The 72089-nt window shown below is 37.4% G+C and overlaps 6 protein-coding genes across 8 annotated transcripts; 2 read left to right on the top strand and 4 right to left on the bottom strand.

Moving 5' to 3' along the window:
* The first annotated feature begins 22332 nt into the window (after positions 1-22332).
* Positions 22333-23753, top strand: LOC145821993 (peroxidase 43-like). The gene is made up of 3 exons (XM_082918562.1): positions 22333-22419; positions 23076-23207; positions 23610-23753. Exons 1-3 carry the CDS (start codon positions 22333-22335, stop codon positions 23751-23753), a joined length of 363 nt encoding a protein of 120 aa, XP_082774688.1.
* A 6448-nt stretch (positions 23754-30201) lies between these two features.
* LOC114272518 (bidirectional sugar transporter SWEET1) lies at positions 30202-33336 on the bottom strand. 2 transcript variants are annotated; one of them, XM_028214237.2, is made up of 7 exons: positions 33022-33336; positions 32758-32823; positions 32592-32628; positions 32213-32308; positions 31043-31322; positions 30817-30936; positions 30202-30700 (listed from the first exon to the last, which is right to left on the bottom strand). In XM_028214237.2, exons 2-7 carry the CDS (start codon positions 32792-32794, stop codon positions 30515-30517), a joined length of 756 nt encoding a protein of 251 aa, XP_028070038.2. In that variant the 5' UTR covers positions 32795-32823; positions 33022-33336; the 3' UTR covers positions 30202-30514. The 2 variants fall into 2 exon arrangements, with proteins under 2 accessions (XP_028070038.2, XP_028070037.2); XM_028214236.2 differs by lacking the exon at positions 33022-33336 and having other exon boundaries at positions 32758-33011.
* Positions 33337-38134: 4798 nt separating this feature from the next.
* Positions 38135-44523, bottom strand: LOC114272519 (pentatricopeptide repeat-containing protein At3g29230). Of its 2 annotated transcripts, none has more exons than XM_082921321.1 (3): positions 42076-44523; positions 40829-41680; positions 38135-38392 (listed from the first exon to the last, which is right to left on the bottom strand). In XM_082921321.1, the coding sequence occupies exon 1, from the start codon at positions 44333-44335 to the stop codon at positions 42509-42511; it is 1827 nt and encodes a 608-aa protein (XP_082777447.1). In that variant the 5' UTR covers positions 44336-44523; the 3' UTR covers positions 38135-38392; positions 40829-41680; positions 42076-42508. The 2 variants fall into 2 exon arrangements, with proteins under 2 accessions (XP_082777447.1, XP_082777449.1); XM_082921323.1 differs by having other exon boundaries at positions 40829-41002; positions 42076-44491.
* Positions 44524-50450: 5927 nt separating this feature from the next.
* Positions 50451-52613, top strand: LOC114272521 (Pentatricopeptide repeat (PPR-like) superfamily protein). The gene has a single exon (XM_028214243.2). It carries the CDS (start codon positions 50568-50570, stop codon positions 52263-52265), a length of 1698 nt encoding a protein of 565 aa, XP_028070044.2. The 5' UTR covers positions 50451-50567; the 3' UTR covers positions 52266-52613.
* On the bottom strand, positions 52537-54791 carry LOC114272522 (thylakoid lumenal protein (Mog1/PsbP/DUF1795-like photosystem II reaction center PsbP family protein)). The gene is made up of 5 exons (XM_028214244.2): positions 54287-54791; positions 53489-53592; positions 53184-53295; positions 52874-53101; positions 52537-52786 (listed from the first exon to the last, which is right to left on the bottom strand). Exons 1-5 carry the CDS (start codon positions 54609-54611, stop codon positions 52722-52724), a joined length of 834 nt encoding a protein of 277 aa, XP_028070045.2. The 5' UTR covers positions 54612-54791; the 3' UTR covers positions 52537-52721.
* Positions 54792-56475: 1684 nt separating this feature from the next.
* On the bottom strand, positions 56476-63489 carry LOC114272523 (putative beta-1,4-xylosyltransferase IRX10). The gene is made up of 8 exons (XM_028214245.2): positions 62863-63489; positions 60068-60214; positions 59690-59754; positions 59193-59262; positions 58275-58493; positions 57823-57966; positions 57578-57713; positions 56476-57469 (listed from the first exon to the last, which is right to left on the bottom strand). The coding sequence occupies exons 1-8, from the start codon at positions 63241-63243 to the stop codon at positions 57240-57242; spliced, it is 1392 nt and encodes a 463-aa protein (XP_028070046.2). The 5' UTR covers positions 63244-63489; the 3' UTR covers positions 56476-57239.
* Between the last annotated feature and the right edge of the window lie 8600 nt (positions 63490-72089).

Genomic DNA, 72089 nt, shown 5'->3' with positions numbered 1-72089 from the left:
TTTTGCAGCACTTTTTCAGTTTGCTGCAACCGAGAGAAAGAAAGGGCATGACAATGTATTTGCAAGATATGTGTGCACAACCACCCTTCCTATCATTTCATAAGCTTAAGGGAGTGCGGTTCTCGACCCTCCGGCCGCCAATCACGCATCTCGATGCATGATGGCCGAGAGGCAAAGTTGTACAATTCAATATAAAATGAATGCACACATAAACACATAGATGCCTAGAACTCTATCATGCATGATCAAGAGCGTCGGCGACCGGGAATTGGGGCACGTTTCATCACATCAAGTATGAAACGTCCCTCGTTCCTCGTGTTTGGACCAACACCTATTCCGAACACAATGCAACAACAAGCATGCAAACATGCAATGCAACCCAAGCGTGCAAACATGTAATGCAACATGACATACACAATGCCATGTAACAATCTAGCATCCGCAATGCAAAGTACATGGCATACGCAATGCAATGAACAACATGGCATATTCAAATGCGATGTAAGGTACCTAGCATACGCAAATGCAAAGAACATAAGCATGCACAACGCAAATAAGGTGCTCAATGGACTTAAACCAAAAATGGACAGACCTCAGTCATGCCCAAATCAGTGGCCATAATGATGAAGCTAAGGCATGAAGAACAAAGTAAATGCATGCATAATGCAAAGGCCCATTGAACGGGCATAAGAGCACAACTCTCAAGAGTGCTCAAAGAGTGACAAATGTGGAAGTGTGGCGACACTAAGTGTACTAAAATAATGTATGAAATGATGCCAAATCATTCAAACAACACAAGTAAAGCATGCAAGAGGGCCTAAGGCACAAAGCCATTAAAAGGACTACACAAGGGGCATGAAATACATGGCACAAATGATTGAACCAAACATGGACAGAGCTCAAGTAGGTTTAAACAAAGACCAAAACATGCTGAGATGAGGGCTCAAAGACCTAGGCATGCAAGCATACACACTAGGCCATAAGCCAGGCAACAATGCACAACCCCTAGAGGCACTCAAAGGGTGAAAGAAGTGGGAACATGACAAGTCTCTATGCTCTGAAATGTCATGTTAAAGGATGCCAAATCATGTACACAACACAAATGAAGCATGCTATGGTACCCAAAGCTTGAAGCCAACATAGGCACTTGTACTATAGCTATACCAAACATGAAGCATATGGTCATGGCAACCCAAAACTGTCCTAGAACTTGTGAAAATGAGTCTAAAACATGTATGGAAGGAAGCCAAAATAAGCTAGCATGAAGGGCATAAAGCATGATGAATGCAAAGCAAATAAGGTGGATTACACTACACCTATTAAGACCAAGCATGAGACGGCTTCGCCAACAAAATTCAGAGTTATATCATGGCAAAATAACCCCAAAAACATACTGAAATGATAGCTCACAAGCTTCGGCATGAAGGCATACGCAATGACTCATGTTTAAGGCATAAAGGGCAAACCCTCCAACGCATTGAAATAGTGAAAGATGTGAGTGTATGACCATGAAACATGGACTGAAATCACATTACAAATGATGCCAAATCATTCAAATAGGCCAAGCAATGCATGCTAGTGGACTTGATACACAAAGCTAACAAGCTAGATTGCACTATAGTTATACAAAGCATGGCATGCATGACCAAAACAACACAAATCAGAGCTTAAGCATGGTAAAACATGGACAAAAGCTTCTTAGAGTTAAGCCAAAAGCATGCTAGAATGATAGTCTAAACTATGGTACACATTAGGCTAATTCATGATAATGCACTACAAGTACATGGAGCATGCAAGGGGCTATCAAACCAACCCAAAACAGATCTAAGGCATGGCAAAACAACACCAAGAACATGCTAAGATGGACTCAAAACAAGCTAGAATGACATGCTACTTCATGAAGCATACAAAGCTAGTTTATGAGGATTACACTATAAGTGTATAAGGCATGCAAGGGATGACAAAACCAAGTCAAAACAGTGGCATGCCATACTGAAATAACCCTAAATACATGCTAAGATATGGCCAACATAAGCTTAACAAACATGCTCAAACATGAGGCATATGAAGCAAGTATTCAAGACACAAGGAGAAGGGATGACCCTCTCCTATTTGGGACCTCAGAACACCACTTCCACCACCAAAATTCCTCTAAGTTTCAGTGGTGAGAAGCCCAAAACAAGGTGGTCCCAAAAGCTCAAAAAGAAGGTACAAAAGCAAGGCCAAACAAGGCCTAAGAGGGGGTAGACAACCCCCAACACAAAAGTGACCTTAAACAAACATATTAAGCATACAAAAATAGAACTTTTTGTAGTTAAAAGTTAAGCTTAAATCAGTATGTAAATAGGTCCAAAATCTTAAGCCAAAACAAGGGTTTTAAGGGTTAGAAGCTCACCATTGAAGAACACCTTCAAAACCACAACTCAAACAGGTTTTCCAAGCTCAAACCAAACCAAAAACACGAAAACTAGCTCCTAAGCACCTCAGCAACAAAAGGATGGTGTTTGAGTGTGTGTTTGTGTGTTAAAGTATGAAGAATAAGCACTTGAAGGCACAAAACAACAGAAAATAAGGAAATGTAGAGACAAGTGTGTATATAGCTCCAGCCATAAAATTCTGAACCTAGAGGAGGGAGGAGGAGGTTCTCTCTTATAGAGAACAAAAGTGTAAGCTTGTTGGACAAGCTTAGGGTCCAAGGACATCCCTCCATACACGTGTATGGAGGATGGTTTTAGTGTCATCCAGCTGTGACAGCTGGATGAAAATATCTCCAAAAATGTGATGAAAAGCAGCCAACCACTGGAAGTGGTCGGCCAGCTACTTGAAGTGGTCGGCCGACCACCACAAGTTGTCTCCCAAAAGGTAAACTGGTCGGCCATGGTGGGAGAGGGTCAGCAGCATGAAAACAATGTAGTGGTGTGGTGGCTGACCAGAAAAGATGGCCCAAAGACCAAGGAGACCAGTTGGCTGACCAGAAAACTGGCAGGCGGGAAGAAAAGTGGTCTCCAAGGGGAAGAACTGGTCTCCCACCCTTGTACCACCTTCCAAACAAGGAAAACAAGGTTTTTACCAAAAACAAACCAAAAAGGATGCAAGACGAAAGTTCGGGAGGTAAAGCGCGCGGCCGAAAGCCTCGAAAACTAGTCTAGGAGTACCAAATTTGGTTTACGACTAGAAAAGTGGTCTCTCAGACCACAGTGTTCCCCTAGGCAGAGGCAACAAGGTGTGGTTCAAAAACCACGCCAAACGGAGAACGTTAAGTGGTCCCGAGTCAAGGCGCGCGGCCGAAGGCTCCGAAAATCGAAAACTAGTCTCCAATTGGGAAAAGTGGTCTACGACCACAAAGAGGTGGTCTCCAAGGCCACTCCCTCCCTCTAGGGAAGAGAAACAAGGCTTGGTCCACAAACCGAGCCAAAGCACAATGAGTTCAGAGGCCTGAAGGCAAGGCTCTCAGCCAAAACTCTGGAAACTCGAAACGAGCACAACATGTACTATCACTGAGCACTCAATCAATGACGTTTGAGTCTTAAGGTTGGTCAAAAATGGGGTGTCTACAGTTGCCCCTCTTTGACAGAACTCGAAAGTCATAAGTGACGGGAATGAGTGTCAAAGCCCAGAGACGACCCATTTTTAACATGGCCGAAGACTTAGACAAGCAGGCAAGATAAGAAAGAGATGTGCTCGTAGGCAGGGGCGAGATGCAAATGACATGCACAAAACCGAACATAACTTATGATCATGCAAAGAAAGTTGTAATAAAGCGATTATACACAATAAATACGACAGTTTAAGCAAGCAAATGTGAACCAAACTACATCTCATGCAGAAAAGATGTAAGAGAATTATACAATTCTCGTTACGTCTCACGCGGAGTAAATACAATACCGTCTGTTCACACCAGCTTCAAATGAATTGTACATACAATATCATCTGGTCGTGTCAGCTTCAAATGAACCGTACATACAATATTGTACCTACACAAGAAAGAAACTTAACAGGTACGATATAGTTAGAAACATATGATCAACGCTATATCAAGATGTAATATAAACGCGTGCACATATGATGCCGATGGAAACATGCATAGCAATGCAAGTAAAAAGTGCATAACAACGCAAGTGGAGTGCATGACAATGCAAACTAAGTGTGCGCATAACAATGCAAGTGAAAAGTGTATAACAATGCAATGCACTAACAAGTGCAGGTAAGGTGCGCAAGATAGCACGAACAATGCAATGCACTAACAAGTGCAGGTGAGGTGCGCAAGATAGCGCGATAAAATGCATGCACAATGCAAGTAAGGTGCACAAAACAGTGCGATGCGTAAAATAGCGCGATAAAATGCATGCACAATGCAAGTAAGGTGCACAAAATAGTGTGATGCGCAAAATAGCGCGATAAAATGCATGCACAATCAAGTAAGATGCACAAAATAGTGCGATGCGATAGATAATAGAGTAGATGCAAAGGGTGACATATTCTAAGCATGCTGGAATCACGAGAGGAGGAAAAACAACCAATCAGGCGCGTACACAACGCAGCCTGAGACAAATTCCAAACATGCCAAAAAAATCATGTGAGGAAAGGGACACTCAAACCACGCTGAAATCGTGAAAAGAGGTCCAAAAACAACCACCCAGGTGCGTGCACGACGCAACCTGAGATAAATTCCAAACACGCTGAAATCGTGTGAGGAAAGAGGACACTCAAACCACGCTGAAATCATGAGAGGAGGTCCAAAAACAACCGCCCAAGTGCATGCATGACGCAACCTGAGATAAATTCCAAACACGCTGAAATCGTGTGAGGAAAGGGGACACTCAAACCATGCTGAAATCGTGAGGGAAGGTCCAAAAACAACCGCCCAGGTGCGTGCACGACGCAACCTAAGATAAACTCCAAATATGCTGAAATCGTGTGAGGAAAGGGGACACTCAAACCACGCTAAAATCGTGAAGGGAGGTCCAAAAACAACTGCCCAGGTGCGTGCACGATGCAACCTGAGATAAATTTCAAACACGCTGAAATCGTGTGAGGAAATGGGACACTCAAACCACACTGAAATCGTGAGGGGAGGTCCAAAAACAACCGCCCAAGTGCGTGCACGACGTAACCTGAGATAAATTCCAAACATGCTGAAATCATGTGAGGAAAGGGGACACTCAAACCACGTTGAAATTGTGAGAGGAGGTCCAAAAACAACCGCCCAGGTGCGTGCACGACGCAACCTGAGATAAATTCCAAACACGCTGAAATCATGTGAGGAAATGGGACACTTAAACCACGCTGAAACCGTGAGGGGAGGTTCAAAAACAACCGCCCAGGTGCGTGCACGACACAACCTGAGATAAATTCTAAACACGCCGAAATTGTGTAAGGAAATGGGATACTCAAGCCATGCTGAAATCGGGAGGGGAGGTCAGGGGAGATCCAAAAACAACCGCCCAGGTGCATGCACGATGCAACCTGAGATAAATTCCAAACACGCTGAAATCATGTGAGGAAAAGGGACACTCAAACCACGCTGAAATCGTGAGGGGAGGTCCAAAAACAACCGCCCAGGTGCGTGCACGACGCAACCTGAGAAAAATTCCAAACACGCTGAAATCGTGTGAGGAAATGAGACACTCAAACCACGCTGAAATCGTGAGAGGAGGTCCAAAAACAATCGCCCAGGTGTGTGCACGACGCAACCTGAGATAAGTTCCAAACACGCTGAAAATCGTGTAAGGAAAGGGAGAAAGGGAGAAACATAAGGACATATCCCCGTGTTTCGGAATAAGAAGGAGAAACATAAGGACATATCCCTGTGTTTCGGAATAAGAAAGAGAAACATAGGGACGTATCCCCGTGTTTTGGAAAGAAGGAGAAACATAGGGACATATCCCCCGTGTTTCGGAAAGAAGGAAAAACATAGAGACGTATCCCCATGTTTCGGAAAGAAGGAGAAACATAGGGACGTATCCCCGTGTTTCGGAAAGAAGGAGAAACATAGAGACATATCCCCGTGTTTCAGAAAGAAGGAAAGTGTGCATAACAATGCAAAAGGTGTGTATAACAATGTGGATGGAACGTGCGTGACAATGCGGGTGGAGTGCATAACAATGCAATGCAATGCACTAACAAATGCAGGTAAGATGCGCAAGAAAGCGCGAACAGTGTAATGCACTAACAGGTGCAAGAAAGGTGCGCAAGGTAGCACGAACGATACTATGCAATGCACAGAACAGTGTGATGCGCTAAACAGCGCGAGTGATTAAGCTACACAAAACAATGCGATGCGCTAAACAGCGCGAGCGCACAAAACAGTATGATAATACAATACATGCTATAAGCAATGTAGAGCATGATGTTTAGGGAATGCAATAAACAAACAAAGCGGCACTTTAAAAAGCACCTCATGGGTGAGTGGTGACGAACCGCTCTACTCTGACGGGGATATCCCCTTGTATTTTTCGCACTATTGCCTTGTGTTCTTCGAACTCTTACCTTCAACTCACAGTACAAAGGTCCTGAAATGCTGAGAAGGGGTAACTTCTGTATGTAGAAACCACAAATGCCATTTTCCTTCCTGATTACATTTATAACTTTCCCTATTCTCCAATGGGGTGACAGACTAGGTTGGTTCAGTATTCAGAATTGAAGCGCATACCCGCTACCTCAACTTATGGGGCTTCCATACAGATTTCAGGCCGGGGATACACTCCTGGGTATTTAAACCAGACTTTAGTCTCGGAAATTCCAAACCTTTGTGTTCTAGGCATCAGCCATTCGAACTCTAGTTTCCACCTTCGCAGTTGATCTCCTAGGAATTCATTGCAAACACAGCCAAGATGCCTCTGGCAGGGACTGGTATTCAGGAGAGCACTTTTGATCACCATTCTGGCATCGACACAATCAACACAGTATTCTGTTCACAGCTCGTACCGCACACTGCTCATTCTGACCACACAGCTCATACAGCACACTGCTCATTTTGAACACACAGTTCATATCACAGTACTCGGTTTACTTTGAACACACTGCTCACTCTGAACACACAATTCATAACACAGTACTCGGTTTGCTTTGAACACACAGCTCATATAGCACACTGCTCACTCTGAACACACAGTTCATAACACAGTACTCGGTTTATTTGGCACACAACTCATATAGCACACTGCTCACTCTGAACACACAGCTCATAACACAGTACTCGATTTATTTGGCACATAGCTCATACAACACATTGCTCACTCTGAACACACAGCTCATAACATAGTACTCGATTTATTTGGCACACAGCTCATACAGCACACAGCTCACTCTGAACACACAGCTCATTCTGAAGATATGGGAATACACAGCTCATTCTGAACATACGGGATGTAGTGATGGAACTTGCAAAAGTTGAAACAAACTCAAATGCTCCAAATTTTCCCTCTTTTCTTTTGCTTTGTAGTCTGGAACCCATATAAGTTCAGATAGGTCATGGTTTCACTGCTCTCGCATGACCCGGGTTAAACCCTGCAGTTTTATAAAAAAAAAAATCCTGTTTTGCACAAATGTGGAGAATGGCACAGCACTCAAAGCACAAAACGATTCATTTTTGAAATTAAGAGATGAGTTCTCGACCGGGTATTGAGTCTACGACTAAACACAGCGCACCACAACTCAACAACAGAAAACAAAGGTAAAATGACCTAAACACATCTATTGACACTCGAAACGACTCAAAACAAGAATCGAGACAAACAAAAACACAACAAAACACAAGACTCAAATGTGCACAGGGAGCCTGTTTCTCCGAGTATTGCTTCCCACCCTTTCTCATTTGTGATTCTCACATCACTCGGCTCTCATGCTCTGTTTTTCTGAAAAAACCATTTTTCTCACTTTTTCTCTCAGTGCACATCTCTCTATTTTTCAATCTCTCATTTTTTATCCCTCCCTTGGGTGGTTAATGGATAAACAAGAAGTTGCGGGCCCTTGCCCCTAGCATTCTGCTAGATTCTCATTCTTTCGCTAACAACGGTGAACTTTCCCACATAGGGGTTATGATGCGACAAGATATACAGCAGATCTGCAACTGACATTGGTTGACGACACCCCTGGCTTAACTTGATCGAGATAAGCTACAACATGTCCCACTAGCCAGGTATACAATTGATTAGTCTCACAGACATTGCGTTTTCTATGTCCCCATTCCGGGTCAGATGCCAATTTTTGATTTGATCATCCAGATGAGGGAACCGAATATCCCGCTCCAGTTCCAGTTCGTGCTTCGCACTTATCTTGATATCTCGTTGCTCGGAGGATGTGAGAGTTTTCTGCCCTTCTGCTGTTAGCTTCAGTTGTGCCCTCTTGGCGAATATGGTGCCCTTTCCGACAAGTATGTCGACAACGGGGAAAAGACAGGAAGCTTGACTCAACTGTGCCCCTAGTTCATCATTTTGACCATTTTTTGTTTTGGCTTTCTACTAAAACAGTTTTGACCAATATGAGAGTTAGATTAACATACTTGTTCAACTTTTTGATTTGAAATCATGCAAGTCAGGCTATGAGCACTGAAAATTTTTCTTTTTTTTGGGTCCAAGAAAAGGTCCAGTTTTGGAAAAATAGAATAATTTTCGAGAAAATTAGTCAACCTCAGTAAAAATTCTCAAAAACTATTTTCGCAAATGGCTACTGCTTGACCAACACAGAATTTACTCTCGAGATGCACATCCTCAAATTCAAAACAATGGAAAATTGCCCCTTGCCTGAACGACATTGTATGGCAATGGAAAATTGCCCATTGTTTAAATAGCACAGCAGCACACTGTATGGCGACAGAAAGTTCCCCCTTGTTTGAATAGCACCGCAGCACACTGTAATCAGTCATCAAAGTGACGATCACAACTGTATTCTCGGATACAACGAAGACAAAGATGACCAGAACCATCACATGGACACAATCGATTTGGAAGTGTTTATGGCTAGACTTCAGAATGAAGTTGCCTACGTATCCCAAACATGGGAATCAAGCCTTACGTACTTCGAGGTAAGGTACACTCATGTATTAACCTCTCATTTTACGCAATAACTTTTGTCAAGGCCGCCCTTCCGGGTTTTCAACCTTGCGAGCTTTGTTTTTCTTTTCTTTTCATTTCTTTTCATTTCTTCTTTTCTATGCATTTTTCTTTTCAGAATTTTTCATTTCTTTTCATTCATTTTTCATTCATTTTTTTTATTTCGCTCTTCTTTTCTTTTCTTTTCTTTTCATTTGCTCTAACTTTTGCCTGGGTCGCCCTTCCGGATTTTCGGCCCAGCGAGCCTCTCAAGGGTAAAAGTGTAACTTTGTCCATGTCAAATGGTTTTAGGATCTTGAACTTGTCTGAATCCAGGAGAATGGCTGCTGTTCACTGATGATGTAGGAGTCCATCCAATGGGGGCTGAATTTGCCCCTAGTGTTGTGGATAGGAGCTCGATTGTCCTTCAGCAATACTTTCTTTTTTCCTCTCTTCCAGGGTTTGGCATTCTTGCTGATCTTCGTAAGCTTGGGAAAAGTCCCAATTTTTCGCTCTTCGAGCACATCTGACATTTTTTGCCCTTAGTCCGAGGGGTGCTTCTAATCTAGCTTCGCAAGCTTCTGTTGATGACATCTGATCTTCTTGATCTGACTTTCTTGCCCGTAGTTCGTAGGCTGCTTCGAATCTGGCCACACAGGCCTCATATCATGATTGACCTTTGAACATTCTGAATCCAAGTTCAAGGTTTGAAAGCAAGGGGTCGAGTCTCGAGGCTGAGAGCGATCCTAGGCTGCACAATCTCAAGAGCGATTCCACACAGGTCTTCACAGGACGGCGCAAAATATTTTTTGAAATCTTTTAAGAAAGCGACTAGTTGCTCGCGCGAAACACAATGTAGAACCAATGTAAATCAAGCTAGGATCCTTCTCAGTACTCACATTAACAAACATGATTTCATTCATCAAGGGATTAGCATGCCTTTCTTTCTCTCAATTGATCAAATTTTTGCAAAACTCGAGAAATTCTTTCCTCTTTATTTTCACTACAGTGTTTATAAAGTTTTGAAAAACTTAGGTCAATGCAATGATTTCAAAGTATAGAAAAGCAGGTGAAAAGCACTACCATTTCATTCAAATTTTCTGGCACAACTGGCTCAAAGCAAAAACAAACACAAAAGCATGAAAAACCATTGCTGTTTCATTCAGATCTTCAGGTGTAACTGGCTCCCCGACAGAAACAGACTCAAAAGAGAGAGAAAAAACAAACACAAAACAAGCAAGTGATGCCTGAGGTAACACTCCCGAAATCACCTGACTCTAACAAAATAGGACTGACTTGATACAACAAGACAGACCTTAATCAAAAAGACTGACTCAAAACAAAGAGACAGACTCAAAACAAAGAGACAGACTCAAAACAAAACAACAGAACTGACTCAATACCCAAGTCAGAAAGTAAAAAACCAGTATTCGCAAATGCTCAAAACAGTGCATGCCATAAGCCACATCCGGAGTAAACTGAGTGCCGCCCGCAGGTGGTTCATCCCCCGATCACATCACATTATCCCCCAAGTTCACTGATCCAGTGATGATAGACTTTGTTGAGCTTGGTGGGATGATGACCTCATTGTCAAACAAATCCTGTACTTCGTGGCGAAGACGAAAGCAATTGTCGGTGCTATGACCGGTTTGTTGATGGTAGGCACAGTACTGGGTAGCATCGTGACCGGGTGGAAGACGACCAGGGAGAGGTCGAGGCTCGAGGGGTTTGAGATGGCCTTTTTCAACAAGGATTTGAAGAGCCTTGGACAAAGGCATATAGAGGGCATGGAAGACCCTACGACCTCGGGGTAGATACTTCGAGGTTTATGGGTTTTTGCTAGGCGCACTAGCAAAGGGGTCGGCAGGTGCTGACTTGGTTTTCTGATCTTTTCCGAGTGCAGGATTAGAGCTAACATGATCGTTTCTCGGATGACGGCCCTTTTCCCGATTTTCCCCTTGATTCAAACTGCCCTCATTCTGAGTGGTGAAAGTGTCATCCACAGTTTTTGCAACAACTGCGAGCACTTGTTGTTTGTTCAGTCCTTCGGCTTTTAAAGCCTCAACAACCCACATAAGGTGTTCATAGGGGTCGATGACTACCCCTAGCTTGTTCTTTCCAATCACCTCAGCTTGGTTAAAGGTTTGGGTCGCTACGTCAGAGCGGAACCCTGTTGTTGCTGAAATGTCATTGCCCAAACTTGGGGTGGCTTTAGGTTGGTTGAGTTCAATTACAATTCGCCCAAGAGTGGGAGGTCTTCTGGCGTGAAATTTCCAGCATATGATGTGGTTGATGGGGGAGCCAATATTCCAAAGGCTAGATCAGCCACAGCTCTCTGAAGATCATTGATCATTCCCATCAGCTCAAAAGTAGTGGGTTCACGGGTTTGACATGATTGGGGTTCCCAGACTGGATGTGTGGTAGGTGCCCCAGACGGGCATTGCATTTCAGCGTCGATCTTACCTTGCATGGCGATTCCCTGGTTTAATGCTGCTGTCATGACCACAATTTCTTCTGAACTCTGCGTCATCATGAGTCTGCTGCATTGAACAGAGGTGATGTGACTGGTGACTAATGGGTCAGATGAACCGGTGAGCCTTGATTGGCCTTTCTCTACCTTGCCTTAGCGAAGGAAAATACTGGCTGCTCTGAACTGAATCTCTGACCTAACAAAGTCTATCAGCACAAATCTAATGTACCCGGGGGATATTGGAGCCTTCTGAAGCTATAGTTCCACGACTACCTTGCAAAAGAGAAAATAGGCAACATCTCAGCCCAATTTCACTGGAACAGATTTGAGCATAGCTAAACAACTGTGCTCTCTACTGAATTCTGCTCCAAAATTCTGCCTGCAAACTGATACCCTTAGGTAAAATTGATTCTCCAAAATACTAATGCCCTCAGGCCTGATACCTAGACTTGCAAACTGATACACACAACCTGTAGAGACACACTCTGACAGCAAATATCATGCAAGTAAGAGCCAAAACACCCCTATGTTAGGGTAGGGTTTCCCTGTCCTATTTTGTCAGGAGCTAGGGTTTCACTACGCACGCAGTGGTTTCAAACAACCTACAACCGGGTAAGTAACCTGTCTTAGTTTGGAATAGTCACTATGGATTCCGATATGCACTAGGTCGAATGGTCAAAATGGGGTGCCTGATAAAAATCAGAGTTTGTGTTCCCGTCGTGGCAGAGCCCGCAACCGGTCAGCCCTATGGCACGCTTCTCAAAGCAAGCCTCAGGCAAACCGTTCAGGAATAGCATACGACAAACATGGTGCCCTAGGCGCACCAATGCAAATGCAATGCAAAGAGACACATAAGTGTAGTCAAAACAAGATATCATGAGTTCGAGTCAAGTTCTCTAAATCCCCAGCGAAGTCGCCAGAAACTGTAGACGTGCCCTGAGAACTCCCGCTCCGCGCACGAGGGCGCGAATTGGTTTTGTTCTCTAGCTACTACAAGTTCGGACTCAATGTCACGGTTCTGAATCTAATCTCACAAAGTGCAATATGAGACCGATAAATCACCAAAGAGTCCAAATCTGGCAAATCGTTTTGGAAAACTAATTTTTATAAAGAAGTGTCAAACATGGACTGCTTTGCCAGATACAGAGTCACCACCTAAATGTTTTATTTTGGAGAAATTTAGGAAACCCTGACTCGTTCCTAAGGCCATGTGTCTGTCATCACCAAAGTTGTCTCGGCTCGGGAACTTAGGTACGAGAGGGGAAGGGCATGCAATCGGCCTTTACTAAGCATGATATTTTGTTTTTGAAAACGCATGTGTTCTTATTTCGGTTATTAACCTAGAATTACTATGTTATGCGCACAGCATACAAGTATAGACTAGATCACCTAACTTGGAACAAAACATTGCATGTTCGTTTGTGAAAATGATTTGAAGTTTGCTACTCGCAAGTAGGCTAAAATGCGGATTTCAATGAATTCTTCCAATTCAAGCAATCCAACCTTCACCCACAGGCATTTAGGCAATTATATCAAATAAGCAGTTAGCCTAATGGCAAGCATGCTTTCATGGAAATCAATAACACACATGCAGTATGCTAAAGCATAAACACTCACAGTGTACTCCGAGCCAAAACAGAGAACTAGTTAGAAATCATGCATGATCCTAGTTCATGTTAAGATGGCTAATGCAACACATGCAAAATGCAGCTTAGATAGGCTCGGCTATTCTAAGATAGCATATGAAATGCAACTTGGTAACATGCTGTTGAACACGTATTCAAGTAAATGTATTGAAAATACGACGCAATTAGTATGATGCGCCGAGCCCGATGCATGCAATACAGATGAATGGATGCACGCATGTGTAACACGTCTGTGAGGGACCCCGCTACAGTTCGGACTTGATTTGTGTCACGGTTCTTAATCTGAAACAAAGAGTCCAAATCTGGCAAATCGTTTTGAGAAAACATATTTTTAAAAGAAGTGCCAAACATAGACTGCTTTGCCAGATACAGAGTCGCCACCTAAATATTTTATTTTGGGGGAATTTAGGAAACCCTGACTCGGTGCCAAAGGCAACGTGTCCGTCATCACCAAAGTTACCTCGGCTTGGGAACTTGGGTACGATTGGGGAAGGTCAGCTATGAGCACCCCCTCTCACCCGATCCGAAGATCGGCCTCTACTAACCATGATATCCAATTTTGAAAACGTTATGTGTTCTTATCCCAATTATTAGCCTAGAATTACTATGTTATGTGCACAACACAAAAGTATAGACTAGATTGCCTAATTTGGGAATAAGAATTGCATATCCGTTTGTTTTGGAAAAATGTTTTGGAATTTGCTACTCGCAAGTAGGCTAAAACAAGGATTTCAATGAGCTATTCCAACTCAGACAATCCAACCTTCACCCACAGGCATTTAAGCAGTTATATCACATAAGCAGCTAGCCTCATGGTAATAATGCTATCATGGCAACACTCACAAGGATGCTAAAGCATAAATACTTACATCATATTCCGTGCCAAAACAAAGAACTTGTTAGCAATCAATGCATGATCCAAGTCCATGTTTAAATGTGTAATGCAACGCATACAGAATGTCACTAGAGTAGGCTCGGCTAGTCTATGAATGACATGTGAAAGTGCACGAGTAGCATGTATTCAAGTTAGATTTGAAATACTAATGCAGTTAGCATGATGCACCGAGCCCGGTGCATGTAATACTGATGAATGATGCACGCATGCATAGCATAAGGTATGCTAAATTAAACATGACCTATTACTAACCATCAAAGCAGGTAAGTAAAAGGGAGAAAGAAGTGGGGGTTAGAAGACATGCACACACTCACCCACACTTATTACAGATTCGCCCTCACTCAGAGGGACCAAAAGAATAATACAATTTGAATAATGAATTAACTATCCTAGCTAATTAATTATTACAGACCAAACTAAATTAATTAAACAAATTAATTAATTTAAGAAAGCAAGAAAAAGGGCCTTGAGAAGAGGGCTCAATGCACGCGTGCTCGGAAGTCCACTGCCATGCGTAGGCTGCCTCTGTTTTCCCTGCTCTACCCCTTTGAAAACTGCCAAAGTCTCAGAATTGCTTCCCTAGACATTGGGAGACACCACCGGCTGAGAAGAATGGCCACCGGCAGTAAGATGTGATCATCGGCTGTTGATGAAGCTATCGGCCACAGATTTATGGTCGGTCGGCACTGAACACTGCCGGTCGGCCAAGAATGTCTGCAGAACCTACAGTTGACAGCAGCAGAGGGCAAGGCACAGCATGGTAATGCATTTCAAGCAATGTATGCACCGACCATATCCCTTATCATGTTTATGACTCAAAGGGACATGGTCCTTTGTTCTCAGACCATCAAGCGTACATTTCAATGTGTGATAGCCCAAGAGACCAAGTTGTGCATTTTTCATTTCAAATGTAATGTAATACACATAGTCAAACCAAGGGGCTTCTACCTCTATCATGACTCACTTCAAGAGGTGAGGCAATGCATGCACAATGTAATGCAACCTACGCATGCGAGCTAAGGATGCAACATGGCAATGCAATGCGTACGTGCAAGCATGCAAACAAGCAAAGAGATGGACTTAAACATGATTAAACAATTCTCAAACAAGCCTAAATCAGTGGCCAAAGTGTTCAAACATGGAGGCCAACACACGCACACACATGCACATGTTAAAGGGCTAATACTTAAGCACAAAAGGGCAACTCTCAAGCACACTTGAAAGAGGCATAACATGGACAATTAGCATGTAAATTAAGCTTTGAAAATCATGCAAGAACATGGTACCAAACCAACCCAAACAATGCAATCAAAATATGCAAGCAAAGTCCAAGATTCAAAGCAAGCTAAAGGGGTATTGAACCACACTTAACAAGACCAAACATGGCATGAATTCAATGACCCAAAACAGAATTTTAGCACATAAAACAAAGCCCAAAAGATTACTTAGATGGCATCTAAATGACTTGAATTCAAAAGCATGCACAATGACCAAAACATGGAGCATGCAACACAAACCTTTGACACATCAAAGGGACCATGAAATGCAAGCATACAAGCATACTAAGTGGACTGAAATTACATGGAAAATGGTCCCAACCCACTAAATCAAAGCAAGTAATGCATGTTATACACTCACACCCTTAAGGCCAACAAGCCAAAATGCAAAGGGGCTATACAATGCATGCCAAAGTCGACCCAAACAACTAAGGACATACCTTAATCATGGAAAAATAAACATGAAAGCTTCACAAAGCCAAGCCTAAAACATGCTAGAACAATGGTTTACAACCTAAGGCATGTTAAGGCAACAAAATGGCATTACAAGGCATGTATGCTAAGCAAGCATGGTGTACCAAAACCAACTTAAAACAATGCTATTTCAGGGCAAAATAAGCATAAATAACAGCTAAGGCATGGTCAACAAGAGCCTAAGCTAGGTGCTCCCTCAAGAGGCGAAAATGGTCCTTTTCAAGGACAACAAGGAGAGGGGGTGGCCCTCTCCTTCTTGGGACCTCAAGGCACCATCCTTACCACTGAAATCCCTCAAGATTTCAGTGGTGAGGAGGCCCAAACACCAAAGTCCCGGAGCTCACACAAAATAGCACAAAATAAGGGCCAAACAAGGCTTAAGAGGGGTCAAACAACCCCAAAGCTTAAAACACTCTTAACAAACTATTTAGAGGCCTTAAAAATAAAACTTTTATGTATATATGCAAAGCCAAAAAACAGTTGCAAGATAGGTAAAAGTAGTGTGCAAAAATGGGATAAAAAGGGACTAGTTTCTTACCCTTGAAGTCCTTCTTCACAAATGATGATCTTGTTGCCTCCTTGAGCTCAAATCCAGTCAAGAACACCAAGAACAACCCTCTGGTCCCTCAACAACCAAGAGAAGGTGTAACACTATGTGTTTGTGTGCAATGATATGGACAAACACACACTAGACACACACAATAGAGAGATATAGAGATAGGAAATATGTATCAACCCTAACCCTAATCCAGAGCTCCCTCTGAAATTTTTGTAACCCTAATGCCAAGAGAGGAAGCCTCTTCTTATAGGCAACTCCCTCTTGTAAGGCTTCCAAAACAAGCCATCCAAGAGAGAAATCCCTCCACACACGTGTATGGAGGGGAACAGAGTGGGTGCCAGCTATCATAGCTGGCACAAAATATCTACTAAAAGTAGATGAACAGTGATCGGCCATTCAAAATTGCCATTTTGGCAAAATAAATGGCCGACCGGCAACAAAGAGTGCCGACCGGCAATATACATTGCCGATGGCATAAAATCACTGGCCGGTGGCCTCAAGCCATGGCCGGTGATGTGTGGGGATGCCTCACAAGGCATTCCTTGCCCCTCCAAGGCAAAACTAGACACAACACGATCGAGTCAAGAGATCCTGAGGCAAGGCGCACAACCGAGACCTCTGGGAACTCAAGACGAACACAAACAAGGGTAATCACCAAGTGTTCCAATGGTGACGTCCAAGTCTTGAGGACGGTAAAAAATGGGGTGTCTACAGCATGCAAGCATAAGATATGCTAATTGAAAGATGCCCTAAAACTAACCATCGTAAGCGGTTAAGTAAAAGGGAGAAAGAAATGGGGGTTGGAAGAATGCATCACATGCATGCACGCTTATTACAACAATTGGCCCTCTCGACGAAGGGTCCGAATAATAAGCTAACTAGCTAATCTAAGCTAATTAAACTAATTATTACATCACAAAATTAGCTAACTAACAAGCTAACTAATTAAGTACAAAACAAAGCTAATTAACTAACAAGTTAACTAACTAGTTATTACAACACAAATAAGCAGCTAAACACATTAACTACTTAAATACAGAACCAAAGCATAAACTAGCTAAGGAAAGCAGTAAAGCAAGGTCCTCGGGAAGAGGAGTGCATTCATGCTCGGTCGCCTCGTTCGGAAATCCGTCGCGATGCCCTAACTTGCCTCTGTTTGCAATTAACCTCAGAACATTGCACAAAGCTTCAGAAAGCTTCAACTCCACCATGAGAACCTGTAGGAGCATGGCCGACCACCTAGGGGTGTTACCAGCCACTGGCCGACCACTTTCCAATGCTGTAAACCAAAAAAAGTGGTCAACTAGCTAGTTTCTCTGGTCGGCCGACCAGTTTTGCTGCACTTCTTCAGTTTGCTACAACAGAGAGTAAGAAAGGGCATGGCAATGTATTTGCAAGATATGTGTGCACAACCACCCTCCCTATCATTTCATAACCTCAAGGGAGTGTGGTTCTCGACCCTTGGGCCACCAATCACGTATCTCGATGCATGATGGTCAAGAGTCGAAGTAGCACAATTCAATATAAAATGAATGCATAGATAAACACATAGATGCCTAGAACTCTATCATGCATTATCAAGAGTGTCGGCGACCGGGAATTGAGACACGTTTCATCACTTCAAGTATGAAACATCCCTCGTTCCTCGTGTTTGGACCAACACCTATTCCAAACAAAATGCAACAACAAGCATGCAAACATGCAATGCAACCCAAGCATGCAAACATGTAATGCAACATGACATACACAATGCAATGTAACAATCTAGCATATGCAATGCAAAGAACATGGCATACACAATACAATGAACAACATAGCATATTCAAATGCGATGTAACATACCTAGCATACACAATGCAAAGAACATAAGCATGCACAATGCAAATAAGGTGCTCAATGGACTTAAACCAAAAATGGACAGACCTCAGTCATGCCCAAATCAGTGGCCATAATGATGAAACTAAGGCATGAAGTACAAAGTAAATGCATGCACAATGCAAAGGCCCATTGAACGGGCATAAGAGCACAACTCTCAAGAGTGCTCAAAGAGTGACAAATGTGGAAGTGTAGCAACACTAAGTGCACTGAAATAAGGTATGAAATGATGTCAAATCATTCAAACAACACAAGTAAAGCATGCAAGAGGGCCTAAGGCACAAAGCCATTAAAAGGACAACACAAGGGGCATGCAATACATGGCACAAATGATTGAACCAAACATGGACAGAGCTCAAGCAGGTTTAAACAAAGACCAAAACATGCTGAGATGAGGGCTCAAAGACCTAGGCATGCAAGCATACACACTAGGCCATAAGCAAGGCAACAATGCACAACCCCTAGAGGCACTCAAAGGGTGAAAGAAGTGGGAACATGACAAGTCTATATGCTCTGAAATGTCATGTTAAAGGATGCCAAATCATGTACACAACACAAATGAAGCATGCTATGGTACCCAAAGCTTGAAGCCAACATAGGCACTTGTACTATAGCTATACCAAACCTGAAGCATATGGTCATGGCAACCCAAAATAGTCCTAGAACATGTCAAAATGAGTCTAAAACATGTATGGAAGGAAGCCAAAATAAGCTAGCATGAAGGGCATAAAGCATGATGAATGCAAGGCAAATAAGGTGGATTACACTACACCTATTAAGACCAAGCATGAGATGGCTTCGCCAACAAAATTCAGAGTTATATCATGGCAAAATAACCCCAAAAACATACTGAAATGATAGCTCACAAGCTTAGGCATGAAGGCATACGCAATGACTCATGTTTAAGGCATAAAGGGCAAACCCTCCAACGCATTGAAATACTGAAAGATGTGAGTGTATGACCATAAAACATGGACTGAAATCACATTACAAATGATGCCAAATCATTCAAATAGGCCAAGCAATGCATGCTGGTGGACTTGATACACAAAGCTAACAAGCTAGATTGCACTATAGTTATACAAAGCATGGCATGCATGACCAAAACAACACAAATCAGAGTTTAAGCATGGTAAAACATGGACAAAAGCTTCTTAGAGTTAAGCCAAAAGCATGCTAGAATGATAGTCTAAAGCATGATACACATTAGGCTAATTCATGGAAATGCACTACAAGTACATGGAGCATGCAAGGGGCTATCAAACCAACCCAAAACAGATCTAAGGCATGGCAAAACAACACCAAGAACATGCTGAGATGGACTCAAAACAAGCTAGAATGACATACTACTTCATGAAGCATACAAAGCTAGTTTATAAGGATTACACTACAAGTGTATAAGGCATGCAAGGGATGACAAAACCAAGTCAAAATAGTGGCATGCCGTACTGAAATAACCCAAATACATGCTAAGATATGGCCAACATAAGCTTAGCAAACATGCTCAAACATGAGGCATATGAAGCTAGTATTCAAGACACAAGGAGAGGAGATGACCCTCTTCTATTTGGGACATCAAAACACCACTTCCACCACTGAAATTCCTCTGCGTTTCAGTGGCAATAAGGCCAAAATAAGGTGGTCCCAAAAGCTCAAAAAGAAAGCACAAAAGCAAGGCCAAACAAGGCCTAAGAGGGGGTAGACAACCCCCAACACAAAAGTGACCTTAAACAAACATGTTAAGCATGCAAAAATAAAACTTTTTGTAGTTAAAAGCTAAGCTTAAATCAGCATGCAAATAGGTCTAAATGCTTAAGCCAAAACAAGGGTTTTAAGGGTTAGAAGCTCACCCTTGAAGAACACCTTCAAAACCACAGCTCTAGCAGGTTTACCAAGCTCAAACCAAACCAAAAACTCCAAAACCAGCTCCTAAGAACCTCAGCAACAAAAGGATGATGTTTGAGTGTGTGTTTGTGTGTTAAAGTATGAAGAATAAGCACTTTAAGGCACAAAACAAAAGCAAATAAGGAAATATAGAGACAAGTGTGTATCTATAGCTCCAGCCACAAAATTCTGAACCTAGAGGAGAGAGGAGGAGGTTCTCTCTTATAGAGAACAAAAGTGTAAGCTTGTTGGACAAGCTTAGGGTCCAAGGCCATCCCTCCATACACGTGTATGGAGGATGGTTTTAGTGCCTTCTAGCTGTGACAGCTAGATGAAAATATCTCAAAAAAGGTGATAAAAAGTAGCCGACCACTTGAAGTGGTCGGCCAGCTACTTGAAGTGGTCGGCCAACCACCACAAGTGGTCTCCCAAGAGGTAAACTGGTCACCCATGGTGGGAGAGGGTCAGCAGCATGAAAACAATGCAGTGGTGTGGTGGCCGACCAGAAAAGATGGCCCAAAGACCAAGGAAACCAGTTGGCTGGCGGGAAGAAAAGTGGTCTCCAAGGGGAAGAACTAGTCTCCCACCCTTGTACTACCTTCCAAACAAGGAAACTAAGGTTTGTACCAAAAGCAAACCAAAAAGGATGCAAGACGAAAGTTCGGGAGGCAAAGCACGCAGCCAAAAGCCTCGAAAACTATTCTACGAGCACCAAAAGTGGTTTACGACCACAAAAGTGGTCTCCCAGACCACAGTGTTCCCCTGGGCAGAGGCAACAAGGTGTGGTTCAAAAACCACGCCAAACGGAGAACGTTAAGCGGTCCCGAGTCAAGGCGCGCGGCCAAAGGCTTCGAAAACCAAAAACTAGTCTCCAATTGGGAAAAGTGGTCTACGACCACGAAAAGTGGTCTCCAAGGCCACTCCCTTCCTCCAGGGAAGAGAAACAAGGCTTGGTCCAGAAATCGAGCCAAAGCACAAAGAGTTCAGAGGCCCGAAGGCAAGGCTCTCAGCCAAAACTCTGAAAACTCGAAACGAGCACAACATGCACTATCACCGAGCGCTCAATCGATGACATCTGAGTCTTAAGGTTGGTCAAAAATGGGGTGTTTACAAGTTTCTTCGTTGCAATTGTCTTCTTCGACGTCAAGGTCGACGGGTCTCCCACTTCCAGTAGAAGTGTTATCCCAAATCTTCTCTTTCTGTCCGTCGTTGGCCATTTATTCTCTTTTCTTTCCCACAGACGGCGCCAAATTGTGTGAGTGAATTTCTGACCATACTGCCAACTCAGTATTCAGCTGGAGAGCACTGGCAAAATAGATGGCACCTGATTGACCTGCAACAGAAAGAAGAAATTCCGACAGTGGTTTGTCCACCCGGGGTACTCTGACAATCAAGTCAGTTATATCTCAAAGATAGATCAAGTGCTTAACTCACTGTTCAAAATATAAATTGCGTACCTTAGACCCATGGGGGTGCCTCTCTTTTATAGTTAACCCAATCTTAGTCTCAATAGAAGCCTAGCTTCAATGGATTTTAGCTCAGTGCTTATCTTGGACTCTCCAATAGATAAAGATAAACTCCCTAAGAGCTTTATCCTTATCCAGGCTGAAGTCCTTCCTCATTCCAGGACTCTTGTCCCTTATCCGCTTATCCTGGACTCCGATATCTTCGGAGATAACCTCAGCCTATCCGCCCACGACCAGGACACGTGGCACCTCGGCTGACACGTTGGCGTCACCTTGGCCACGTGTTGGTACTCAGAAAATATATCCTTACCGTAACATAAACAAAGAATTTGTCATAACAGAGACAATTTTACTAGTAATATTAACCATATTTATGTACATACTAAATTTTACATTTATTATGAACTTATGACTTACTCTTATTGTATTAGTTTAATGAACCCCACTATTAATATATGTTATCAGTATAGTAATGGCGTGTATCACGTAATAAACAAAATATGCTTAAAAAAATGAGATCATCGTAAGAATATTAGAATTTCTCCTTCAATGTTATAGTTTACATTGATCAGAAATTAATTACCATAAATAATTGGGGGTTAACAATATTGGACATATATGTAGTATTCATAAGATTTTTGAGTAGATGAGAGTCATCTATATATGCCTCATTATCAACCCCTTCTTCAACTATCACACCTCTACGCTTTCTTTTGATTATATAACCTATTTCTCTCTCTTGCTCATGTTCTTCATGACCATATCCTTCCCAACTTTGAAAAAGCCAATCTACAATGCAAATAAGGCTTTACTTTGGGCTTTCACTCTTGTGTCATCTAATGTGAGTGTTTGAGAATAGGCTATTTTTTTTTTGATTTTTTGACTATTTTAGTAGGTTATTTTAGTTTTTGTATTTGGGAAGATAGGATGAATTTTTATTTGGGTTATGTATTAAAAAATGTGTTTGAAATGATGTTTGAGGCTAAAATGACAAATTTGTCCCTAACCTCATTTTTTTTCAAAATAAGTTTGAAGAGGCAAAATTTTCATTTATTCTTTGAAATGATTGGGCTGTCCATCCTTGTGCCTACACTGTCACGTTGACAGTGTAGGCTGTGCCCTCTATATATATATATATATATATATTTTTAAATCAATAGATTTTAGGAGCTAAAAGGCTTTTTTTTATAATTGAGACTAAAATAGTCTGTAGCCAAGCTTTCCAAATGCCGTCAATGTTTGGTGTTTCAGAAACAAAACTCAGATTAGGCTTCTAATCTCAAACATGCCCCAATGCCAAGTCCATTGTCAGCTGTGTCATCAAATAAGCCACACTCACCAACCCAAGAATCTCTGCTCTCTTGCTCAGGCTCCATTATCATGATTGCTTTGTTGAGCTCTCTCTCTCTTTGAATTTCCCTATATATATATATATATATATATATGTATGTGCAGAATTTCTTAACGGGTATGTATGTGTTTGATTGTTTGTTATAGTGGTGTGATGTGTCAATTCTGACTGAAAATGTTGCTGATGCTGAAGACAAAGGAGGATTGGAAAAAGTATCTGGTCACGCAGGATTGGATGGTTTTGAGGAAATAGAGAAAGCCAAAGGAGGATTAGAAAAAGTATGCCCATAAGTGGTTTTGGAAAATGTTTGGGAGCTCTTTTTTTGAAGACTCCCATAATCTTATTTGTATCTTAACCATTGATATATATGTAGGATCCACTCATATATATGTGGGACCCACACCATTCATGATTGAGATCAAAGGAGATTGTAGGAGTTTTCGAAAAAAGGGATCTCAATCATTGTTGAGTAGTTTTATATGTAGACATATTTGATTTGTTTGCCAGAGATGTTGTCTTGGTAACACTCATCAGACTAAGTTGTCTTTTGTATTTTTTAATTTCCAAATTTTGGAGTTTTTTTTTTTTTTTTTTTAGTTGTAATTTGGTAAATTGGATTATTATTATTATTATTATTATTATTTGAATTGGGAATGTGGATGTTTGATGAGTGGTTGCAGGGTAATGGGAAATTTTACGAAATAGAGACAGGGAGGAGAGATGGTCGTCTGCCAAGTAAATCGCTTGCGGATGACTTCCTTGATGTGAACGATTCAATTGAGGTTCTCAAATCCAAGCCCTTTAAAAAGGGTCTCTCACTCTAAGACCTTGTCCTTCTTAGTGGTAACTCTTAATAATTCATTTATATGAAACTGTTATATTTATCATTCCAATAATTTCATCGTTTTATTTTTACTTTTATTTTTTTTCTTTGTTCATCTCATACTTGATTCACACAACAACAAACAATCATGTGTCCATGTGTCTACTTAATAATAGAGATATTCATGAAAGATTGATAGAGAGGGAGAGAAAAGAGAGAGACTGAAAAGAAGGATTTGTATATACAATGTATGTTGTTATATATCTGCTTTTACAAGAGAATTAGGTCTCTCTATTTATAGAGAGGAGAAAGATACAATGGAGTACGAAGGCATAAGGTAAGATATTACAATAATATAAAAGTGTAATCTAAAGCTGTGCTTGGTAGTGGGTGTTGGCCTCCTTTACACCTTTGCTGGTTCCTAATGCACATGTACATTACAGCTCCTAATGCACATGTACAACTATGAAAGTATAAGGTATATTATATGTTAACAGCCCCCCTCAAACTCAAGGAGGATAGGTACTAGCCAACTTGAGTTTGGAGAGAGTAACAAAACAGAAAGATAAGCTGACAAATAAAATTAAAAATGGGATAGGAGACACTGTATGGTCGTGTCGGACCGTTGTAGCAGACAGTTTAAGGGGTCATGTCGGACCGTGGTAGCAGACACTGTGTGGTCGTGTCAGACCGATGTAGCAGACAGTTTATGGGGTCATGTCGGACCGGTGTAGCAGGACAGTTTACGGGGTCATGTCGGACCGTTGTAGAAGCTGACCGGAATCAAATGTCGGGACAGTTTACGGGGTCATGTCGGACCGTTGTAGCAGACACTGTGTGGTCGTGTCAGACCGTTGTAGAAAATTGTGGTGGTGCACCAAGGGGGTGACTTAGGGAGTGCGCCATGGGCGACTTATACATGATACTGTGTATAACTCCCCCTCAAACTCAAATAGGTGTGAAGATAAAAACCTATTTGAGGTGAAAAGGGATTGATAAAGCTGACCGGTGTAGAAGACACTGTATGAGTGTGTAGATAGGCTGCCCAAAAAATATACATGTAGATATATATCGAGCCCTCAAAAGTCGTGCCCTCAAAAGGCGTGCCCACTTTATCAAAAGATGTGCCATGAAAAGGCGTGCCAGTTTGTCGGGCGTAAAGAGGCGCGCGATGCGCGTGGCTGCCTCGGCTATATAACCAAGACTGAACCTGAGGCTGAGGCAGAGGCTGAGACAAAAAACCTGCGAATTTCTCTGAAAAACTCGTCGTTGTGCTGAGAGAGAGAGTCTGTAACACTCTGTGGCGAGAGATAGTCTGTAATACTCTGTTGCCCAGAAAAATGGCCTCGTCTTCCCGGAGTCTGCTCACTCTCTTTCCAGACCTCAACGAGTCAACAAGAGAGAAAACTGGTGCGGTGTCCCGTGAACCTCAACCAAACACCACTGGGTTTGCTCCGTTGAACTTTCCGATGCAGTCGGTGGAGCAAAAAATGGCAGTGCAAACGGATGTGGAGGCTAATCAGTATACTTTGAAGGCATGCGTGGAATCCATGACGGCGGTCACAAACTTGTCGCACCGGCTGCAGAGTAGGACAAATGAGGTGCAGCAGTTAAACTCTCAGCTGGCTCTGCTCCAACGCATGTATAAGGATGCGCGAGCAGAGATAAGCGTGCTAAGGGCAGAAAACAAGGAGCTGAAGCGGAAGGCCACCGTGATGTTCCGATTTGGAGGGCCGCCATATGCTGCAGTGGAGGAGTATGGTGGAGTGAACGTGCCCAGTGGAATGGGAAACACGGAGGCAACACCGTCAAGGGCCGCTCAGGACGGAGGCAAAAAGAAGAGACCGGCGGCAGAGTAGAGAAGAAAAATCCCACCTGTGGATGTGGTTATGTGTTTGAATTTTTTTTTTTTTTTTTTTTTGTTTAAAATTGTGATCGGGATTGATCCCTGAGATGAATAAAATATGGTTTGTTGTGCAAATGTGTAAATTGTTTGGGGTTTTGTGAAAGAGATGAAAAGCGATGTGGAAAAAAAAACAAATAAAAATAAGAGATTATGAAATCAAATGGAGGAGAGAGAGGGGACAAGTTCATAGTGTGGATCATGGGTTCTGAATGTGGTCCTAAAAAGAAAAGTATCTTAAAATTAAAGAAAAGTGTTTGGTCAGAGTGGTGGAATATAAAAAAAAAAAAAAAAAAACATGATAATTATGTATAAATAAAAGAAAGGTGAAGACAATCTTAGTGGGTGTGATTAAATAAAGAAAAGAAGAATGGGTTTTGTCCTTGAGTAGAGAGAGAGAGCCAGTGCATGTGTGTTTGAGTGGGCTGCCGTGTGTGCATGTGTATGCATGTGCCGTGTTGGGTTTCCTCGTTTTTTTTTTTTTTTTTTTTTTTTGTAGAGAGGGAGAAAAAGTGGGGTATATGATGATGATGTTCATCTCGTGTGCCTGTGCTGTCTGTGAAACTGTGTGTGAGTATGGCAGTGGTGTGTGTGTGTGGAGGACCAATCTCATCAGCCAATTTGTACGAAACAAAGTAGGTAATTCTCGCCGGAGACTCAACATTTGATATTCTCGGGAATGAATCTATATGATGATGATGTTCATCTCGTGTGCCTGTGCTGTCTGTGAAACTGTGTGTGAGTATGGCAGTGGTGTGTGTGTGTGGAGAACCAATCTCATCAGCCAATTTGTACGAACCAAAGTAGGTAATTCTCGCCGGAGACTCAACATTTGATATTCTCGGGAATGAATCTATGCTTTTCTCCGAAACTCTTTCCGGCGAAGACGAAGAAGGCGGGGACGGTGACGGTGACGGTGCAGCCGGAACTGCCATTAATTCCGGCGATATGGGCTTTCTTAGACACAAATTTGAGGAAATTGGACTCGCCGGAGCTCCACCCATTGCCGCCGCTTGGACAGCAGAGTTGCCGGCGGAATTATGAAAATTCAGATGTGGGTTCTGAAGATGAAGAGTTTTACTCTCCGAGAGGGTCTTCTGGCGGCCATGAGAGCTCCATCGACACCGGATCGGCATCCAGAAGAACATTCGCCACCGTAACAGCGGCGGAGAATTTTGATGTCAGGAGTAGTGAAGAATCGAGTTCGTCTCTGTATTCATAGCTGCTCCAGAACCCGAAGCCCTGGTCGCTGAAGTTGAGGCCAAGGAGGAGAAAGTTGTGGAAGAAGTAGCTGAGGTGGTGGCAGAGTTAAAGAAACTACAGAGTCAGTCAAGGCACCCGAGCCGGTGATTGAAGCTCCTAAAGATGAAGTTGTTGTTTGAAAAGGAAGAAGAGAGACAAGAGTTCAGTTATGGAATTTGTGGTAGCGGATGGAATTTGTGTAGAGGTCCGGCGGGCGGCCAAGGCGAGACTGCCGCCCGCCAGTGAAGCAGAATAACTAGGTTGTTAACCTTGCTCTGATACCATGAAAGATTGATAGAGAGGGAGAGAAAAGAGAGAGACTGAAAAGAAGGATTTGTATATACAATGTATGTTGTTATATATCTGCTTTTACAAGAGAATTAGGTCTCTCTATTTATAGAGAGGAGAAAGATACAATGGAGTACGAAGGCATAAGGTAAGATATTACAATAATATAAAAGTGTAATCTAAAGCTTTGCTTGGTAGTGGGTGTTGGCCTCCTTTACACCTTTGCTGGTTCCTAATGCACATGTACATTACAGCTCCTAATGCACATGTACAGCTATGAAAGTATAAGGTATATTATATGTTAACAATTCAAGAGGACTGATATTTAACTATCTTCTAGTTTGCTCGATTTATAAGTTTAAAAATACTATTTGAATCTCGAGTTTAGGCGCCTATGATAGATCCAATAAATTATGCCTAATTGAGCCTATGTGCAACTATGACCACGTCCAATTAGATGGACACACCACCACGCTAGATTTTATTATCCGATTTGGGCCCATTTGGTTCTAGGCTTTACGATCACAGCACCACAACGAAGCAAGTGATTGATTCCTATGTTGGGGACGACGACTCAAATGTCCCAACCAAGCCATCGTTGTGAAATCAATGGCAAAGATGGGTTGAATTGGTGTCAAGACTGGCTCACAGGGAGAGAGATAAGGGAAAAGTGCAGTGCTTTTAACTGATTTGAGAGTCCTCAATTTTAGCTTTGAAGATGAAACTGTTACAACAAGTGCTAATATGTGCAGGGGAGATAAATAACTGCTTTACTACTTCCCTAACAAATATTATATATGTAAATTTCCTACATTAAATTAAGGGTCTAATATATGGAGGTTAGTGAATTAAAAGAAGGTTGGAATCATCTGTGAACCAAACTGTACCACTACAATGTGAGTCTGGATTCTCTGCCATGGTCTCCTGCGACGCTCCCTGCTGTGGTCTTCAAAACGACGTCGTTTTGATTTTTTTTTTTTTTTTTTTGTGGGGGCCCTTTTCTCCTTCGCATTTTCTTTCTCTTTCATTTGCTTGAACCCTGACCCGTTGAGAGAACCAGAGGTGAAACGGAGTAGTAGGCGCAAGCACGGTGAATCGGCGGCGAGGTCTTGCAATATTCACCCTCACCTGGTATTGCTGATTGCTAGCCATCTCAAGCAGCAAAATCGAAGGAAAGATTTGGAAACTTTGCTTTTGTCGCTGGTCGTCCATCGCCGTTTGTCCTTGTTCGTTCGTTACTGTTGATCCAGATTCATGGCCTCATTTTAACTAATTGACAACTTCAAAACCTGCAAGTAAACCTCATCCATTCTCCAAGAATATATGACAGCTTATGGATTTAAAGAAAAAAAAAAATAGCAATTTCTATGTTTTTAAGCGAAAAAGAAGCCACATCATTAACTTTGTTCAAAATGTTCTTCAAACCAGAGTAATATTTTAACCTTACATCCTGTCACAAAAAAAAAAAAAAAAAAAACCTATCTCAAGAAACAAGGTCCAGAGGTATATATATTACCACTTAATAATTCAAACACAAAATGACTTAATTATTCATCATTCCGTCTTTTCTTCAACCTAATTATCCTCGAAGAAAGATGGAAAACATTGACCGCAAAGCTTAGCAAAATCAGGAAAGCTCTACTCACCACCACATATACTCCTTGCAAAATTTGACACCATCTGATGTGAAATTGGAGATTTTGTAACCACACCTTTTTGACAAAGAAAATGAGGAGGAAAAACAGGGGAAGATGAGAGGGTTTAGGAGTGTTTATGTGGTGTGGTGAGGAGAGGATAAGATATATGAGTCCAGATCATCTTCCATCGCTGTCGCTTGGCCTTGCTGCCGCCGTCGCTTAGCTTTGCTTTGCCGCCGTCTCCGTGGCCTCGCCTCATCACTGTCGCCATGGTGTATGGGTTAGGTCTCCAGCTCTCAACGAAAATGAGGAACGGAAAAAGAAAAAAAAAAAAAACCCTTCAAAGCGACGTGGTTTTGAGCCATGTCAGGGAGCGCCGCAGGGGACCACGGCAGAGGATCCGAGCTCCTACAATGTGGCATGCATTTTTATTTTTATTTTTATTTTACATTTAAAAACAATTAAGAAAATTTTAAAACTTATAATGATAAATTATTTATTTTTTATTTTATATGATGTGTAAAAGATAAAATATATATATATATATATATATAACTTTTTTTTTTTTTTTTGGCCTGATATTACATTTCTTCCAAATCTATAACCACTATTTGCCATGACTAGCCTGGCCCCAACCATCAGGCTTATCAAAAAAATTAATAATAGTCACAGCCTCACAGGCTCATGCATCATCATCTATTCTATTATTTAAAGGTAAAAATTCTATTACTAATTTTGTCATATTTTTTTTCTTTTTCAAGAATGTCTCTCAAATTGTTAATTATTCAGCAAATGTTCTAAACTGTTTTCAAATTCAACCCGCCTTCTTTATTTAATTGACTGCTAAACATAACATCACAAAAAAAAATTTCAAAAAAAAAAAAAAAAAGAAGAAGAAGAAGAGTTTCAAATAAATGAAAATAGTGTCAATAATCAATAGAAAATTTCAAATAAAAAGCATGTAAATCACATGAATAATTAGATGAGAGACGAGACCTACGTTAGTTCGTGCCATTTTAAACTTCATATTGATAAGAAACACCACTAAAATAAACCTACTATTGCATCCAATATTTATTGGAGAAGTTGTACCTATTGTGAATCTATGCATGAGAACAAAATTAGAATACGTTGTAAAACTGAGATTTATTTGTAATATGACCCATGTTACATGTCAGCTACAAATAGCATTTCTCTATGTTGGGTATATGTGAACCATTAGAAATGTGCCACGTCGATTTGAATCACCATTTGGCTAGGTATTTCAATTGGACTAAGACACCTTTTATTAAAATGAAATTTTAAAAAATGTGACCGCCATTGAATTGAGATCAGCACTGGAGGAGCAGGGCAGAGCAGAGAGCAGAGAAACACCAAAGTGACATGAAAACCCATTACCACAATACATACATCCAAATTCACCGACATATCCTATATTTGTTATTTGTAGCATTTTGTGACCTCTAATTGGCATTTGTCTTCAGTGGTAGCACAAAAACTACAGAACCAAACACAAAAACTACAGAACCAAATACACGATGTTAGGTAAGCTAATAAAATTCTGGAAAAAACAGAGAACACTATAGAGTAGCATCAAATGGGGAATGTGGGTACTACTACTACTACTACTAGTACAATTGTCTAATTGCACTCCCTACAATCCCCGGTCTTGATGTGCCAGTGCCGCAATTGCTACTTGCTCGATCGCTTCTCTTCATAGCTCGATCGCTTCTCTTCATGGGGCTGGGACTTTTCCAGTCCTATCTCCAGCGATCCATCGGTATTAGGAGGTTTCTTGGCTTCACCCTTGTTGTTGCGGTATATGACATATAAGATCAACTGAATCACTCCTAAACCGCTGCCAAAACCATTAGGCACCTGCAAAAAAAAAAAAAAAAAAATTAAAAATGTAAAAAATAAGACTTTTGGGATTTAATGTAACTAAATTGGTTAAAAGTGTAATGTAACTAAAAAATAAGACTTTTAGTACTTACAGCAACAAAAGGGTCCTTTCCCAGCAGTCCAAAGACGAACCAGGAAGTGCCGCATAAGAACACAAACAGCGACAAGAAAAATGGCATGAACTCCACACTTTTGGTTTTGATCACCATCCTCTGTATACATAAAAATCAATTAGCCAAAAATTGCATGAAAATAACCAATAATTGTATAATGAAAACTCAAAAAGAGGAAATTACGCGTTAACTAGGGCTTACGCACCATGATTGATAGAGGGGAAGCGTACATGATGATGGAGAAGATGGAGGCAGCTAGACCGCAGAAGATCTTTCTGTTTTTGCCATGAAGAGCGAACATGGAAATGAGGGCGACTGCAGTGAACACGCTGAGCACAAAGATGAGAAGTCCTAGGATCTTGCCCTTCTCTTTCTTTGGTGCAAATATGATGAAGATGAACACATAGATGGCCTCAATGGCTGCACCAGTGCCATTAATGGTTGAGACTAGCATGTTGTGTGGTGAAACAAAAGGCATGCCATACCTGTTCATCAGTATAGATTGTCATATATAAATATCATGAGGATATGGCATAACTTGTGTATAATAAAATTGGGGTATCTCTTACTCAAATTTAACAGAAAATTCAGATTAGAAGAGTTCTGTCATTTTCTTCAAAATTTGTCACATATATTTTGTAATTAAAAAATATAAGGTAGGTCACTCACATATCTAGTTAGATACCAAATTCATGAATAAAAAAACAAAAATGTAGGACACAAATATATGATTTTATTCTACTTTAACAAAGCACAACTATAATTTATTTTTATTTTTATTTTTTTGTGGGGACTTAGTAGAACACTCTAGTGACTTGGAATACTAAAATCATAAAATTAGTTAATACGATAAATTATACAGGGGCAATTCTGTCATTTAGCATGCCAAATTAGGGAGTGTCAATACACTCCTCACCAAATTTTTTCCTACACCTTTATAGGCCTTGCTTGGAAAGTTGATTATTTTAGTTCGTTATTTGACTTTTTAGTTATTTTAACCTGACTAAAAGAGTTGTGTTTGGGAAATTAATTGGTTTTTTTTGTGTGTAATTAATTTGATGGTTATGAGAAAAAAAAAAATTATGCATAGGATGTGACATTTTATATTATTAATCATTTGAATTTATTTTGTCTTTTAATAGACTATTTTAGCCCAACTCCCTTTCCAAATACCCCCGTAATGTACAACTGTTTCTACATAAGGTACAAGTTTTATAATGCATATATGGGTGGAGAGAGAATTTTAGTGGGTGTATGAATTTAAAAACCGGCACCAAATGTAAGAAAACAGAGAATTAGTGTGACAACTATACCGTCACGATAATCATGTGAAGGAAGGTAAAGTAGGAAGAAGCGATTTCATGAACACACTTACCAAGCAGAAAGCAAGCAGTTGAGCAAGGTCATGACGTATGGAATGCCTGAGAATTGTTCGGTGGATTTGCTCATGATGATCCTCTTAAACGTAATCCTAACCAAAATCAACAAAACTAGTAAACTCATCATTGACAATGAATGATGATGATCAATCACCCTTGAAGAAATTGGGCGATTAAATTCATGAAAACTTTCTGGGTAATTGCACCAGTAAGTATGTGTGTGTGTTGTGTGTTCATCAACTTCTTGGAAAGCCCTCTTGAAAACTAACTCAACCACACAAGTACAATCCATCAATTCATGAAATTTCTACAAACTTCAAAACAAGAGAGAGAGAGAGAGAGAGAGAGAGAGAGGAAGTTATTCGGGATGCTTACGTAGGTGCCAAAAACAGCAACAACCCATTAGCATTTCCTGTTGGAAGAAACGGAAACGGAAACAGAAGCAAATCTTTATTAATTAGCAAGAATTGAAACAAAACTGAGAGGAAAATAATCCATATAGAGAAATGAAATGAAGTGAAACAAACAGAAAACAACCCACCAAACACTCCAAACACGAAATGCGCAGTATTACCCATATCTCTCTGATCAAATCTTCCCTTATTCACTAACCAAAACCCAAATACACAACAAAATTATGAAATCAAAATTCAAAAACCAGAAAGCAAAAGAGAGCACTCAGGCCTGGAAACAGATTTTTCAATTCTTGATAACAAATAGTATTAAGAGGTTAGAGATATAGTAAAAGTAATGAGAGATGAGAGAGGTATATATAGAAGAAGAACACAGGAAAGGAAGAAACTACCAGAGGTTGTCGCAGTAAAGTATATGGATTTTGTTCTTATCCGTTTGTATGCTTTGGTAATGGGTAATCAGAACTGTCTTCTTCTCAACACTCCTCTCTCTCTCTCTCTCTCTCTCTCTCTCTCTCTCTCTCTCTCTCTGTAACTGTAAAATGGATTAAAAGCGAAATGCAGAGAGAGAGGGGTGGTTATTCAATACTTTCCATAACATTTTGATTAGTGGAGAGACACAAGAATCCACGATTTATATTGGGATAAGAGAATAACATAAGACTAATTATTTAATGATTGATTTAGACTATGAATACGTGAGTATTGAATAATTTCCCGAGAGGGAGTGGTTAAAAGTGGGCTTAAAGGGGATAGACGGTTATTTGGCCGGTGCAAGTCAAGTTAAAAGTGGTTAGGAACCGTATTTGCCATTTTATGATTGGGAATTAAACCGGCCCAAATTTTTTTTGTATCCCCATCCTCATCTCTCATTTCCTCCCAGTTCCTTACACATGTCATTTTTATGTGACACGTGGAAACAAATAATAAATAAGTAAAGTAAAAGCATTTTATCAACTTATTTTTTAAATTACTTGCTGATTTAAGTAATCTTCTTGTTCCTAACTTATACAAGTTCAGAATTTTAGTGTTTGTAATATTTTGTAAAATATATTTACTTGTAACAAGGAGGATAAGTTAAAAACTAGGAACAAATGTCAATAAATTCTTGTGAAGTTTAAGGAAATAAATTAAAAGAAAAAGGTCAGCTAGTGCAATTTTATTTTTATCGAATTTTAATATTACGATAGCAGATATAGTCATGATTTAATGGGTTAAGTCCAATTACTTTTTCTTTTGTTTGTTGATTTCTACTTTTTAGAATTGGATTTTATTGGCATAATGAAAAGTAGGGATATTTGGAGATTCAAAACTTAACTTCTCTCTCTCTCTCTTTTTTTTTTATTTTTTTTTATTTTTAAATTCACAAGAAGTTAAGTTCAAATTGTTGTTCAAATGAATGAACTTTTTCAGCCGAATTTGATCCATGAAAAAGGGAATCACGCTTTCTAGACAAATATATAACATAATATTATTAAGGGGTTGTTTGGAGTGTCCTAAATAAGTGCACTTTTTGTCTTTTTGGACTAAAAATTTGAGGTTGAAAATATAGATGTTTGGGTTAACTTTTTGGTTTTTTATGAAAAAATGTGTAATAAAAAATTGTAAAAATTGATTTGTAGAGAAAAATTCGAATTGGGAGTTGTGCAGCCATAATTGTTAACTTTTGGTGAATAGTGTTAACTTTTTAATTTTTTGAGTAACTTTTTGACTTTTTAACTTTTTTACAAGTTCCCAAACTTTGCCTAAATTTCCTTGTGTGGGAACTCACTGTCATCATGTCCCAACATAAACAAGGAAATAATTGAATTAATCAGTTTTTCATTTTGGGAATGATGAATGAATGATATTAGATTTCTTGGAATCAATTGGAATTGATCCATAGAATTGGCAATGGTTACCTTTCATATCCCATTTTGTATGTCTATTGCTTCCCTTCCTCCTATTATAGTCTAAACAATCATCTGCAAATAAAAAATTGATATAAATTTTCATATCGAGTGATATAGCAAATGTTTTTTTTTTTCTAAAAACATAAATTACATTGATTAATGTTTATTTTTTTTAAATGATAAAACTCAAAATTATCACATCAATTTGAATAAATATAAATTTTATGTTTGTATTTTGCTACTCACATAGTCCATGTTACATATACTTAAGATGCTCAATTGAAGCTAATTCTCAAATAGAATGATTGGCTTTTTGGAAATTCTTTCATTTCAAAAAAAAAAAAAAAAAAAACCTCATAGGGTAAAAAAGATCACAATATCATTCCAATAGTTTTTTTTTTTTTTTTGTATAATTATATTATTTTCAAATTCTGAAAGGTAAATGGCATTCGAATGTGAATATATTAATTTATTTCTATTATATAGTAATATTTTTATTTTATTTTTTTCAAATAGTCATTGGAAATCATGATTATAGAGATGCGCCCCCCACTGTAGCCTGGATTGGCAGTTTATGAACAGTGTTCAGTTACACATACGACATGTGATGGGTCCCCACAATCTGATTCAAACCAAAAACCAAATGCTTGGCCAACCCAATTTCAAATACAAAACCAAAAACATTGTACTTTGTTTTCGGAACTTGAAGCATATGGTGCAAACTTAGGAGAAATTATTGGATGTTGTTGGATCAATGATTATTGATATAAAAGTGATGAGTTGTGTAATTTAGATCAATAATTATTAATTTAGAATATCACTTTGACTTGTTTTGGAAATACTGAATAATTTCTTCAAATTTAGAAATGAAACAATTAGGATCCTTCGTTTGAAATGATTCATAAAAGAAAGTCGTCTTCGCATGGGACACATTAAAATTAAAAAGAAGGCCAATTCAATTCTATACAAAAAAAAAAAAAAAAAAAAGAAAAAAAAGCAACGGCTCGTTGCAGTTATCTTTACAACGTGGGTCATTTAGAGTTACTTTCATGTGATGCAATACAATAATTTTTTGAGCAATATTGCATGAACCAACAAATTTTATAAATTTTTCTTATTTATATCAAATGTATCATATTATTTCAATGCATCTCATTTCTTATATTTTTTATAAATACATATATAAATATATACATTCTCTAAAACAACACAAGCGTGCAAATGTGAGATGAATTTGTGATTATTTCTATCTTTTGATCATTTGTCTCACATATGTGATTATTTATATATTTTAAATTCTATATGTGAACCACATTAATCACCCACCTAAAACAAAAACAAAAGTTACTAAAATAGCCTATTTATTCTCCTGCAATCATAATTTGTAAAATATGAATCTGCTTTATTATGCTAGCTAGCAAATTTGAATGAAGAAAGGATCCAAATGATCCAACTCATTTTAACTGTGCAGTAAAGCAAGAGACCTTAGGTTATTCTTGTGATACCATATGATATACATATGCCTAGTTTTGTTGATTTTACAATCATGTGATGAGATGAGATGAGATGAGGGTAGGTCTAACATGTCCCATTCATTATTGTCTTTTTGAAAGCTTGTGGACAACGAAAGCGAAGAGAGCCCTACAAACTTCACATTTACAAAGGACAATTTCTTTGATCTTCTAATTATGGCAAGAAAAGTGACTTCTTCCCTAATTTGTATCAATGTTGGCTTCGAATATTCCTATTTTGATTTGTATTTTTCATGCTTGAATTGTGATTACCAACTAACATTTTTTGTTAACTTTTGTTTTCCTTTCTGTTAACCCATACACAAAAAATAAAAAATAAAAATACAAAAGCTTTATAAAAAATAAAAAAACATCCCCTCTCTCTCTCTCTCTTATACATCCACAAAGCCATTTATTTTGACATTTTAGGGGTCTTTTGAGAAGTGGGTTATAATTCAATTCTCAGATTATAATCCACTTCCCTCTCTCATAAAAAGTTGATTATAATTAACTTTTAACCAAAAAAACTAATTATAATCATCTTCCCAAAATAGCCCTTAATTGGAATTATGCGTACCTACTTTATGTCAATTTATACACTGAGAACAAGGCTTGAGATTTTCATTTTTTGTCTTCACATATACTTGGTATTAAAAAAAAAAAAAATACAAATTTAAAACACCAGAATAATTCCTAAAGTTTCTCATTGGTGTCAATTTTATTATAATAAGACACGTTTAACATTTAACTTCTCAGTTTGCGTCAATTAGCCAAGTCCAATTATTTACCGGCATTAAGATTTTTTTACAGAAATGATCACATGTGCGAGGCATGACCATGTTTTAGGGAAAAAATAAAACATGTCTGCATAATATATCAAAATATATCTATAATCCTTAACGACAAATGATTCAAGTTGTTTAAACAATTCAAGCTTAGTTTATTTGTAGTTGTTTGAACTCATTCAATTGTGAGTTTGAATCAAGAAAGTTAGCATTTCGTTAGAGCATCTCCAACCCACTAGGCATATGATGTTTGTTAGTCAAAATGCCTAATATGACTCACTTTTTTTTAACTCCAATGCACTAGGCATATGATTAGGCATTTTGGCTCATTTCAAATTCACTAGCTACATGTAGCTAGCCTTTAAGACTAGGCAAAATGTATTTAATCATTAAGATTATTTCCCTCCATCTTTGTTGCTGACGTGACATTCTATGAAGTTAATAATATTTGGATGAATAGCTAAAATAAAGAGCATGGTTGGAGTAGAAACATGAAAAAATTGACAAGCAAAATAAAATGTATACTTTATAGTAATATTTAGATAGGTAAAATGCCTATTACCGTTGGAGATGCTCTTAATGGTTTTCTTATGTTGTATTTGTGTTCATTTGACTTTGCGTAAATTGAGTTTATTATTTTTAAGAAATTAAAGAAAGCTTGTTTGGCAAATTATTTTTGGAAAGAAAAAAAAAAAAAATTAAAACAACCCACTCCTAAGAAACACCACAAAAAAATAATAATAAATATAAATAAATAAATAAAATAAAATTGAATTTCCATAAACTGTATTCACAAAAAAACAAAAACGGAGTTAACAGTCGCGGAACCAAGAAATTAAGTTAGAGGGGCATTATTAATTATAATTTTTTATTTATAAAAAAATCATAATCAACATTATAATAATAACAATTTTATGAGCTAAATTTAAGCATAAAAAATTACATATTCATTATTAATAAAACAAATTAAAATTCTATAATAGTGTAGAATAACTTGGTGCGGGATGGTAATATAAGTTTGCAATTTTAGCACAAAAAATTATGGATCAAAATTTCTAATTTTAGAAAATAAAAACACATCATTTATAGCACAAATTATTATAAAATCTATTTAATTTTTATTTGACAAAAATATTAATGAGATGACATTACTTATAAATGATATGTTTTGAATAAAAATTATTAAATAGTTTTCGAATACCATATAGCATTGCCTACGTGATGCTCAAAGCATGGAAAATCACAGTAAGTAGTCTATCAACTGCCTGAAAATAATGAGTTCATTATATCTAATCTATAAGATTTTTTACTATACTATTGGTTTAAATTACTACATAAATAATATCACACAGTACTATCAAAGTATCAAATAACTAATCGTGAACAATACAATAAACCCTTAGCAAAAACACATGTTAAGAAAAAAAATACATTTTGTATATGACAACAACACACATAAAAAATTAAAAAAATTAAAAAAATAAAAAAAATAAAAACAGAAAATCAAAACTGAAGGGGGCATGTGACCCCTGGCCCTCTTTCCCTCCGCCTCTGGAGTTGACCTCTTCATTGTTTCTATGTCAAAAAAACAAAAACAAACAAAATAAAAACGAAAGTAAAGAAACACAAGGAAACATGACAGATTATATTAAGTTAAAAGAATGTTAAATTCAATAGTGATTCTCACCATTTGCAAAAGGACCTATCTCAGTCACACGGTATACAGTTGATGGTTAGCATTGAAGTTCTTCAAGGTTGCATTGCCCTCTATGATAGGAGTCTTTTATTAATTTGCATAATGTTTACTACTAGTTGACAACGACCGTGTTTGGCGTGCTTTCTAGGGCTGCTTATATTTTTTATTTTTAAAATCGAGTTTTGGTACAATTTTTACTTATAATTTATTACACAAAAATTGCTTAAAAATAAGCTGCAAAAAATGTGATTATTGAGAAACAATTGGACTGTTTGGTTAAACTTATTTCAAACAGTTTTTGATTCTAACAACTTATTTTAAGTCAAAAAAACTGATTCTGAGAAGCTGCTTACTCCTTACTTCTGATTATCAGGTTTTGTTGTGGACATGTTAATTTACGATTATACTCTTAAATTTTTTATTTTTTATTTTTTTAAAAATAGAAAAAGACCCAAATGGACTATAAAATATTATTATTATTTTTTATGAGAAATGTAAACAAATAGTGAATAATAAAAAATAAGAATTAATTGAAAAAGCTACTTCACAGTTTATTTAACAAATATTACTCAGCAACTTAAATCTATAATCCAACAGCTATACCATATAGATTAACAGTTTCTAATTAAAGTCATAATCTATAATCTGTTAAGTTATAATTTATAATCTGTTTTAACAGGTACACCAAACAACACCAATACCTTTAACTTCTACTTTCTAATTTTCAACTTTCAACTTGTAAGAAGCAGTAACAAACAAGATTAGTAGTAGTAGAGAACTTGGCCAAGGTTTGGCCACACCACATGCGCATAGAGAAAATTGAAACATTAAATTTATAACTTGATGAAGTTTGATGACAAAACACAAATAGAAAAGAACTTGTGGACGCTTCATTCTTTTATTGATTAGCAGATATGAACATGAAGGTCTCCAAATCAATCCTGTGGACGCACATCACAATCATAATGCATATAATTGAGGGTTGGCATTTAAGGTTTTGAATGTTACATTGCCCTCAAAGCTAGGACTCTTTTCCTATTTCTTTTTTTTTTCTGTTTTTCCTGTTTGCTTGTTTGTGTGTGTGTGTTTTTTTTTTGTTTTTTTTTCTTACTTTATTTTGGGTTGGTATAGAAACTCAAAAGGCATTTATAACTTCAATAATGATATGTGCATTAAAAAAAAAAAAAAAAAATCACAGAAATTCTTGTGCATAGAAAATTTAACACTTACAATAAATTTAGACCATGAATTAACTTTTTTTATGTGCGAAGCGTGCACGAAGTACTACCTTTTATAACTTCGTACTTGATAAGGATGAAGTTTAAGGCAAACACTACCCTAATCATTCTGTTGTGGCATTGGCGATCCTTTCTTTTTCCTTATACAATCTTAGTCAAGACCATTTATAGTTCGCTATCATTTTGGTCTTGTGTACTGAGTTTGACAAAAATATTACGGGGTCTTGTTAATATTAGGAAATGGGGAGGATTGCTGACACTTGAGAAGAAGTGGGGCAGGCTGGTAACGCTGGGGAAGGGTTGGCAGCGACAGGGGAGGGGGATGGGATGGCGGCTGATGATTGTGGGTGTGACTTGGGTGGTGACAGGCAGCTAAGGTGGTTTGGGGATTAGGGTATGGATAGAGAAGATAAGGGTATTTTGATAGTTTTATTTTAGAATAAAATTGTAATTAAAAAAATTTCAGCAAGTGCATGAACTGAGCAAAAAGGTGTGTAGAAATAGAGGCTCTTGTGAAGAAGCCATTATTGCTGTCTTGACATTCATTGCGTTTACACTCATTCGAAGTTTCGGACGAGTATATACCATGTAAATTAATGACCAAATTCGAGGGATCAACAGTTTCATTCACTTAATTCTGATCTTCTAAGTTTAGTGTATTTCTTGAGACTGCTAATAAATTTGGAAGAAAAAAAATGAACAGATCAGGATTGCTGAAGTCGTATAATGCTACATTTTCTTTTCCTGGCGTGTTGTCCAACTTTTCAATTTGAATTCAACTTCAACCCAAGTCAATTTAGCAATTTGATAGTAATATTCTTTTTTATTTTGTTTTTCTTCACACAAACAAAACACATTTTACAATTGGTTAGAAGAGTATAATAGAACTCATTTAAAGTGAATGATTCTAGTGTTTTTGTTCAGACACCTTACTAGCCAGACTTGGAAAGGTAGTGCTCATAAATTGCAGCTTTATAACGAAACATCACGAACTATGCAAAGTCACATCCCAAACCTCAAGAGGTTAGTGAAATTTACCCTTTTTTAAATATAAATAAATAAATCACAACAAAGTACCTGATCCATGGATTGCTTGCACAATTGCATACTGATGGGGAAATAGAGGTTGTGCACCATGCCCGGATGACAGATCTTCCTGGATAAAAGACTATGAATGGCATCATAAAATCTATTCGCCCTCCAAAAAGATGCAGCTTCAGAAACACATCAAGTGGGCTTCACAGAACTCATCTGCAAATGAACATAGCAAGATTATCCACACCATAAATTTCATACTACTATCATCCTTGAAGCTTGAAGAATTTGAGAATTATATATATATATATATTTTTTGGTCGAAAGAAAACTATCCTTAAAATGCAAGGGAACATGCCTGCAAAGGACAAATGTATATAGAAGAAAAACCAAAAACAAGTTTTCATAACAAAAATAAGTTGAGAGTATTATATCCACTGATATTCAGCAAATTTTGAAACTGAAAATACAGATTAAGTATATATTTCAAATGACAAACATGTATGCACGTATGAATTGTATGTATATGTAAATCTGTAACATGTTAGGAATCAAGGTTCTCAGATATCTCCAATTATGACGATTAAGGGTAAATAGGAAATTTTAAGATTTTATAAGATTCTGGTTTTCTAAAATTATCTCCAAATCTCGAAATGCCAAATTCAAATAGCATTCCACGATGTTGGTAATATACAATAGTGTAGTGAAAATACACCAATAAAAGTCTGCAAGAATATTTAAAGAAATTGTTCAACTCTTATCAACTGAGCAAAGGTGTTCTCAACCAAAAATAGTGCATCTTCTAGCAAGCAAGTCTTAGTTACAGGCAAGACTATCCAGGGAGTCTCCAAATTTCTCCATAAAGTTCAAAAATTTTACAGGCACAAAACAATCCTGCATCATAAACACCCAGAAGAACGAAATTAGCAATGAACAAATATAATGTCAAGGATTTAATAGGCATAGCAGGAATCTAAGCTTTTTCAAGCAGTCAATCCAAAGGGCAATATTATGAACAGGCACAAGCATGTTAACATTTGTAGAATAGTTCCAGTTCATTATACCCTGGTTGCTAGGGGTATGTTACAACAAAGCAATTAGGAATATATCATAATCAAATAAGATTTATAATTTATAAAAGATTCCTGATAATAGGAAGCTAAATAAAATTATTTTCAAGAAATCATCACACCAATTCTACTTTAATTGAATATCATGGTCTGAAGTTGTAACTCAATAGCGTATGATTCTCATGTAAAATTGTGAAGACGTTAATTTAAACAATTTACCTTATCTTTGTACTCTCTCCATTCTAGGTGATGGATCTCCACCTTCAAATAAAATGGAAAAAACAAAACGTGAATTAATTGCATCCACAAATATTCCAGTGATCCTGTGCACCTTCCGGTGTCGATACTGCCTTTCAGCTCTTGTTGTTCAGAACTTTTCAATGACCAATGCTCGGTGGTTAGCTGCTCATAAAAAGCTTTGGTAAATTTATTGGAACTGGCAAACTCAACCACAAGGACAGAGTATTCACTATCTGGTGTTCCTTCCCTTGTTTTACAACCCACCATCTTGAATAATAAACACTCAACTGTAGTCATTTAAGCACAAACACATTTCACTGTCTAAAGGTTTAAACTTTAATCTCTTTCAAGGTCACTCAGAACATCTTCCAAAAGAGAAGCATCCAAAGTGCATCAGCCCATTGGAATATCCTCACTGCATATCATATTCTACCTTCAAATGTCCATTCAGATTACGCAAAACGCCATAGATTTCCTTTCTTTTCCCATGCCTCACATCTTTAGCTAGAAACTCATGAACCATGTTCCCTATTTGGATTGAGCTACAACCTGGTATTTTTTCCATACCCTGATGTCTCATTGCCACCCGAAAGTTCAAAGCGTCATCCCATCGTCCAACAGATGAGATCAAATTTGTAATCAGTGTTAAATAGCTAGGATTTGAAGGTTCTCGATCAAGAATCTTTTTTGTTACAGACTCCAACAAAATCTCATTTCCATGAATCTTACAAGCAGAAAGAAGAGTAGCCCAAATAACTGCATTAGGCTCCACGTGCATGCTTTCTACGAATCTGACTGCTTCTTCTAGCCTCCCTGCTCGACCAAGCAGATCAACCATGCAGCCATAATGCTCAATTCGGGGTTTAATTCCAAACTCATAGACCATCTGATCAAAGACACTTTTACCCTCTTCCACCAGACCGCCATGAGTGCAAGCCGACAGAACAGCGATAAAGATAACATCATCAGGCTTTATTCCTTCCAAACACATCCTATCATAGAGTGCTAAGGCTTCTCTACACTGCCCATTAACAGCAAGTCCAGAAACCATTGTAGTCCACGTAATTATACACCTTTTAGTCATCTGATCAAAAACCGCTTTTGCATTTTTTATATCGCCACATTTGGCAAACATGTCTATCAAAGCATTGCCTAACGGATTCGACAAGTCAAATTTGTTTTTCTTAATATAGGAATCAATCCACGTTCCATGTTCAAGTGACCCCAAATGAGTACAAGCAGATACTACACTAATTAAAGTAGTCTGATCAGGTTTACACTCGCCATTGATTAACATATGACGAAACAAGGAAAGAGCTTGATCAAACATATGATTATGAACATAACATGCAATCATTGCATTCCACGAGACCACATTTTTAACTGGCATCTGATCAAAAGTTCTCCTTGCTAATTCAAGATCTCCAATCATGGTGTATCCTGATATCATTGCTGTCCAAGAAACCACACTTTTCAGGGGCATCTGATTAAAAATAGACTTTGCGGTCTTCACATCACCGACTCTTATGTATCCCGATATCATGGAGTTCCAGGAAATTTCATTTCTCTCAGGCATGCGCTCGAACACCGAACGAGCTAGTTCCATAATCCCGATCTTCGAAAGCCCTGCAACGACAGAATTCCAAGTCACAATGTTCCTTTCTGGCATGGATTCAAATAAGCCAATTGCGGATTCTATCTTCCCATTGGCCATGTAAGCTCCAATCATAGTGTTCCATGAAACAACATCTCTTTGGGGCAATTCCTCAAACACCTTACAAGCTAAATCCAAACTTCCACATTTAGCATAGAAATCCAGAAGTTTATTTTGAACGAAAACACTCGAATTAAATCCAAACTTCACAATATGACAATGCACTGAACTACCATCTTCTAAAGCCTCAACTGATTCAAAAGATCTTAGAAGAAAGGTGAAGGTGAAACTGTTGGGTGAAATCAATGACGTTCTCATTTGATTATAAGTACGCAACGAGTCTTTATGACTCTTCCCTATGAAGCATTTGATCATTGTGTTGTATGCAATAACATTAGGAGAACATGAATTTCGAAACACATTGATTGCAAAATCAAGTGAAATGAGGTCGGAGGAGAGACTGACGAGTTTTGGTACAATAAAGCTGCGATCTTGGAGACCATTTATGAGGATTTGGAGATGGGTTTGCTTCAATTCTTTTACATTTTTACATGTCTGCAACAACTGGAGCAATTTTTGCTCCATTGCTGTAAGGTCGCAAAACTGTAGAAGATGGTCAGTATAGCTCGAGGAAGAAAGAAGTGCATTTCTGTTATTTATTGGATAATTGTACTTATATTTGGGAAACTACAAGTACGTACGTGCTAGTTGGAGAAAAAATTTACAAACATACGAAGGTGTAAGTATATCTGTGGTGGGGTGTGGTGGGATCCAAATGAAAGGTTCTCGGGATACAATTATTATTTACACTCCACGAGCGAGGATGGTGGCCCATTGGTGGCCCAGTGATGAACGCATTGCTTTCTCACAGTCATGAGTCAAGTTCGAATTATGGAGAGTGTGAAAGTCCTAGATTTTTTAGGGGCTTTCTTCGATGACCTCGCGCTGTATTCTGATCGAAACTTGTCTATAGTTGGAGCGGTTGATGAGCTCTACTGGTGCCTCGGTGGTAGGTCAAGGTCCCTTCCTATGGGTTGGGTTAAATCAGGCTGGCAACTAGCTGCCCTAGGGCCTGGGCTTACGGATGTCGTGATGACACCTCAGAACATTCTTTTTTCTGGTTTAAAAAAAAAAAAAAAACTATTTACACTCCTCTATGTGTTGTAATTTGTTTCTCCAATTCCTACCTGCATGTAGTTTTCCCATTCTATTTACATACCACAAAACTCAGAGGAAATTCCACATAACATATGCATCTTTAAGAGTATATCCAATGTTTAACTTTTTTTTCTCATCAAATTTGAGTAAAAGTTTTATCTCATATTATTCTTTTCAACAAAGCAATTTGAGATTTCATCAAATCACTAGTCGACTGGGAGGATGATCGAGGGATGTTCGGCTGGTCGACTGGCCAATGTAATTTTTTTCAAATTTTGAAACAGATTTTTGCAAGGAGGTGGTCGACTGGGGGTACAATCGACCGGATATCTGGGCAGTCGTTTGATGATGGTGTATGCTCTGCAATCTGAGATTTCATCCGACTGGTCGACCGACCAGTGTAATTTTTCTGGATTCTAAAATAGATTTTTGTAAGGAAGTGGTCGACTGATGGGACAACCGGCCGGACATCCGACTAGTTGTCCAATGATGGTGTATGCTCTGCATCTCAAACGGTTTTGTACAGTAAATTGATGAAAGGCTCTTTCATCTCCAATTTGATGAAAAGTTTAAGATATCCTTGATTTGATGTAAATGTTGGAATAACAAAAGTATACTCTTTTCACCAAAAAGAAAAGGTGAAACGTTGGAGGCGCTCTAATTATGTCATTTTCTTCTTTAGTTATAATTAATTTTCTTCTTTACAATATTTTAGTTAAGACTTACGAATTCTTTGGTTATGCCTCATATGATGGTGTTTGGTTATAATTTTTTTTAAGTTATGACTCAGAAAATATGAAATTATACTATTTTTTCTTTAGTTATAAGATGGATATGGTATACACCTCTCAAAGGGTGTTTACTATAGTCTTTCCCAAAACTCATAACATAAACTTCCCAATAAAAATTTTAAATAAAAATTAAATGGTCAGATATAAATTTCTAAATAACAAATAATTATTCGGACATAAACAGTTCCATGAAATATATATTTGAATAATTTTACTTTTGTTCATCAATTTATGTTCGAACATTGCTTTTTGTTCAAAAATTTATCCGAACAAAACAAATGGCATGTATTGTGAAAATAGAATTTCCCATTCATTAAAGATTTAAAAAATATTAAGATAAATTACAAATACATCTCCTGATATTTATTTAAAATACGAATTGTCTTCTATAGTTATGGAAATTATATCCTTGTCGCTTCAAGTTTCTAATCGCATAACAAATTATTTTTTTATTAATAATCGTCAAATTAATTAATAGTTTTTAATAATGTCAAAAATATATTCCAATTAACAATTCATGTAATTATATTATTGTATGAAAGAGCAGTTATGATTTTTTTTTTTTATTAATTCTGTTAAATGAAAAATTCTAACACGAGAGTATTTGTAATTTATAAAATTACCAGGAGTAATTTGTATTTTATAAAAACTATAAAAGATAATTCATATTTTAAATAAAATTTATCGGGTGTATTTATAATTTACAGAAAATATTACTATGCTTCTAATTACCAATGGAAAATCTCAGTCCAGATTATTTTTGTTGTTTGTATAAATTTCTAAACAAAAATTATAAATAGTTGTTATACAAATCTTCAAACAAAAAATAGTTGTTTAAATATAAATTATTCAACAAAGTATATATTCAAATAATTCATTTTAATTCTGAATTTTTTATTCAGATATTTGATTTTTGTTCAAATATTTGAACTACACATATGCTATGTGCAAATAGAATTACCCCAATGCATGGTGATATATAGTGTAAAATATATTGATAGAGATAAATTGTATGTATTATTGATTGATGTGTTTGATTGATGTATTTACAATTCCTATATATAGAAGAAAATGTGGTAGTAGGTGTAGGTGGTAGGTGGAGTGAAGTGGAGGTGGTAGTGGTAGGTTAGGTGAGGAGTAGGTGAGGAGGTGAGTGTGTGTGGTAGGTGGTAGTGGTAGGTTAATACAATTTACATTAACAGCCCCCCTCAAACTCAAGGAGGATAGGTACTAGCCAACTTGAGTTTGGAGAGAATAACAAAACAGAAAAATAAGCTGACAAATAAAAAAAAAAATGGGATAGGAGACACTGTATGGTTGTGTTAGACCGTTGTAGAAGACACGGTATGGTCGTGTCGGACCGTTATAGCAGACAGTTTACGGGGTCATGTCGGACCGATGTAGCAGACAGTGTGTGGTCGTGTCAGACCGTTGTAGAAGACAGTTTATGGGGTCATGTCGGACCGTTGTAGAAGACAGTTTATGGGGTCATGTCGGACCGTTGTAGAAGACAGTTTACGGGGTCATGTCGGACCGTTGTAGCGGACAGTTTACGGGGTCATGTCGGACCGATGTAGAAGACAGTTTATGGGGTCATGTCGGACCGGTGTAGCAGACAGTTTACGGGGTCATGGCGGACCGTTGTAGCAGACACTGTGTGGTCGTGTCAGACCGTTGTAGAAGACAATTTACGGGGTCATGTCAGACCGGTGTAGAAGACAGTTTATGAGTGTGTAGATAGGCTGCTTAAAAAAAAATATACATGTAGATATATATCGAGCCCTCAAAAGTCGTGCCCTCAAAAAGCGTGCCCACTTTATCAAAAGATGTGCCATGAAAAGGCGTGCCAGTTTGTCGGGCGTCAAGAGGCGGGCGATGCGCGTGGCTGCCTCGGCTATTTAACCAAGACGAAGCCCTAGGCCGAGGCAGAGGCAAAAAACCTGTGAAATCCGCTGAAAAACTCTTCGTTGTGCTGAGAGAGAGAGTCTATAACACTCTGTTGCGAGAGATATTCTGTAACACTCTGTTGCCTAGAAAATGGCCTCGTCTTCCCGGAGTCTGCTCACTCTCTTTCCAGACCTCAACGAGTCAACAAGAGAGAAAACTGGTGCGGTGGCACTAGAACCTCAACCAAGCGCCCCGGAGTTTGCTCCGTTGAACTTTCCGATGCGGTCTGTGGAGCAAAAAATGGCAGTGCAATCGGATGTGGAGGCCAATCAGTATACATTGAAGTCATGTGTGGAGACGATGACGGCGGTCACAAACCTATCGCACCGGCTACAGAGTAGGACAAATGAGGTGCAACAGTTAAACGCCCAACTGGCTCTGCTTCAGCGCATGTATAAGGATGCGCGAGCAGAGATAAGTGTGCTAAAGGCGGAAACTAAGGAGCTGAAGCGGAAGGCTACCGTGATGTTCCGATTTGGAGGTCCGCCATATACTGCAGTGGAGGAGCAGGGGGCAGTGAACGTGCTCGGCGGTCTAGGAAGCACGGAGGCAACATCGGCAAGGGCTGCCCAGGACGGAGGCAAGAAGAAAAGACCGGCGGAAGAGGCAAAGAAGTGAGGTCGGTGGATGGCCGTCTGCAGAAAACAAAACAAATCGTTTGTTTGTGGGTGTTGGATTTGTTTTGTTGTTTTTTTTTTTTGTGTTTTTTTTTTGTGTTTTTTTTGTTTTTTTTTTGTTTTTTGTTTTTTTTTTTTTTTTGTATGGGGGAACATGGTGATCGGGGTGAGCCCCGACATGAATAAAATGAATTTGGTGTGCAAATCTTCTTCTGTGTGGTTTTTTTTTTTTTTTTACTCAGACCCATGTTCGCCGGATGGAAGGCGAAAAATAGAGAGGTAGAAAATAAAGTATAAAAGAAAAGAAAATTGAAGAGAAATGTGTGAATGTGAAAGGAATACTGGTCAAGGGCTTATGGGAAATTGAAGAAATTTGTTCAGAGGGCGATGCCGGACTACTACAACAGGTCAAGGGCTTATGGGAAGACATTTCTATACTGGTTTGGACCAAAGCCTTGGTTGGCTATAGCCGAACCAGAGATGATAAGAGTGGGTCCTTTGAGAAGCTTGAGTTCAACCCTTTGTCCAAGCTGCTCTTTGGACAAGGACTTCGTGGTTTGACTGGTGACACCTGGGGGTTCTGCCGTGTACGACGAGGTGGGTCACGAGAAATTGCTCGGCGTGGACAGAGTGGTGGAGGGGGAGACCAGGGAACTCAAGGTTGACGCCGACGAAGATCCGACCGTCGGATCCTAATCTGACGGCACCGACGTGGAGAGAGGAGGGCAAGCTAGGGTTTGAGCTGATTAGACGAAGGTAGGGAGGAGTTGGAGGAGAGAGAGGCCTGAGTTAGTCGCCATTAATGAGGCCTCTGATGCTGCAATCACAAATCTGGGTCCATCCATTTTGGTGAATCAATGGTGATATATATGCGTGTGTGTGGGTATGTGGATATATGTATGTAGATTGGTCTTCCTCTGTGAATATGGGAAGGAGAGAAGATGGGGTTGGGAATGGTGCCTGGTTGGATTTGAGAGAGACAGGAGGGGGGAGGCATGTGTAGAGGTCCGGCGGGCGGCCAAGGCAAGGTTGCCGCCCGCCGGTGAAGCAGAATTACTAGTTTCTTAACCTTGCTCATGTAAAAGGGGTGAGCAGCGAATATACCGATCCGCCAAAACCGACCGAACCGAACCGATCCGCCACATTTTGGACGGATGCGTGATGATGAGTGGACGGTTGCGGATTGATTTTCTCCAATCCGCCAATTTGGCGGACGGATGGCGGATTTGAGATTTTTTGGCCGCAACCGAACCGCCAAACCGCCAAATCGCAAGTACCTGTAGTAATTTATAAGACTTTGTATTTTCAATTTGTTTAAATATTATGTTTGTGTTTTCAATTGAAAAAGAGTTTAAATATTTTGTTGAAAAAAAGTTTTCAACTTGAATATATTTTTGAATTGAAAAAAATAAATATATTATTCATCTATATTTTTTAGTTTTTAAATCTAACTCTAAAAATAATAAATAAAAAATATGATATATGCTGGTTGGTTTTTGTTTTCAAAAACATATGTAGATGTAACAATATAGTGACATTCAATCTCTACTACTGCTCTGTTTATGGTTTTGGTGGTTTGAATTGTTATTATATTTTAAGAATCACAGATTGTAATACTTTATAGGGATGAATCATGCTGTAATTGTAATATGTGGATGAAGCATACAGTGATCGTGATATTCTAAAGTTTCAAACTTTCTTTCTTTGGATAAGGCATACAGTGATTGTAATACTTTTTTAAGTCATTGACTGTAATATTTTTTTTTTTCTTTTTTTTTAAGGAAGTGCACAAGTTGAATTATGTTGAAAATTTATAAAATTTTATACCGCCAAACCGATTCGCATCCATCCGCCAAACCGCCAATCCGCTCAATCCACATCCGCCGGATTGGCAGACGGATGCGGATTGATTTTCTTCAATCCGCCAATCTGGCGGACGGATGGCGGATTGGAGGTTTCGTGGCCGCAACCGACCCGCGCCCACCCCTATGTAAAATATATTGATAGAGATAAATTGTATGTATTATTGATTGATGTATATATTGTGTATATTACAAGGATTTATATAGGAGAGGATTTGGGAGTAGGTGAAGGTGGTAGTGGAGGTGGTAGGTGGAGTGGGTGGTAGTGGAGATGGTAGGTGGAGTTGGTGGTGTGGTAATTTACACAATTTACATTAACATATAGAATGAGCCACATATTATGGTCCAAAGGTCAATTGTATGCTATAATGGCTCTCTATATTCAAACTGTCATAAAACTCCCTCCATATTATAGTTTGGAACAGACCCAAATGAGATAGAGATGAGAACAACCAGGTTGTACAGAAATTCACAAGAATTTACATATCTCATCCAACAACAAACTCAAAACAAACATCAATATCCAAAACTCATCAAACAAAGCTCTAATTTTTGCCCCACAAAAAGCTTACCAAGTTCATCAAATTGGTCTTATCATATAAGAAATTGCATCTCTCATGGGGCACACAGTGAAGCCCTTTCAATCTATACCCATATTCGCCGTACCGGAATTTATCTTCTGGGTGTAGTTCCGTTGCTTTTCAAAGCCTGTGCTTCGATTTCCATGCTTAACCATGGGAAGGCTTTGCAAGCTGAATCAATCAAGATGGGGGTTGATTCCGATGTAATGGTGGGAACTTCTTTGGTTGACATGTATGGTAAATGTGGTTTGCTTTTTGATGCTCAGAATGTGTTTGATTATATGCCTGAGAGAAATGTTGTGACATGGAATGCTATGATAGGAGGGTATATGAGGAATGGTGATTTGGGTGCCGCGTCATTTTTGTTTGAGAAGATGTCGACACGATCTGCAATAACATGGATTGAAATGATTGATGGGTTTGCTAGTAATGGGGTGACTCTGACTGCAAGGCAATTGTTTGATCAGGTTCCATTGGAGTTGAGAAATGTGGTGACTTGGACTGTGATGGTTGATGGGTATGCCAGCAATGGAGAAATGGAGGCTGCAAAGGAAATTTTTGAGGCGATGCCAATACGGAATTACTTTGTTTGGTCCTCTATGATTTCTGGATATTGCAAGAAAGGCGATGTTCAGGCAGCTAAGGCCATTTTCGATAGAATTCCCAAGCGGAATTTGGTGAATTGGAATTCATTGATTTCTGGGCTTGCTCAAAATGGGTTTTGTGAGGAAGCTCTGGATTTTTTCACAAAGATGCAAACTGAGGGGTTTGAGCCAGACGAAATTACAGTGGTGAGTGTTTTATCTGCCTGTGCACAGCTTGGGTTGCCTGATTCCGGGAAAGAAATCCACCAAATGATCATTCACAAGGGAATTAAACTTAACCAGTTCATTCTAAATGGGTTGGTTGACATGTACGCGAAATGTGGCGATTTAACTAATGCAAGATTAATTTTTGAAAGGATGTCCAAGAGGAATGATGCATGTTGGAATGCAATGATCTCGGGTTTTGCTATTCATGGACAATGCAAGGAAGCTCTCGAGTTCTTCAGCAGAATGGAGGCCTCGAGTGAGAAGCCCAATGTCATAACGTTTCTATCAGTTCTATCGGCTTGTGCACATGGGGGATTTGTGGAGGAAGGTTTAGAAATTTTCTTGAAAATGGAGAAATATGGCTTAATTGCCACCATTCAACATTACGGATGCCTAATTGATCTTCTGGGAAGGGTGGGGCAAGTAAAAGAGGCTTATGATTTGATAAAGACAATGCCAATGAAGCCAAACGACACAATTTGGGGAGCTCTACTTGGAGCATGCCGAATTCACTCAGACTTGGATATGGCAGATCGGGTACTGAAGGAGGTTGGCAGAGATTCTGAACCCTGCTTCAGCAATGATTCACATTACGTGATACTGTCAAATATTTATGCAGCTTCGGATAGCTGGGAGAGAGCTGAAACAATGAGGACTGTCATGTTAGATAAAGGATTTCAAAAGACACCCGCTCGTAGTTCATTTATGGTCAACAACAAGGAGATGAGCTTTTGTGCAACTACTTGATGACAAGCCTGCCTGCTGTTGGAATGTAATTGCTTCTCGTAAAATCTGGCAAAAGGACTTGTGCAGTCTAAAAGTGTGTAAATTATTTTTGATTTCATAAGAAAAAGAGATTGCTCTAGCATTCACATCATTTACCAATTCAATGAAATGAGGGCGTGTATCCCATCTGAACCATAATGTCCTGTATATGGTAGTGTTTGAAATTGCTTCAATAATTCTCAAATGAAGCAATTGCAAAAGGGTTTGTACTCAAAAAGGTTGGTCATGAATGAAACTGGAATGATGGCTTTCTGTGTATTCTTATAGTTTTCAGGAAATTTTAATCAAAATCTCAAATTTTAAAATGAAGCCAAACATGTATTCATACAACTGCCGCTTCTTCTTCTTCCTTTTTTTTTTTAATGCATATTCCACTGTAGGTATTATACAATCTCAATTCGGAGACCCATCTCCCAATCAAACAATGCGGAAAGAGTCTGCTATCTTTTTCAAATCCTTGTAGTGCCTCTTCCATTGAAGACCTTCAGAAATCAAAATGTAGTTTAAATCAGTCTTCATTCTTGTTCAAGGATATGAAGCTTACGAGAGCAGGAAAAGAAAATCCATACCACTTCCAGTCACATTGAACAAGTAGAGGCGATTTCCTGCAGCAGTTGCTGTGATCAGAGCATGAGGGGGTTCCAATTCGAACTGGTAATATTTTCTTCCAGAATGTTCTGTTACTTCCATACTTAGTACCTTCCCTTCAACATTCTCTCCTATGACTTCTGGTCCAAATGCACTGATCACTTTCTCTGGAGGTCCAATTCGTTCAATTGTAACATTATCCCCTAGATCTACCATCATACAGAACTGCGTTAATAATGTGTTTATAATATTCTAATGATAGAAGTGTAGACGAATTGTAGGAAACTCAACTATCTGCAAATCTGAGAACAGGAGCGACGATAACAAATAGACGTCCTTCCTTAGAACTAGCAAATCTCAAATCAATCTCTGTACCACCTAGATCTGCAATTGAGACTGGAACCTGTAAACACAAGGCAAGAATTTAGAATAGAAGACCTAATATCAAAGTATACATATTGAATTGATTAAATAGAACCCTTTTAAACAACTACTTTTTCCCCCTTCCTTTTTGTGGGTAATTTAATGATTTTAACAAGTTGAACATAAATTTCGCATATTCAATGAAGGTCTAGTTGAACAGAGTAGATTAGTACCTCTGCCCAATCTTGAGGCACTGAGAAGGCATAAGGGATGATAGGACTCCATCCAACACCATGCCCTCCAGACTTCTCATCTGGTCTGCGATATGTCCTCCAACCTGTCTGAGCAATTTCTTTTCTAATAAAGATGACTGGCTACTTAAAATTCTTCAATGAAATAAAATAAAATAAAATAAATTGAAAAAAGAAGAAGAAGAAGGCAGAACAAAAATTACTCAATCTCTTAGGCCTTATATACGTCGTCATCGGAGAGGGAGGTTTGGTGGTTAGGGATGAAAGTGGAGGCAGAAAACTATGTTAAATATGAGTTTTGTTCTTGACATGCTTGTACATAATGCATAGGAGTGCGTATAACATGCAATGTACAATCAATATAAACATTATTAACCAATGCCCTTAGGTACTCGTTAACCAAACCCTTCAAATATATGGGGAGGGGAACTGATGAATTGTAAATATAATATGACTCGATGTTATCTCAAACTCTTGATGGAAAAACATCTAGGAGAGAATGTTTTGCCATGTTATTAATCTTGAAATGAATGAAAATGAAAACTGTTCAAGTTGAGAAATAGCCAGCTGAAAGTGAAACACTACAAAGAACAAAGAAATATAGAATCCCCAGACGAACTTGTTAAAGATTCTTCCAGCTTTTTCAATAAAAATAAATTAAAAAAAAAAAAATCTACAAGGGACTTCGAAATATGCAAGAGTACTCTCTGCTTCTATAAATTAGGGATTTTAATATTTATTTTTTTTGTGAGTATCATATGCAGGACCATGAAAACCAACCTTGTTCGTCCGGTTCAGAGAGACCAGGTATCCTTCCCGCCAAAAGGCCTTGTTTGACAACTGCCAATCCCTGGCTCGGAAAACCCAAAACAGCAGAAGAAATTAAACCAGCCCCAGACACCAGGGCTTGCCTTCTCTTCAAAAACCCAGAAAAATCCCCCCCTTCTTCATCAACACACCGGTTTTCTCTCACCACAAAAGCCTTTGTTCTGGAACATCTTCCAGACAAAGAGTTATGAGCCACCATGACCATATGGTGATGACAAGGACTCGTCTGCTGAAGATTTGCCCATGGGCAACAGCTTGTGATTGAGGTTGTTCCCATCTTCTCTTCAGAGAAGAACAGTAAGTTCACTGAAATTTTGTAAGAAGATTTTAGGGGTCTCTCAATGATAGGACTCAGATGAAAGGTGAAACAACAGTTTGTTTTTTGGTACTAGAATGGTTTAGAAGCTGTGAGGTCCCCAGTATGTGTGCTGTGTATGTTTTTTGTGGATGTGGTGTCACTTGTAGCCTAGCAGAACCATCTTTTCACCCACTTAGCTATCAGATTCCTGGCCTGATTTGTGCCACGTTTCTAGGTTGCCTTTTAAATAAATAAATAAGAAATTAATATTAATAATTATTATTATACATCTCAATACAATGAATCATCAATTGTAACCACTACACAAACTCCAAAAGTGAGTGAGAAAATCCCAACTAAAAACCAGAGAAACAAGATCTACATTGTGGTGTTTTGGAAGTTTGGGGGTTGGGTTTTTTTTGATTTTCTATATTAAAAGACAATTTTTTTGTAAAATTAAAAAAAAAAATTAAATAAAATTTCACATTCAACTCTATAATTATTTTATTTTTTTCTTACAAACATCACATCTAACTACAAAAAAAATTCAATTATCTTTCTAAACATCAAAATTTTTTTATCTAATAATATCTTATAACTAAAAAAACTTATATAAAAACTCACTTCCCAAACACCAACGTAGATAGGATGGGAAAGTCTCATTTGACCTGCAACTGTGCAAGAGTTCTAACCGACGGACTAACTAGAGTTGTTTCTATTTTTAGTGTAGAGGATTTTATAGAAGAGAACAAACAACCACCAATCATGAATTGCAATGTTAGCATTAACAACAAAATTACAATTACCAATACTTACATGTCTGTGTGGTTTGCCTTTGCACTCAAAGGTAAAAATTTTAAATTATTTTTTTTAATTTATAATTAAACTTACAATTTAAAATTACTCATAATTCAATTTAAAAATTAATTTTAAAACTTATAACTAAATACACAATTCAAAACGTAATTCAAAACTTTTTTAAAATTCCATTTTAAAAGGAAAAATTCAAAAAAAATATTTTTTATTTTGTTTTTGAAAATTATTTTTAAAATCATAATTTAAGTGTAGAGTCCTATTTTGAGTTATGAATTTTGAAAAGAAAAAATTTGTTTAATTATAAGTTTTGAAAAGAATTTTAAATTATATTTTGAATTTTTTGGGATTTATTTTTTTAAAATATTTAAAAATTTTCTTAATTTTATTTTTTTAAGGTAAATATATTATATTTTAAATATTTATTTATTTATTTATTTTAATGTACACTATATTTCATACATTTATGTGCTGTATATTTTTAATATTAAAAAATTATTATTTTTTAAATATATAATTATTATTTTAAATATTTTTTTATTTTTTTTGTTATGTGTTGGTTATGATTTGAGTATAAAATTTTGAAAGTAATATGAAATTTCAAGTTATGTGTTTGGTTATGAGTTTTGAAATATTTTTAAATTGAGTTTTGAATTATGTATTTAGTTACGATTTAAGTTTAAAATTGTATTTTGAGTTTAAAATATTAAAATATTTACAAAATAAAATAAAATGTTTAAAATAAAAAAATTAAAAATATTTAAATAAAAATTATATATTTAAAATAAAAAATAAAATTTTCTTAAACATTTTTTAATATTTAAAAAAAATAAATCCAAAAAAATTCAAAATATAACTTAAAATTCAAAAACTCAACTCAAAATACAATTCAAAACTCTGAACAAAACAAATTTTCTTTTTTCAAAATTCAAAAACTCTTTTCAAAACTCATAACCAAACAAATTTTCTATTTTAAAAACTCAACTCACAATTTTATACTCAAATCATAACTCCAAAAAGAGAATCACAATTTCAAAACTAAACAAAACACAACCTATATTTTTCTTTCCTTTGTCACACCCTCTGTCGAAGGGGTACATACAATACATTCTTGAAAAATGTTTGGGAACACTAAAAAAGGATCACTAGAGGGAGTACTAATGATGTGGCAGTGGGTCCTGCTCACTTTCTATGCCTTGTTTTTATTATTGTTTTTGCCATTTCCAATATATTAGTGCTATTAGTGATATATTTTTTAGTGGTCTAAATCATTGTTGTACATTCTTTTGATGTCTATACATGACACTAATTAGAAAAAAGGGTATGGCTTTTGTCCAGTTCGGGATCGGACTAGACCGTGCTGTTGGGCCCGTGGGGGCCCACCACAGGTCCCGTTTTGATTATCTGAACCGTTCAATGTGTAGAACTCGTCGAGTACTATATGCCTGTAAAAAATCACGTTGATCGGATATCGATAGCTATGTGATTAAAATAATTTTTTGTCAACCGTTAATTTGTTCACCGTCCAATTTTTTTAATACGAAACTGATTTGATCATATAGCTATCGATATCCGATTAACGTGATCTTTTCCAGCCATATAGTATTCGACGAGTTCTACACATTAAACGGTTCAGATTATCAAAACGGAACCCGTGGTGGACCCCCACGGACCTAACAGCACAGTCCAGTCCGATCCCGGACTGAACAGAAGCCATACCTTTAGAAAAATGGGGTAGAAAAAAAAATTATAAATAAATAAATCAAATTCAAGAGCAATGCATTGCGCGCGAACTCAAGGCAAAGGCATGGGAGGCTTCCAGTTACTAAATTCTTGCAAGTTTCTATTTACTATAGAGCCATTGTGCAGCCAGAATGTTTCTGCTGACTGATGGAATTGCCTCACTTTCCTCTGAAGTTCCCACAGGATTCCGTTAAATGCCGAGCAGGGCTCTGATTCAGGAGCATAAACCCATAAGCATCTAACTTGTCTGCCATGGGCAATCATCCTCTCTATGTCCTCATCTGAAGTTAAAAAACCAAAAAAAAAAAAAAAACAGAAACACCTAAAGTTAAGCCATGACGCTGAAGGCTTAAAAAAACCTAGTATGATGAAAATTAGTAGAATTTCACCTGGTATTGATTCTAGGTACTCCAGAAGTTCAGGACCAGTACGATTCCATGGCCATTTGATTGATATCTGGGTGTAGTCAATAACATTCTGAAAAGGCAACTCCACATAATCTGATATGATCACTGGGACACACTCCTGTTCAGCAAAAAGAGTTGCATCATTTTGATTATCCAATCCTATCGGGCAATTGGTGTGTGTGTAGAGAGAGAGAGAGAGAGAGAGAGAGAGAGAGAGAGAGAGAGACCACAAAGAAAGACTCATAAAAGCGAAGAGTCCACGATGACTCGCCACGTGGAGCCAGACAGAACTTGGCATTGCGGAGGTGCTCAAAATATTCTCTCCTTCCCAATTTATCAGGGCCACTGAACTTCAACTCTGGAGATTCCAACTGTTTATAAAATCAATATGCACATTTTTTGGAGGAAAAATAATTCGAATATGCAATCCAAAGAAAAAGTAAAGTAAACAAGAGAGATATTGTTCATTGAGACAGTGAAATGCATGCATGTCACACGTGCACGTTCAACAGCAAAGTGCAGAAACAAAAATTTCATATGGATACTACGGCAGGCAACATATATCATTTAGATTTAGGATCATTAAACCCAAAACTTTATGCCAATTTTTTTTTTTTTTTTTTTTTTGCAAATGAGCTAAATTCCACCTTAGACAATGGAGCTACAATGGAAGACATACCTTATTTGGGTATTGCTTACCAAGCTCCACCAATTGAAGACGACCAACCTTTCCTTGTGCTCGACCTAAGAAGTTTGCCAAATACTTCCTCTTAGATAAAGGTAAAGGCTGGACCAGCCCAGCCCCACGACTAGTCATCCCATCATCAACATTCCCAGGAATGATGATATCTTTCCATGTATTAAAGGCACTAGTGTCTCGCTTATCTGTGCGGTCCCCCTGCAATAAAACAAATCAACATCCTATGCTAGGTATTCGCCAATATGAACCAGGTATCAATCAATATAAATCAACATGCATTGAATCACCAAGGCCCAACAAAACAAATATAACCAACCACAGACAGCTCAATCTCTCATGAATGCAAAAAACAAAATCATGCTGAATCAAATCTAGACCCAACAATCAAAATGTCGTTGCAGTAGCTGAATGCTATTAGAATGTCAAGAACTCCAAAATAAGAGTTTTCTAGATGGCTCCTTCGACTCCAAGGTGAATAATTCATTATTGTCAGTCCATCAAGAAGTATTCAGGGGGTCACCAGTTAGGTTTATGTAGATCATCATCATATGAAAAGTACTTACAGTTTTGTCAACCAAAAATAAATAAAAAAGAAAGAAAGAAAAAGAGGTGGTTGGAAATTTGGATAAACTTCTGTTTTCACTAGTTTTTGAAGTTGTGGAAGAAGATTGTCAGAGAAACGAAACAAAGTCCTGCCATCAGAAAATCTTATATTTCAAGACACCCCTTTGAAAAATTATGATCAAACGTAAGCAGATGGAAACCATTGAAGCAAATACCACAACTATAAAGGTCTATACTAAGCTGGCAGTCATCAGCAGCGAAGTTCAGCATTTGGTATCAGTTCACACGTTTTCAAAAACAAATCAGTGTCACATAGAAGAGTTACCGAGGTACCTCAGGAGTAAGAAACATGGAACGGTTCAAGTATGTAGCCCAGGATCTAAAGAAGGTCGCTCCAGCACCACTGCAATTGAGTGAAAGCAGCATGTATGTGACATTAACTACTTGTTAAGAGAAAAAAAAGTATGTGACACATAAAATGAATTAAGTAGTAAAAGAAAGTAGCAGCCACTAATAACTATGGCAGGCACATTTAAGTATCCCCCCCCCCCCTATCAGAAGGATGATGTCAAACAACTTGAACAGCTCTGGTTAAGCATCTAAAAAGAACAGATGGGAAGAAACACTATCTTAAGTCCACTGTAAACTGTATCCAAATATATTTGCAATTAAGCATTCCAAAATTATCTTCCTCAATCTATTTCAGTTTACCATATTATAATAGAATCGGATACCATATTATAATAAACCATATTATAATAAGCCATATTATAATAGAATCGGATACCATATTATAGAATCGGATACCATATTATAATAAACCACTATACCTCGGGAAAACAAAGATGTGATTGCGGCCACCAGATAGCCTGAAATACGGCATTTGACTCAGAACCTGGGAGAAAAATATGACAATAGTATCAAAATAGAACACTTCTCCGTAAGGTAAAAATATATACATATTGTTCGCAGAAAGTGAACCAAAAATGTATTAAATGAATATGAGATAGAAAGCATAAAAATATATTCTAATAAATTATGTCACATATTAAAGTCAGAAAATCAACAGAGTAAAAGTGTGGACATTAGAGTGTTAATCAACTTGTGTAGTAGAGCAGGAGCTGAGAATGTCTAGCAGCAATCAAGCAAACTTCCAAGTTCCAATCACTCTAAATTGATGAAGTTGAAGCACCAAAATGCAATATCACCTTCACAAAAGTCTGGTTAATCTCTTCATTATTCAGACCACCCATCATATGGACACACTTAACGTAAGTTGGCAGGAAGAAGAGATCTGCTTCCTCTTTCTTTGTTGTCCGAAATCTTGACTGTAAAAGCATCCTGTGTATTTTAACCTACAATTCATATTACAAACACAATGATAAAGCTATATTAGCTACTGAGGTCACACAAAACAAACAAAAATATTAACTGTTTGTCTCCTGGGAAAAGGAAGTAATAAAAAAATATATATATGGGTTTTAAGTAGCACCTCAGAACAAAATCTCTAAGATAATTGAAAGAAAGAATAAACGTAGAATTTCACAGGTATTACACAAAAAATTAGTAAAGGAATTGCATTTGCATTCACACTAATAACCAAAAATGGATTTAAACAAACCTAAAAGCAATTTTTATGATGTTCTTAGCCTGACATGCACATACCTAAGTTGTAGGGAAAAAGAATAGAAAAATTGGTGACAATCACACCAACTCTCCATTTGTTTGGAAGTAAAACATTTTTGTAAAAGAAATTTTCATATTTACAGTGTATAGACAAACATCAGTCCACAAATGACTTTCATTTTTAAGAGAAAAATAAATAATAATTTTCATTTTTTTTTGGCTTATGGATGAACAAAAAATTAAGAAATTATTTTCCCATAATGTTTTATGTTGAATATTCCGAATATAACCAATTGATCCAAATTCAGTAAGCTATTTTCCATATGGATGGCACAATACTTGAGTCCCAATCCAACATCCTGGCCACAAGAAAACGCAAATAACACATTTGGTACGATGGAATGGGCTAGAATTGAATGTCTATTCTAACTCTGCATTCCCTTTCCCTTGTTTGGTACATCTTATCTAAGTGGCAATAGTCATTCCATTGGAATGGCTATTTCAACAAAATGTGAGAATGCCTATTCCTTCCTCCAACCTAAGGAATGATCATTTCATTCTATCATGAAATCACCATAAATTTTTATTATTTTTTTATACTTAAAAAAAATAAAATATTATTATTTAGTTATCACCACCATTCTCTTTCGCTACCACCCATTCCACAATCCTACACCGCCACCACCACCCCTATTGCCACCACAACAACCACCACCACTGCCGCCGTCGCCACCACAACCACAACCACAACCACTACCACTACCTCCACACAACCATACTACCACCACCATACTACCGATGTCGGCACTACCACCACTACTATAGCCACAACCATTATCACCACATCCACAACCATAAAACCACTGCCATTACCATTGTTAGAACCACTACCCTACTACCACTGCTCCCATTACCACCATTGCTTCCACTGCCACAAGCACTACCTTACCACCACTACTATCACCTTCATAAATATCACACCACTACGGTCACCATCGCAAGAACCACCACTCTACTACAGTTGCTCGTTATTGTTGCCGCCACCACCACTACTACCACAACAACCACCATCGCAACCACAATCAGCCTACCGCCACCTTACCACCACCACCACTAATTCCACAACAACATACCACCACCACTACCACCATGACATACCACCACCACCACTACCACCATACTACTACCACTGTTATCACTACCACTGGCGTTGCCACCGCCACCGACGCTGCCACTACCACAATACACACCGTCACTTTCACAACTATCAACACTCATGATTTATATAATTTTCTAGTTTATTTGTTACTAGCTTGTCAAAAAAAAATAAATAAATAATTAAACTTATTCCATTCTATTAGTTAATAAGCATAACCAAACATGAAAATGTGAATTATCATCCTATTCCTATATTATTCTATGTTGGCAACAAAACAATAGAATGGGAATGGACATTCCATTCCATTCAGTCTTATATTTCATTCTCACTCTCATTATATTCCCAATTCATTTCATTCCATTTTACCAAACATATTCAAAGAGAGAATCATGTGACAATGTTGACTGGAATTCTCAATCATCTCTCCTCTGTAGCCAATGACCATATCACAACCATAGTTGTTAAAATATAGATCCTACATACAATCAAATTGAAGATTTTGTGTATCGGATTGAGGATTGTAAGATTCTATTTTCTATTAAAAATAACATAAAAATATAAATCAAGATGATACATATTAAAAATCAAGTGAAAATCATAAATCCAGCAATCTTACATTTACACGATCCTGTGTAATTCTACTTGCGATCCTTCTATATTATCGATCCTACAAGGATTTAAATCGTTTTGACAATTCGTAATTTTGATGGAGTTCTCTAACTTCCATATCAAAAAGTACTCGTTTCAGTCATGATGTCATGATCGTGGTTATTAAAATTGCGATCTGGATCGTAATTTTGACGGAATTCAGGGGTTTTTTGAGTGAACTAAATAGGTTTTCTGACTTTGTTTTTCGGTTTTCATCAGTTATTGACAATTGTTTACAATGATTTGGAAAATTTATACCCTTGGTACAAGCCACTGGTTTCAAATGGAAGCCAAAAGTCAGCCTTCATCCTTCAAGTCATTACTGTTGTTAGAAACTTTGTAACTGTAAGCCAGTCTTTCCATGTATTGTATGCTAGGTGTTTGATGATATGTACTAACCAACGTTTCTCAATATAATGATCAATTTTCTTCATATTTCACTTTATTACCAATGAGATTGAAGAAATTCAATAATATCACACCAAATTCCCACCAACCAAACACATTCAAAATTAACCACATCACCAAAAAAATAAAATAAAATAAAAAAACGAGAATTAATCAAATCACCTGAGTGCCCCACTGGCCTTTGATGCAGGTATCGGCGGAGATCCTGCCCCGGCGTCCGTACAACAATGGCGTGAGGCCTTCCACCTCGAGCTCATCGTAGACGTAGATCTTGAGGGAGAGTTGGGTCCCGTACCCTCGGTGGGGCCACCGAATAGAGCCGCTGCCGCCATCGCTGAAGCCAAGGAGGTCTTGGGATCTGTGAACCTGATCGATGGTGGAGGATAAGTTGCAGGAACTAGTCATGACTGAGGATTGGTTGAAGAGTCTGGTGAGGAAGAAGGTAGTGGCGACGAGGGCTAGGGAGCCAATCTGGTGGGTTCGCGTGCATGGAGGGTTGTGGTGGGGACCCAGGACTCTGGGTTTGTTATTCATGCTTCCCATTTGCACCCGAGTATGTGATGATACACTGTGACGAGTGAGCGACGCCTCTGTAAGGAAGACGATGAGACGGGGCAGAGTGAAGACGGCGCCGTTTTGGAATCATACAGACTTGTAAATTTTAGAGGAAATTGCTCTCCTGGTCCCTTTGTTTAAATCAGACATTTATATTTGATGGGATCAATTCAATTGTGGTACCATTTTGGATCCAAAAACTTCATCACATGAAAATAACAATTATGAATAATTTTAATAAAAAATATTCACATGTGCCCATGATTATTTTTCAAAGGAAAAATAGTAAATTCGCACATTCTCTCTCTCAACAAATCAAAATTATTCAATTAGAAAACAAATGACAACCTATTGATCTTAAATTTGTTATACATTTTATTCCATCAAATCTCTCCCCTTCTCATTTTTCTCTTCCATCTTCTATTGGTATGTATGTGTGCCCTCATCAGCTCCTCAGAGAAAGAGAGGGAGGAGGCGACACATGATAACCAAGCACACAAAAATTCATATGAATTTTTTGTACAAAAGAATATGTTTGCATAGCATTATGCTTAAATGAACACATTCATAAACAAGTTCATAAGCAAGCATAGAGGTCAAAGACTTCTACAAATCAATCATGTTGTGTAAAAGAAAAGGGCAAAGCGATTTCTAAATCACTACTTTAAAAATCAAACTTCGTGAAATTTTTGTGTTGATACATAACTTCAAATACTACAACCAAAGTAGTATGAAGTTTAGGATAGGAGAGAATTTATGTATATATATACACATACTAAGAAACACAAACTTGACACATATATGACATGAACATGACAACAAGTCAATTTTCAAAAATTTTAGGACATAACACGTAAGAGATCTGCACAAAATATATAATTTTATATATTTATTATATGTCATATATATGGATATATCATTCAAATATAATATAATACTTATTTTATAAATTTACATTATTTTTTTATTATTATATTCTAAATTATTTAGTTCAATCTTATAGTTAGTTTAATGTGTGTACACGTCTGTTTAAACAAAGAATACAAGTGTCCAAAAAGTGTCCAGATTTAAAAATAAGAAGTTTAAAAAATAGAATACGTTTTGACGAGTGTCGGACACATATTGAGAAATGTCCAACGAGTTCGACACGGATACATCACATTTTTAGAGTTGTCTGTGCTTCTTATTATAAGATCCACTGTCAAAGCTAACCATAGATACTCTTATATAATGTGGGTGTTTGGAAAGTGGCTATTTTTTAGGCTTTTTAACTTTTTGACTATTTTAGTAGGCTATTTTAGTTTTTGTGTTTGGAAAGCTGTATTGAATTTTTTGTTTGATTGTTGTATTGAAAAATGTGTTTGAAATGATGTTAAGATAAAAAATAATTAAATTATTCCCCAAAAGTCATGCATGATGTGATGAAGCTGTGCTTGACATGAACTATGATTATGTTGGGATATGAAATGACTAAAGTGCCCCTGTGGGTTGGAATGTTAAGTTGGTGGATTAGTCAAAAAGTAAAAGGGCAAAATCGCAATTTCAAATATGCCCTGCACAGTCATACACTTCTGCCAAATTTGTCCATATCAATTTCTGATTAAAAAAAAAAATCAACTACAGTACAACTTTTTGGCTATTTGTTTAAAATGAGGCTAAAATGGCCTTTTAGCCTCCTTCCCAAACACCGCCAATATGTCAATTCAAAAAAGGAAAAAATGAAAAAAGAAAAATAAAAAAGAAGAAGATACTCTATATAAATATCAAATCTTACCATTTGATTCCCATAAGATGAATCGAACTATATATGACAGTACATAACACAACTATATAACCATACAAATTAGAAACATATAGTTTTGCACGATAGAACCATATGTAGAACTATAGATAGTCATACACACCAACTAGAACTTTAGGTTTTTTTTTTAATTATTGATTTTTTTTAAATAGTGAAAAACTTTAGTTATATTAGAACTATGGCAATGCAAAGTCCATGCCACATCCCACTGGAGTACTATCGACTTAACGGTGTGTTCGTTTCAACGTGCTCAATTATTGATTTTTTTTTAAATAGTGAAAAACTTTAGTTATATTAGAACTATGGCAATGCAAAGTCCATGCCACATCCCACTGGAGTACTATTGACTTAACGGTGTGTTCGTTTCAACGTGCTCATTTCCCAAGGACCTTAGACGTTGGGCTTGTTTTCTATAGCGATCCCGGTTTTCCCTTCCTTTGTTTGTTGTATTCCGGACTTGGTTCCGTGGTTATGTTGTTGTCTTATTCTCATTTTCATCATTTACTCTTTGTATTTGAGTCTTGGGTTGTGTTGGGCAGGTTTGGAACAGGTTGGTTGCGTTTATAAACCAAAAGTTGATGCCCAGATTTTGGCTTTCACGCTCGAGTGGGGCTTTTGACGCTCGAGCGGGCCCTTTGTTGTTGCTTATCTGCTCGAGCAGATGTTTTGTCGCTCGAGCGCGAATATTCTTCTCCCAGTATTTTCTCTACAGGTCATCGTACGCTCGAGCGAGAGTTTTGACGCTCGAGCGGGCCCTTTCGATTTTGTTCCTCCGCTCGAGCGGGGACCATGGTCTGCAAAACTTCTGGTAGTGTGCAATCGACGCTCGAGCGGCGCTTTTTACGCTCGAGCGTGAGTCTATGTCTGACGCTCGAGCGGAGAGTTCCACGCTCGAGCGGGGCGACTTTTATATCAGTAAAGTGACATTTTGGATCACTTTTTGACTTTCTTTTTCTCTCCTACTTTTTCAAAACCTTCATTGGAGAGCACCTCACTCTAATGAAGGTGCCCCGCTCGAGCGTTTGATCTAGTAGGAGTGATCTAGTAGGAGTGATCTTCTATCCTTGGGCCTTTGTAAAAAGTGTGGAGCTTGTTGAGGGCTACATTTTGATCCGAAAATATTGGGGTTTGGAGCACTTTCAAATTTCTTCATCTTCTCCCTTGATCTCTGAATTTGAGGTAGGGATAAATACTCATTTGTATGGTCTTTGACATAAACTATTGGTCATTTTGATGTAATGTTGAAGTTGGGTAATTTTGGGTGTTAGGGTTTCAAAATGAATAAAGAGGGGTTTGGTTATTTTGACTCATAAATGTGTATCTTGGGTCTTAAAATGATGGTATTGATGTTGCTAATGATATATGGGACCTTTGGGTCATTGTAGAAAAAAAAGGGGAGAAAGCCCTAAATTGTTGTATGAATTAATTTATATAATTAATTTGGGAATGTTATGGAAATATGGAATTGAGTTAGAAATAATGAAATTGGCTCATTATAAGAGGGAATGGTGGAGTTGGATTTATTAATCGCTCACTTATAAAATTGTTGTCAAATTATCTGTTGATGCATTTATTATCTATTTAGAAATAAATTGCTTTGGGCTATTGGTAGAGGATAGTCTTGATTGTTGTAGACAATGCATGATGATTAGGAGAATTAAAACTAATCAATTGATTATGTCATCGAATATGACGGTTGGAATAATATATCAAATTTATGTATTGACTGCTCATGTATATGATATGTGTTTATATACATTGTGTTGTGTGAGAGGAGATAGGGGATGCACTCCACGGTTTAGGGGAAGATAGGGGATGGACTCCTAAACTGAATTTTATTTTGGAGGAGATAAGGGATGAATTCCGTTGATACAACAAATCTGTGTATCATTTATGAAGTATGGAAGTGCTTTAATGTGTTATTGATACAGTGAATCTGTGTATCATTTATGAAGTATGGAAGTGTTTTGATGTGGTATTGATACAGCAAGTATGTGTATCTATTGTGAATTATAGAAGTGTTTTGATATGAGTTATAGTCTCATTAAATTATTGGCCAGGTTCTGAGCCTTATTCATAAATTGAGAACTGGATAAGTAATGGAAAATGGAATAAAACATGGACATATTTGTCATAAAATTGAAATGTGTTATAAGTTGGTATATATGAGTTAAACATTTATCGAATGCTAATGTTTTAGTTATTGCTCATATTATGTTTAGCATATCTCTACTGGGCGTTGACTCACCCTATATGGGACATCATTTTTTAGGTTCAGGTATTATGCCGCCTCCGAGGTCTTAGCTTGGATGGTTGTGGGAGTTGAAGGCTCTTGTTTACTTTTGTTTATTACATTTAAATCAAGCCAATGGCTTATTTTGTGTTTTGAGTTAATACTCTCTTTTTTGTAACCAAGTGTCGACTTGGAAAGTTGTAAGCCCGTAGGGCATTTACTTTTGATGTCAACATGTAATACTTTTGTAATGAATACTCTGATAAATGAAATTATGTTTTATTCTTTTATGTCTAAGCATGTCAAGATTGTATGATTTATGAGTTTATTTCGAGGGCGTTACATTTTTGGTGTCACTGTAACATGTTTCATATACCCTACAAGTGACATATATATATATTTTGATTAGCAAAATAAAAATTTATAGATATATAATGACTAATATTTTACATTGAGGCTCCGTTTGTTTCGACGTAAAATATTTTACACAAAAATATTATTTTTCTTTTAACTTAATTTTATGCAGAAAATATGTTTTTGTTTTTTGTTTTTTGTTTTTTTCGATGTTTGGTTGACATTTAAAATAAAAATATTTTATTTCCTAAAAGCCAAATTTTGATTCAATAAAGTGCCATTTATGACTTTTTAGTGAGCTAAGATACTCTGGTATGGGAATTGATCACTTTCATGGTAGCCTCTTGTAATATAAAAACAACATAAGAAAAAATTAGCCCAAAACTTTGTATTAAAAAAAAAATCAAAATTAAAATAGTGAATATATGTACAGATATGTTTGTTGACAAACATATTGTTGGAGCGGAGGAGGTCTTAGGATCTGTGAAGCTAATTGACAGTGGATGAGAAGTTGCAAGAAGTAGTGAGTGAGGGTTTGTTGAAGAGTTTGGTGAGGAAGGAGGTGGCTGCGACGAGGACCAGGGTGCCAATCTGGTAGGTTTGGGAGCATGGAGGGTTGCGGTAGGGGCCCAAGGATTCTGGGTTTGTTATTAAAACTTCCCATTTGCAGCCAAGTACATGACAATAGAGTGACGAGTGAGCGAGGCCTCTTAAGGAAGATGATGAGGCAAGGCAAAGTCAAAATGATGTCGTTTTGAATTGATAGAGGCTTGTCAATTTTAGGGCAAATTGCACCCTTGGCCCCATTGTTTAAAGAGGAATTATGACCTAGTGAGACAAAGAAAAAAAAAATACAAAAACATGGATGCAAGTGAAAAGTTGTAGACTTGCACCCCTCCATGATTGTGTAAAAAAAATAAAAATAAATATGCATGTAATTCCCTCTTGTTTAAATTAGACATTTACAATTAATGGGGTTCTTGTGGCACCGTTTAGGAATATACTATTTTAGTTCGCTTTTTGATTATTTTAGGCAGACGAAAAAAAATTGTGTTTAGGATGATAGTTGGTTTTTTTTTTTTTTTTTAGATATAGTTTATTTGATGGTTGTAAAAGAAAAAGTAAAATAATTTTGAGTTTGATGTGACATTTTATCTTATTGACTATTTTAGTTGATTTTATTTTTATTGACTATTTTAATCAAATGGCTTCTGGCCAAACAAGGCCATGTCATTAACATTTTGGACCCAAAAAGGTCAAGTGCAACTCACATGAAAATATTAACAATTATTGCACACGCAAAAAATTAACAAATAAATTATGTTAGTGATTCTTATAATTTTTTTAGAATTTCATTTTGATTCTTCTAATTTTACACGTATCGTTTTTACTTGTAAAATGTTAAAGGCAACTGAAAAAAAAATACCATCGAAATACAATTGAAAGCGTGTGATTTAAATTTTTATAATTGAAACTACGAAAATCAAAGTGAAACTTTACTAAAATTATAAAGAATAATAATGAAATAGAGTAAATACATCCCAGTGGAATTTTAAAAAAATAATTACATATTGATAAAAAAAATTATAATTATAATTATTAATATTTATAAAAAAATTCTCTAATTTGTAATTATTTTTTTAAAACTCTACTGATTTCATATTTCCCCAGTGAAATTTACCTTTGGTTAAAAAAAAAAAAAATTGCCTTTTATGTTAATTTGGCTTCTCCGGTTTCTATTATAATACATTTTCTTTAATTCTAAATTTTGTTTTCAACTCCAATTGATAACAAGGATTAATATTTTTAATAAAAAAATATTCACATGTGCCTCACATGACTATTTTTCAAAGGAAAAATAGGAAATTCGCACAATCTCTATCAACGAATCAAAATTACTCAATTACAAAACAAATGACAACCTACGGATCTTAAATTTGTTACATTTTACTCCACCAAATCTCTTCCCTTCTTTTTCTCTTCCATCTTCTATTGGTATGTATGTGTGCCCTTATCAACTCATGAGAGAAAGAGAGGGAGGAACTGACACATGATAACCAAGAACACAAAAATTCAAATGAATTTTTTGTACAAAAGAATATGTTCGCATATATAGCATTATGCTTAAATGAACACAATCATAAACAAGTTCATAAACAAACATACAAAGGTTAAAGACTTTTACAAATCAATCTTGTTTGTAAAAGAAAAGGGTAAAGCCATTCCTAAACCACTACTTTAAAAATCAAATTTTGTGAAATTTTTGTGTTGATGTATACCTCCAAGTACTACAATCACAGTAGTATGAAGTTTGGGATAGGAGAATATTCAAATATATATATATATATGAACTTAGAAGCACGAACTTGACACATTTATGACACGAACATGACAACATGTCAATTTTCAAAAAATTCCGGACACAACACGTAAGGGATATACACGAAACATATAATTTTATATATTTATTATATGTCCCATATATGGATATATCATTCAAATATAATTAAAAAAATATAATAGGATACTTATTTTATAAATTTACATTGTTTTATTATTATTATTATATTCTAAGTTATTTAGTTCAATTTTATAATTAGTTTCATGTGTGTACACGCATGTTTAAACAAAGGACATGAGTGTCCAGATTTTAAAAAATATATATATATATATATATATAAAATAGAACACATTTTGACGAGTGTTAGACACGTATTGAGAAGTGTTCAACGAGTCCGACACGGATACGTCACATTTTTAGAAGTGTTCATGCTTCTTCTTATAAGATCTACTATCAAAGTTAACCATAGATACTCTTACATAATATGTCAATTCAAAAAAGGAAAAAAAGAAAAAAGAAAAATAAAAAAGAAGAAGATACTCATATATAATATCAAAGCTTACCATTTGATCCCCACACGAAGGATTGAACTATATATGATAGTACATATCACAACTATATAACCATACAAATTAGAAACATACATAGTTTTGCACAATAGAACCATACGTAGAACTATAGATAGTCATACACACCAACTAGAATTTAGGGTTTATTTATTTATTTTTAAATAGTGAAAAATTTTAGTTATTATATCATAAGATTATTAGAACTATGACAATGCAAAGTCCATGCCACATCCCACTAGAGTAATATTGACTTAACGGCATGCTCGTTTCAACGTGCACATTTCCCAAAGACCTTAGGTGCTGGGCTTGTTTTTGGTGTCACTATAACTAGTTCCATATACCCTACAAGTGACATATAGATATATATTTTTTTGATCAGCAAAATAAAAATTTATAGATATATAATGGCTAATGTTTTACATTGAGACTCCGTTTGTTTTGACGTAAAATATTTTATGCAAAAATATTATTATTCTTTTAAATTGATTTTATGTAGAAAATATGTTTTTGTTTTTGTTTTTTGGTATTTGGTTGACACTTGAAATAAAAATATTTTATTGCCTAATAGCGAACTTTTGATTTAATAAAGTGTCGTTTACGACTTTTTAGTGAGATCAGATACTCTGGTGTGGGAATTGATCACTTTCATGGCAGCCTCTTGTAACATAAAAACAATATAATAAAAAATTAGCCCAAACTTTGTATTAAAAAAATCAAAATCAAAATAGTGAATATATATATATGTTGGTGGACAAACATATTGCTGGAGCGAATGAGGTCTTGGGATCTGTGAACCTGCTCGACAGTGGAGGAGAAGTTGCAGGAAGTAGTGAGTGAGGGTTGGTTAAGGAGTCTGGTAAGGAAGAAGGTGGCGGCGACGAGGGTTAGGGCGCCAATCTTGTGGGTTTGGGAGCATGGAGGGTTGTGGTAGGGGTCCAAGGATTCGAGGTTATTATTAAAGCTTCTCATTAGCAGCCAATTACGTAATGATAGTGTGACGAGTGAGCGAGGCCTCTTAAGGAAGACGATGAGGCAAGGCAAAGTCAGAACGACATCGTTTTGAATTGATAGAGGCTTGTCAATTTTAGGGCAAATTGCACCCCTAGCCCCTTTGTTTAAAGGGTAATTACAACACAATGAGTCAAAGAAAAAAAAAATTATTAAAACATGTAGGTGTGGTGGGGTGCAAGTGAAAAGTTGTCGAGTTACACCACTCAATGATTGTGAAAAAATAAAAAATAAAAATAAAAATAAAAATTGTATGTAATTCCCTCTTGTTTAAATAAGACATTTACAATTGATGGGGTTCTTATGGCGCCGTTTAGGAATATGCTATTTTTGTTGGCATTTTGACAATTTTAGCCCGACGAAAAAAGTTGTGTTTGGGATGATAGTTGTTTTTGTTTTTGTTTTTTTTTTATAGCTAATTTGATGGTTGTGAAAGAAAAAGTAAAATGATTTTGAGTTTGATATGAAATTTTATCTTATTGATTATTTTAACTAATTTTGTCTTTATTGGCTATCTTAATCGAATGG

Source organism: Camellia sinensis, chromosome 3 (assembly GCF_055761805.1).
Source record: "Camellia sinensis isolate YWXY chromosome 3, ASM5576180v1, whole genome shotgun sequence".
In the NCBI taxonomy this organism is placed as follows: Eukaryota; Viridiplantae; Streptophyta; class Magnoliopsida; order Ericales; family Theaceae; genus Camellia; species Camellia sinensis.
This window is presented reverse-complemented; position numbering and strand designations above follow the sequence as displayed.

Bases quoted from the DNA above. Each gene is read 5' to 3' on its own strand.
- LOC145821993 (XM_082918562.1), top strand. From the start codon at position 22,333: ATGACCATATCCTTCCCAACTTTGAAAAAGCCAATCTACAATGCAAAT. The intron at 22,420-23,075 runs GTGAGTGTTTGA...TGTTTGTTATAG, and splicing joins TCACTCTTGTGTCATCTAAT to TGGTGTGATGTGTCAATTCT. The intron at 23,208-23,609 runs GTATGCCCATAA...GAGTGGTTGCAG, and splicing joins CCAAAGGAGGATTAGAAAAA to GGTAATGGGAAATTTTACGA.
- LOC114272518 (XM_028214237.2), bottom strand. From the start codon at position 32,794: ATGGGTAATACTGCGCATTTCGTGTTTGGAGTGTTTG. The intron at 30,937-31,042 runs GTGCGTAAGCCC...TTATGTATACAG, and splicing joins CTTCCCCTCTATCAATCATG to AGGATGGTGATCAAAACCAA. The intron at 30,701-30,816 runs GTAAGTACTAAA...TTTTTTTTGCAG, and splicing joins GAAAGGACCCTTTTGTTGCT to GTGCCTAATGGTTTTGGCAG.
- LOC114272519 (XM_082921321.1), bottom strand. From the start codon at position 44,335: ATGGAGCAAAAATTGCTCCAGTTGTTGCAGACATGTAAAAATGTAAAA.
- LOC114272521 (XM_028214243.2), top strand. From the start codon at position 50,568: ATGAGAACAACCAGGTTGTACAGAAATTCACAAGAATTTACATATCTC.
- LOC114272522 (XM_028214244.2), bottom strand. From the start codon at position 54,611: ATGGGAACAACCTCAATCACAAGCTGTTGCCCATGGGCAAATCTTCAG. The intron at 53,296-53,488 runs GTACTAATCTAC...TTGTGTTTACAG, and splicing joins TGCCTCAAGATTGGGCAGAG to GTTCCAGTCTCAATTGCAGA. The intron at 53,102-53,183 runs GTTGAGTTTCCT...GTATGATGGTAG, and splicing joins TGTTCTCAGATTTGCAGATA to ATCTAGGGGATAATGTTACA.
- LOC114272523 (XM_028214245.2), bottom strand. From the start codon at position 63,243: ATGGGAAGCATGAATAACAAACCCAGAGTCCTGGGTCCCCACCACAAC. The intron at 60,215-62,862 runs GTGATTTGATTA...TATGAATTGTAG, and splicing joins AAGGCCAGTGGGGCACTCAG to GTTAAAATACACAGGATGCT. The intron at 58,494-59,192 runs GTACCTCGGTAA...GTTTTATTGCAG, and splicing joins CCATGTTTCTTACTCCTGAG to GGGGACCGCACAGATAAGCG.